This window comes from Mixophyes fleayi, chromosome 3 (assembly GCF_038048845.1).
Source record: "Mixophyes fleayi isolate aMixFle1 chromosome 3, aMixFle1.hap1, whole genome shotgun sequence".
Lineage (NCBI taxonomy): Eukaryota > Metazoa > Chordata > Amphibia > Anura > Limnodynastidae > Mixophyes > Mixophyes fleayi.
The window spans coordinates 215,344,237-215,416,325 of NC_134404.1; the positions used below are offsets into that span (position 1 = coordinate 215,344,237).

The window sequence follows — 72,089 nt, forward strand, 5'->3', positions numbered from 1 at the left end:
GGACCTCCAGAATCGGGAGGTAAACTGGACTCCTCGATTGGAGATGATCTACTTAGGGCAGACATGTAATCTTAAAATTTCTTTAATAAATATATCGGCTAGACAAATGGCCAAAGGTAGACCAATGAGAAGGATGAAGTGAGCCATCTTGGAAAACCGATCGATGACAACCCAGATAGTATTGAATCCGGAACTGCAAGGGAGGTCAGTAATGAAGTCCATCGCTATACTTTCCCAAGGAGCATTAGGTATAGAAAGTGGGCGAAGTAACCTAGCAGGGGCCTTCCTGGATGTTTTGTGTTGGGCACAGATGGTGCAGGCTGCAATAAACTCACGTATGTCTGTATGTATAGTGGGCCACCAGAAACGGCGACAGAGTAGCATAGTGGTCTTTTTTACTCTGGCGTTGCCGCGATGCGGGAGGAGTGAGCCCACTTTAAAGTCTTGAGTCGTAGATGTGGTTCCACAAAAGATCGTCCGGGTGGAGGAGTGGATGTGTCGGTTCTTGTAAAAGCCACAATATTTGAGGGATCGATGATGCACTGAGGAACTAAAGGATTTAGGCGATCACAATCATCAAAAGAGCGAGATAAGGCGTCTGCTCTCCCGTTTTTAGCACCAGGGAAGAATGTGAGGGTCATGTTGAAGCAAGCAAAGAAGGATGCCCAGTGAGCTTGCCGAGGATTTAGGCAGCGGGCTTCACGAATGAATACCAAATTCCGATGATCTGTGAATATGGTAACAGGAAATATGGCACCCTCCAATAAATGACGCCATTCCTCTAGCGCAGCTTTAATAGCGAGAAGTTCTTTGTCCCTGATTCCGTAATTGATCTCACCAGGGAGGAACCGTCTAGAGAAAAACCTGCATGGAGAATGAGTACCAGACAACATTTTTTTAAATAACACGGCCCCGATGCCCACCGAAGAGGCATCAACTTCCACAAAGAAGGGTCGTTCCTGGTCTGGCTGGGAGAGGACTGAGGCAGAGGAGTATGCTTTCTTTAGGGTGGCATAGGCAGATATGGCTTTGAGACCTTGCGGTTGAGGCCAATTCAAGATAGCAGACACTTTGATGGGATCCATCTGTAGTCCTGTGCCAGATACAATAACACCAAGGAAAGGTACTTGGGAAACTTCAAAGACACACTTCTCCAATTTGCAATAGAGATGGAGTTTCCGTAGTCTACGCAAAACTTCTTTCACTTGTTCCTGGTGAGAACTCAGATCCTTAGAGAACACTAGGATATCGTCCAGATAGAACACTACAGAGGTGTAAAGCAAGTCCTGAAAGATGTCATTGACAAACGTTTGAAAGATGGCAGGGGTATTGCAAAGACCAAAGTGCATTACCAAGTACTCGAAATGGCCATCCCTGGTATTAAAGGCCGTCTTCCACTCGTCACCCTTTTTGATACAAATCAGGTTGTAGGCCCCACAAAGGTCTAATATAGTATAAATTTGAGATCCACTGATTCTGTCAAAGAGATCGGAGATAAGGGGTAGAGGATACCGATTCTTGACTGTAATGTGATTAAGGGGACAATAGTCAATGACCCGTCCTTTTTCTTGACAAAGAAGAATCCGGCCCCGCCAGGATACGTGGCCTTGCGGATGAACCCTCGTTTCAGGTTTTCAGCAATATATTGAGACATCGCCAGAGTCTTGGGACGGGACAAAGGATAAGTACGCCCTTTGGGTATAGGTTGATCCGGAGACAAAATGATGGAGCAGTCCCAGGGACGATGGGGGGGGGGGGGTAAGGTCTCCGCTTCAGTCTTACTGAGCACATCCAGAAACTCAGCGTAGGCCACCGGAAGGGCAGAATCAACTATTCAAGAATGAGCAACCACCCGAGATCCAGGAGAAAGAACTTTGGATATGCATCTGTGATGACATTCTGAACCCCATTGGGTAACCTGAGCATGTTCCCAATCCATCTGTGGCGAATGCATCCATAACCAGGGTAGTCCCAAGAGGTGAATGCCATAAGAAGTTCCAGGATATTCTTGGAATAGGGAGCAATTGTGGATTCTCCAAGCGGCCTTTTTGCCACCGTTTAGGAGGACGGGTTTCTTTTGGAACAGACTCTGAGAAGGTGTCCGGAATCTCCACAGTAAAGGCAGAGACGTTGTTTGAACCGTCTTTCCCTTTCTTCTGGGGACAATCGAGAATGTCCGACTTGCATGGGTTCATCCATGGGCAGAACTGGGTTTTGAAATTGTGGAGCCAGTCGAGGTACAGTCCGCCTGGTAGTGGAGCATTTTTGCGTGCGTTCTTGATAACGCAGGTCTACCTTGATACAAAGAGCAGTAAGGCTATCAAGATCAGAAGGAAGATCTCGGGAAACTAGTTCATCTTTGATCAGGTCAACCAGACCTTGCCAAAATGTCGCCACCAAAGCGTCGTTGTTCCACTTCAGTTCAGATGCCAAAATCTGGAACTGGACTGCATATTGACCTATGGACAAATTACCTTGACGAAGGCTCAGCAGACTAGTAGCCACAGAGGCTACTCTCCGAGGATCATCAAAGACTCTCCTAAAGGCTTTGATGAAGGAGGCTGTGTTGTTAAAGAGAAGATCCCCTCGTTCCCATAGAGGTGAGGCCCAGGCAAGTGCTTGACTGCTCAGAAGGGAGATAGATAATGAATGCCACTTTGGTGCGTTCTGAAGGGAATGCTCCCGGGTTACACTCAAATTGAAAGGCACATTGGTTTAAGAAACCCCTGCATCTTTTGGGATCTCCATTGAACTTTTCGGGAGCTGGAATGCGCAGACTGGAGGCGGCCGTGGAGATTGTCCCCACACTGGAGGATGCAGCCGTGGAGTAGGTTATGGCTGGAGTAGTAGGCAGGGAGCCCTGTAGAGCATCGAAGCGGGTAGCGATACCTTGGACACACTGTAGGAGGTGTGTCTGGGCTGCCTCATGTTGTTCGACCCGCTGGGCCAGGTGAAGAAGTAAGTCCTGGGCTGAGGGTTCACCAGACCCCTCCATAGTCATGGACAGAGTATATTGTCACAACTATGTGTTGCGTACATGTTATCATTGGCACTTCTCGGAGGAAGGTGCCGAATCTAACGGGCCCCCTGGTTCACCATTGACCCCCTCCCGTAGGTATGGACTCTGCTGCAGGAGACACGCAGGTCGCGGTCCTTCCACGAGTCAGATAGCGAGGCATGGAAGAAGAAGAGTTGTCAGACAAGCCGGGTCGGTAACTGTGCTTGCAATGGAGGTACAAAAGGAATATCCGGAGGGATGGTGAGACAAGCCAGGTTGGTAACTTTCTAGAGGCGCAGTACAATAGGGAGACTCAAAAGGGGTAGTCAATGGTCCGGTTGCTAGGCAACCAGATGCGCTAGGAGTTTGCAGAGGCGACCGTCCCGGAGAGATCGCGGGACTGCGTCTGACAGAAATAGTCCAGTGTAATGAGAAAATATCAGTGTAGTACTAAAATACTTGAATATTGATGACAATTGTATAACTAATACGCTGTGTGGGGAGCAAATGGATTTAGCAATATCCAAAAGTGTTCTAAATAGAAAATTGTTCACTTAAGAGCACGTGATTAATGCCATAAAATGGAATTAAGAAGCATTACCTCATGAGTTCAATGGCAGAAAGTGAATTATTGCTTGAAGGATATAGGTACATTATTTGTTTTAAAATATAATTTATTTCATATATGAGTTGTGTCTGTATGACAGATTAATGTGAATAAAGTTTGTGTAAATAAAAAACTACATTTAGTTGTTGCTTGCTGTTATTTCTTATAAGAACATAGGCCTATAACTACAATGCATTATAATAAACTACATGGAAGAATAGGTATAAATAACTAATTTTGGCACAGCGTTTTCAGAGGCAGGCCCATGATGAAACACTAGTAAAGGTGGCTTTGTGTACTGCTTAACCCAGCAGTGGACGTATACTGAGTGCCCTGAATGAGAAGTGGAACAGTAGTAGTGGAAAAACAACCTTCTGTGATTAGCATGTATTTCTTTTATTTCTGGTGCATGCAATTGTGTTTTTAAGAAGCTGTTTGATAAAATTATCCACACTATGATGCACCTCTCTTATCTCCTTATTCCATGTATAAAATGAAAAAAAGATGAATAATAATACATTTATAAGCAATACCAATGTTAAACTACAGATAAAATAAGTCATTGCTATTCTGAGAGCACAGGATACAATTGGTGAATATGATTAGGCTAGTTATTACCTCAGGAAATGAATGGCAGAGTAGTGATTTACTATCTAGAATTTAGGTACATTCTTCGTTTAGGAGGGAATTTACTTAGTTTATAAATAATATACAAACAAGTTAGACAAATGGGAACATAAGGTGAAAAACATTTACCAGTTTATTGAGCACAAATAGTTGTTCATCTATATCAGGTCCGGACAACCTCTGGCTCTCCAGGTGTTGTGAAGCTACAAGTCCCAGCATGCCTTGCCAGCTGTCTATGGATTAGAAAAGCAATCTGCATCTTGTAGTTTCACAACACCTGGAGAGCCACAAATTGTCCAGGCTTGATCTATACTATACATTCTTGTGCCTTGGAACTTGGGTGCATTAGAGTTTGGCATTGTTTTGGCAGAACAGGGTTCCCCTTCAGTTTGCCCAAATTGGCAGCAATTAATACACATTTACACGGGGTATTTAATTATCTCTCTTTGTCAAGTCAAATTAGCATTTTCATTCCTTTATGTTGTGAAAATTATTAAACAAAGAGACATGTACTCCAAAGATTAGCTCAATACAAACTAAAGTTCATATGCCATTATCAAAACATGTCAATGGGAGACATGAGGGTGATCAGCTTTAGGGCAATAGCCAAGTAAAACTTGACCAATGGAAATGGTGTTTGGACAATCTCTTATTAAAGGAAAAGGCCAAATGGATTTTTCGCCTTAAATCTCTCAGTCAGAATGGCCTAAATTGAGAATTTTATAGAATTTATTAAGTAAAATGTATTGCTGCTTTTTAACTCCTTGTTTCCGAAAATTGTATTTTAATGTATATTATATATATATATATATATATATATATATATATATATATATATATATATATATATATATATATTGAACATAATTTGCAATACTTTAAATATTATTTTGATTTTAAATTTAAAAAATTACAGATGTTTATTACATATGATTACGCAAAGACACAGATGTCCTATTCATTTTTACTATTGTTAAATTGCAGAAAACTAAGTATCACTAAAGCAGTGTTTCTTAACTCATGCACCCCAATAGCTCATATTTTGAGTATTTGTGTCTGTGGAAGCAGGTGGGATAATACTTACCCAGCCAAGTAGACTAAGTCACCTGTGCATGATTAAAGAGATCCTGAAAACATGAGCTGTTGGGGGGGTATGAGGACTGGATTTGAGAAACACTGAACAGTTGGCAATTCCCACATATGGGGAATTGGAATTAACCTTGTGTTTTTCCTGAATGAAAATATTTTTAGGTGTTTTAACTTTTTTTATTATTGTGTGATCAATAGAACATTTCAATATTATTGACCGATGTGTAGATAGAACAGTTTGTCCATTTTTACACCCCAGTAATATCATTTAATTGTTACTGACCACTATTTTAGTCTCTAGTATATGTTCACAATAATATACTAATGCTTTATTTTTGTCACTATTCTGCTCCATACTGCACTATTTGTTTCTGGGGTTTTTTCTATTTTTATTACAAGAAAACAAAAATTATGTATTCAGAATGTAAATGAATACATATAGATTGTATGAATGATGTTTTGCTGTAATGTATATGTCCTGTTGATGGTGTTTTAATGCCAATCTGATAATAAATGACAGGTGTGCCTATCTCTGCAGTGAATGGTCACTAGTTCAGTGGCAAACAGCAAGAATGCTTTAATTCACCACAAGCAACTATATAATACAGATCGAGACCATGTTGGCGCTATGTCACACTGCCAAGAACCCAGTTATAACAGTGAAACATGTTGGGTAACTATGAATATCTTTTTAAAGTGTTATGCATTGATCATGCATCCTCTGCCAATTATTGTCAGCAATTCATCATCATCATCATCATCATCATCATCATTATCATCATCAACATTTATTTATATAGCGCCAGCAAATTCCGTAGTGCTTTACAATTCATGTTACTTTAGCACAAATAGTTTACCCCAGTAGCTATAACTAGAATAAGAATTAGGCCCTTCATGTTTGCTTAAAAACACAAGGAATAGTAACCTCCAGTTGAAAAGGTAAAGTCTTACATATGTGGTAGCATACATCAGCCTCTCTCTATATAATATTGCACCATCATTGATCTGTTACTTTGAAGAAATGTTAAATCTACTGTATTGAGTTATCCATCCTCTGTAATAATTGCAGTTCACAGACATTACACAAACATCTTTTATTCACAACAATATCTTGGGCGATTATCCAGACTGTACATTGTAGGCCGGAATACTCTGTAATTAAAATGCTTTGTTTGAGAGTGTATAAAACAGGCTGATTATACAAATTGTTTTTATCCTCCCTATGAAATATATGTATCCTTTGTACATTTAATATATTGGCAGGTATGCTACTGTGCTATGCTAATTATTATGAAATCTGCACTGATCATTATTACAATAAATATATAGACACATCATTTTAAATAAGGTTTATTAAACACTGTAGCCTCTTAACTAAAATATCATTACAAATCATTCAAGGCTTTTCAACTGTGTTTTAAGAATAAAAAAACAACAAATCTATGCTTTTAAATAAATCTAATTAAAAACAATGCTTTTACTCACAAACAACTACTGTTGATTGCTTTACAGTTAAATGAGAAATTAAAGCCAAATTTAAATGTTTCATATGTTTCACTTATTTCAATGATTTTTACGTTTGCAATTTATTCTAGCTAAAAAAAATGTCCTGCGCTAGAATTAGCATTTTATATCCAAGATCATAGGCTGAGCAACACTTGCATGTGGTAGCTGGGAATATGTGCACTTTTTAAAGTTTTTTTTTAACTTAATAAATAATCATTCTCATGGGTTTAATGGAGGTAGAAAAGTCTGCTGTTTAATATAGCAATCTGATTCAATGTACTAGCCAGTCTGTTTCTCACTTTTAGCTAGTCTCATGGCGACACAACCAAGAATAGGCTGGTACAACTTGGCCAACGGCAGTCCTAAAGGCAGGGCTGATGACATTAATGCCCATGGGGAAGTAAAGGGAGTGTTTCCATTCATCAACAAAGTAATGGGAGCCTTAAAACTGTATAGAAAATACAGCCATTTTTTTCCTGGGCTTCTGTTTCTCTCATAGTCCTGGGCAAAAACTAGATGAGTAAGCGGGAGGGGATCAATCACAAGTCACAATCAAGAGATTGTAGCTATCATTGGCCCTACAGTTCACACCCCTCTCCCCCTGGCTATTTAATGTCAGTTAACAAAATTTACCAGCATAGGGAAAACGGATGCATTCCCCAAATTTTACCTAACACATTATTTTATCTTTCGGGCTTCCTTCTATGCTTTTTAAGCTTGACGTTATATTGTCAGGAACAGTCGTTGCCCTTGGATGTGGAACAGTCCTGGTCTACAGGTGTAGTCAGTGCAGAAAGCACAGCAGAGCTATGGTGTAACCCAGTGGGAAAATAACAGGTGATTATATAAATACATATAGATACATATCCAAGGTGTACAGAAGGAAGCCAGAAAAGACAAAGCAACCTATATAGTAAAATTTGCAGGTGGGCATATGCAAGCCAACAAATGAAAGTCATCTGAAGGTCGACAACACCTGTGTCTTCACTGAAATAATTTAGCTTTTACTTTAACTTAAAGTCATTAAATCTTGTGAATGTGCCGTAGGATGTATTACACCGATAAAGGAGCTACCTGTATGGGCTTTCAAATATTGAAGTGTGTCTGTATATCAGTTACAGTTTGGCTTAGTCTACATCTTCCATATCATTTTTCATGACTGTTTGCTGCGATTCTCCCTCGGATGGCTTCTGTTCTGTGGTATGTGAGCAGGCTGCACCCTGTAATGACTGTGCAGGATTTTCCTCTGCAGCAGCCAATTGGCTCGTTTCAGATTGTAGACATTCCAGACTGCTTTCTTCTGCTGTCTCCTCCAGACGGTGGGTCACCATAAAAGCTGTTTCTAGATCTCTGATGATTTTTTCATCGATGACAGAAGGCTCCGTGATAGACCTTTCATCATGTGCAGCACAGCCAAGGTCCTCTCCAGCTACATCTTCTTCCTCATCCTCATCATTATGTGTCTTGGCTTCTCTAATTTTTTTGTATAGTTCAAGTCTTTCCTCCTGCAGTGCTCTGCAAAGTTTTTCCAGTCTCTCAATTTTTACCACAAAGCATTCATATTCTTTAGCCCTCATGGTTTTCTGCAATAAGATAGGACCATAATAGACATGTAACTTTTAGATAAAAAAAAATAGTATTTATTTATTAGCAATAATTCATAATGTATCAATATACTAAGTTAACAATAAAACCATGTAATATAAATGATTTGATACAAAAAAATTGACAATAAAATAGACTTGATCTGTGCAAAACCCTTGATGGAACAATGGAAAATAACGTTAGAATTGTACAGTAAGACCCTTCGACCCTTGATAGCAATGATGGTTTTAAACTATTGTTATTTAATTTAAATAATGGGGTAAAACAGTCCATGCTGTCACCTCTTGCAAATATAATGGATGAGAAACTGCTGTAAATAACATGGAACTTCTTGATTGATATATAACAACCTTTTTAATCCATTTTATGCTAATTGGGACCTTTAACATACCCTAATGTATCACTCTGTAATATATGACATCCAGATTCCAATCCTGCTTAGCACACACCACCGTTAAACTTACTTGCTTTACAGAAATACTGAAATAAAAAAGAAGATTTCTGCCTAAATAAACCACTCCTGGCTATCAATCTTATTGCGGTGATTCCAACATGAATTGTACTGTAGATATGGTGTCCAAGGGGAGGAACCGCCACTGGACTGCTACCCAGGGAGAGCCATCTCTGGGAATAAATGTATATTCTGTCTGGAATTCTCCTTCAAACCATTAGCAGCACATGTTAAAGACAAAATTTATTTTTTAAATTAATTTACGGTGGGAGGTATCTGTATAGTTTGTTCAAGCATTTAAAACCCATGTTGCTATTCCAGCATATTGCAGTCTCATCATCACATCATCACTGGATTTCTCTCTTTACAATGCACCACATCAATGGACGTCTTTGCTAAACTTTGCACTAAATGGCTACACTGCACATTGGACAAACCATTTTTACATGATCACTTTCCTCCAAATACATTTGCATTTCTGGCTTATTAGGAAATGCACTTGTCAGGGTCAAGTCACGTTTGTTCTGACTGTAGCTAAACAAACAAATCTGTCACAATGGTTCCATCATGAAAAAACTACAATCATTAGCACTGCTGGTCATCGGTGATTCGATATAAAATCTCCTACCTCTTCAATCATGTCCAGCAGCGCTTTATTACAGTTCTCAAATCGTGTTTTCCAGGTGCTCGTATCCTTTTCCAGTTTCTTCATTTTTTTTGTCATCTAGCAAAGTCAGAACACAAATTCCAGTTAGCACATAATCATAAAAACAAATGACTAGATGCTGAAAAATAAAATGAACAAGGTGTTGAAGGAAAAACTGATCACTGTGTTTTGACAAAAGTAATTATGTTTAATGTCTGCTGTTCAAAGAGAGAATGTATAGTCTCATTAATGTTTTACAAGGCTGTCAAGTCATTGTGAGTTTTATGATGTATTTTGCAGTAAAAACAATCACATTGTCTTGTAACATATCTATTGTTACATAAACTTGCACTATGTAATTTGTTGCACGGTTTTTAATTCATATATATTGCTACATTAAGTATTTAATTTTTTTCACTTGGAGAAATTTGTTATTAATTTTTTTTTTATTGGTATATTTGCAAATATCCTTGTTATACTTTGGCTTGGACTCCAGAGATTGTCATTACGCCCAGTATGTAGTTTACTGCACATAGTAGCATAGCAACAAGGGTATTAGTGGTGTTACTAATAATGTTTCTTACATATCACTACACACCTACATATATGCAGGAACACCTTTCATGGAACTTAAAAAGATAACTGTGGTCATAAGCCATGGTGAAGTGACAATATGTAAGTGACAGATTCTGGCAAGAAACAAAAGAGCATATGGGAACAGACTTTAGAAAATGAGAGCTAGCAAAAATATGGGGTGAGATGCGGAGGGAGAGATCCCATGGTAAAAAAAAAAATGGGCAGATAGGTTTACATTGAGGCCCTAGTTATGCCACTAAATGCACAGTTAGATCCAAATCATAGACCTGATTCATTAAGGATCTTAAATGAAGAGGTATCTTATTTCAGTCTCCTGGACAAAACCATGTTACAATGCAAGGGGTGCAAACTAGTTTTCTGTTTTGCACATAAGTTAAATACTGACTGTTTTTTCATGTAGCACACAAATATCAACTTTACATTTCAGTGTACAAATAAGCTATCAAGTATTTGTGTGCTACATGAAAAAACAGTCAGTATTTAACTTATGTGCAAAACAGAAAACTAGTTTGCACCCCTTGCATTGTAACATGGTTTTGTCCAGGAGACTGAAATAAGATACCTCCTCACTTAAGATCCTTAATGAATCAGGCCCCATGTCGTCCTCTTCATCACAAGCAACAGATTGTTATAAGTGACCTAAGCCTTGGTCTTGCTTGAGCGCTTCTATTTCAGTTGCCATAGAACATGTCGGATTGGTTAATGCTCACATTTTGATATCCTCCTTCACTACATGGGTCCATTTAGTTTGTGGCCTAAATTTTGTATACTGATCATATTTCAATTTTCTAATATTTGTTTGAATAATTAAAATACCTATGTAGTCAATTCCAAGAATGAAATAGCAGTTGGAGATCATCTCTAAAGAAAATCCGAATTTCGATGCTGTCCCATTCTAAATTGTTGTCTGTAGATTTAATATAGCAAGTGATACTATTTGTATTTAATAGCATATACAACACTATAAATGTTCATGTTAGTTTATTTAAGAGGAGGGCATTATTCAGTTGCCTGTTTAATATTAGAATAGTTATGCCTATCCCTGACCGCATGTGTTTCCAATTATCAAAGTAGTTCCATGTCAAGGTTTCAACAATGACAGATAGTGATCAATATACAGAGAATAAGAAACATATTTACCCCATTATTATTATTATTATTATTATTATTATTATTATTATTATTAATAAATGCCGTTTGTAAGAGCACAGTGACGGAGAGTGGGTAAAACAGTACGTACATAAAACAGGGACATACAAGGTAAAGCAAATTAAATGCAGATATGAAAAGAAAGGGAGGTTGGACCCAGCTCATTAGAGAGCTTTCATTCTAATTGGGAGAGTGCACAGCTGAAACAAGTGGAGCGAGTGTGGCTCAGTAGAGATTGGGACAGTTTAAGAGTGTACCTGTGGCATTTTCTCACTTTATTGTCTTACATCTTGGAATGAAATTGGTTATATTTGGGAATTCTTACAACTGACTAACACAAAACATTGTGCATTGTCAAAAAACAACAACTCTTGTCATCATTAGCGCCGACATCGTAGGATTATAAAAAAATGTGTTATTGAACCTGAGCATGTAAAGCATTACCCTTGTTATGTTTTTCTATGTTGAGGACATCAGTTAAAGCGTAACAATCGTGGAACCCAAAAAATATTTATTAACACTTCTATTTATTACTGTTTCTTATTGTTATTATTGGAATTGTAAATAATTAATGACCAAATCTAATTATTTATACATTTTCTATGATCTATTACTTTTATTCATTTTTAATGTTGAAATTCATGGGCAAAATATCAATGGCTGTTAATGTAAGTTTTGAGAAATTGAGCAATACTACAGTCATGGCCAAAAGTTTTGAGAATGACACAAATATTGGTTTTCACAAAGTTTGCTGCTTCAGTGTTTTTAGACCTTTTTGTCGGATTTTGCTGTAGTATACTGACAAATATATAGTGTAATATATAAGTATTCTGACAAACTCCAAGCATTGATTAGGAAAGAATTGGCGGCCATCAGTCAGTATGGGGCCCAGGAGTTGATTGACAGCATGCCAGGGCGAATTGCAGAGGTCTTCAAAAAGAAGGGTCAACACTGCAAATATTGACTCTTTACATAAACTTAATGTACTTGTCAATAAAAGCCTATGACACTTATGAAATGCTTTTAATGTTACTTCAGTGTACCATAGCAAAATCTGACAAAAAGGTCTAAAAACACTGAAGCAGTAAACTTGATGAAAACCAATATATGTGTCATTCTCAAAATGTTTGCCCATGACGGAATATGGTGTCCTTCACAATAAAATATGTGGGTTAGTGGGAAAGTCTATAGCGATTCGGTGCCCAGAAGTACCAAAGACATAAAAAACATTTTCCCAAACATTTCAATGCATCTGAAAGTAGACAAAAATTTTTACCTTCTCCATTTCCTTTTTGAAAGTGGTAAACACTTCATTGCTTTTTGTCAAAGAATTCTGAAATTCATCAAATCTCTCAGAGTATAGTGTAATCTGCCAGCAGAGAAAATGACAATAATTAATATTTCAAAGTGACCTGAATTTGCACTGCCATTTGTCAAAACTTTGTTAATGTGATAAATCAACAGTGGCAAGTCTATAACTCACATAGAATATAACAATTTTTTTGAGTGTAACACTTTCTTGTCAAGCCTCAGATTCCTCTATTTAGCATTTCTAATGATCACATATGCTTTTCCGAAATCATAATTAATAATTCCCTTCAGGACTGTCACTTGAAGTACCAACATTTAAAGGGAACAAAATTATGGTAAGAAAACTGATATCATTTTCAGATAGTATACCATCCATATATTGTGTACATATATTTAAACATAGTGTTTCATTGCAGACATTACTGTCTGTGGATAGTGTATTTTGTTGGACTTTATATTCCTTAATGGATTCTACTAATAAAGCTGTTGCTTTTACCCCTCTAATGGCAGTTATCTTTGAATAACTAACCTCTTGGAATGCTAAGTGGTGGCCAAGACCAACGAGTATATTTATCAAGCTGCAGGTCTGAAAAAGTGGAGATGTTGCCTATAGCAATCAATCAGGTTCTAGCTGTCATTTTGTAGACTGTACTAAATAAATGATAACTAAAATCTGATTGCTATAGGCAACATCTTCACTTTTTCAAACCCGCGGCTTGATACATTTACCCCCAGGTCTATTACACTAAGTTCTGGTGATACAATGTTTGAGTTCCGCTTTTGCGTCACCATTCCTCACTTTTTTTGTACATTTGAACGTCATTGAATGTTTATTCTATGAACAGAGCTGCAATGACAATGGGCAATCCATCCCACTGTATTGTGTGGTCTGGGTAGGACTGGGAACTCTTAAGGCCAAATCTCATCAATAAAATAAGCAAAAATGTTTGGTCCAATCTATAGCGTGATGAATAATTTACAGAACAGCTTTGAAAATTTTACTCATCTTCAAAACTAAATTAAAAATTAAGATTGTTGATACATTTTAAAATATTAATTAAAACCTACACATCTTTGTAAGTACATGTCTGTATAAATAGGGTAATATTACCTGTCAGGTAACCAATACGCTGTCATTAGCTGTTAAATTGCAGTCTCAGATAGATTTGAACATTTTATTAACATGGTTTTGATTCTGGTTTACCTGAGTTTTCAGAACAGTTTCCTGATCTTTCAGCATTTTGCTCTGTAACTTCCATTCAGCAGCCTGTGTCAGCAACTGTTAGAATAAAACATGAAGATGTTGTGAATGACTGGACGATGAACAGCTATAGTCTTGGGTCATGCTGACCTGTCCAAGTACATTACAGACAGCACCATTGCTGTGATTGTATATGTCTACAGTAAATTCAGATTTTTGTCTATTAAACATAAGAAATGAGTGAAGTAGGAAATGTATGGCAAGTGCAAAAATCTAGTAACACATATATACATGCAGATTATTTGTACAAAACTTCAGCAGTACTAAAAAAGCATTTTTTTTTTAATGAAACATTGCTTTTTTAGTTGACCATAAATCTATATTTACTTGGATCACTGATACTAGCATGGTTTAACAATTGGTGAGTTTGAATCTGCACACAACAGCAAACGTCCTGCCATCTGCAACTGTATCAAAAGTTAAAATTTTAAATATTTATCTGATAAACAAAAATATGTATTTGCCTAAATACAAATGTAATTAAAATAAGCAAGCCATTAAAATGTACTCTGTTTCTGTAACATTGTGTATTTTAACATGAAAATGTACATTGCAAATTGCTATTTGTTACCACCAGGTGGCAGCACATGATTTTCGTAAACTGTATGCTTTTCATACTTGTAATAGCACTGTTTCTCAGTTACAATGTTTCCTTGTTAGATTAATTGATGTGATGCAATTTGACATGACCACTGTAAAGATTTGTATTAATCATTTAAGTAAATAAAAGAAATAGCTGTGATTTTATCATAAACAGTAATAGTGTTTATCCACAGTTCTGCTACAACACTTTTGTTTATTAACTCTGAGGCCTGTGCAACCTGTAAAGAGCACTTTCCTCAGATGGTTCTCCTTCATTGTATTGACTAAGGGGTAAACTTATTAAGTATCGTGTTTTAAACCTCCACACATCACCAGCGGCTTAGTGGTGAAAGCCGCCGCATTTACTATACGCCAGTTTGAGGCTGCAATGTAAAATGCTGGCGATGTGTGGCAGATTGAAAACAGCTAAACCGCCATCAATATAGCCAGAGAAAAGACAGGTTTTTTTTATACCGGCTTCTGATTAACTGGATAGCTTGTTTGAGCTATCTTGCCATTCAGAACAAAAGAGCAAGCACTATTGACATATAAGTTATGGGGGCAATCATTATTTATTTATAAAGGGGCAAAATTAATGTATAATTATTTTTATGGGGGAAAATTATGTGTTATTATATAGTGGGGGCACTATGTGTGCATTATAAATAATTATTACCTCCATTAGCAATCAAATAGTATTGCTAAGTTCATATAATTATATGTTCATATTTCTCCATAATATAATAGAATAATATTGTCCCCCTATTATAATGAAGAATAAAATTTGCCCACATAAAGTTAATTATAAATTAATGTTGCTCCTTGATCAATAAATAATGATTGCCCCCATACATTATATGTCAGTAGTGCTTTGTCTGTTCTGAAAGGCCAGATAGCACAAACAGCAGCACACCTCTTTTGTTTCGGCCTTTTGGATGGCAGTTTTGCAAACCCCAGCTTAGTGAATCTAGCTGTTTGTATGTTCATCATGGTTAAAATCAGGATGGCAATCTATAAAGTGGTGGTTTTTAAAAATGTTCATTCTGGCCGTTTTAATGGCTGTTTGGCCTTTAATGAAAACCTCTGAAAACTGGCGATTTCATCAAACCGCACTTTATTTAACGTAGCCCTAAGTCCCATACACATGTAACCACAATAAACAATTAGCATTTTACTGTGCAGTACAACTTAGGCAGTGAAAGTGATAGTCTGACTGGTTGCTATGGTTCAGTGCAAAGTTTGCACCTAAATCATACAAAAAGGACTAAACGTTTGTGGTAATTTGCATAAGATATTAGAAAGGGCCCATTTCAGTTGCCATCTATAAAATAAGATACTCTACATGAGTATATTGTATAAAGTGGCATTTGAGCCTTTATGGGGGCAGGCAGTGACATATCCACATGGGTGTAGACAGAGCCATTTCAAGTGCTCTGAGTGCCCTAGTCACCTCCACTCTCCTCAGATGCCCCTCTTTCTCTGGTGCTGCCCTGACTCGGGGTGGCATGTTCTCCTCCACCGTAAGACTGGGAGTGTATCACCCTGCTGTGACATTATATCCCAGTGCCACATTCCCTGCGTATAACTGACACGGAGGAGCAGCAGCCTGCAGCTTCACAAGGAAGGGGGCGCAGTGGGGACTGAATAAGTGAACTTATTTAATGTCACTTATTCAGTGTTTTGGTGCCCCTAAACCTTGACACATAGGTTTGTCTAGTGGTAGTGCTGACCCTTTGTGCAGTATGCACAGGGCAGACAGCCCCATGAGTCAAGGGGGCTCAACCCATGACATGGGAAAAATGGTGGGGATACGTATGTGACAAGGGGTGAGTGTCACATATGCTTTCACCACTCTCTCCTTATCACATATACTTCCCAACAATTCTTCCCTTATCACATATGGGTGGTTTAGTGGAGCAAGCACTACTCTGGCAATCAGGCCTACTAAATTCATAAACTGCCCCTGGTAACATGCAACGTATGACAGCATATAATGATGAGTTAAGATAGTGGTGGCCATGGAGTACAAAATGTTGCTCCATGTGATGGGAGTAGCTGGAAGCACCTGGCATTCCATGCTAAATGCCGGATATTTATGGGAATGTCCCTGATCAGCATATATGAGAAAGATCTATTTATGATCCATCGTATTTTCCCCACGTTAGTTATCATTTCTTTTAACATGTCTGTTTATTAACATTGATCAGCCCGGACAGCCTGTCCTGGCGAATAGTTTATAGTAAAGTGATTGCAATTCTGATCAGTAAAGTTATCACAATTCACAAAGTTAGCACAAAGCCTGCAGGGGTGGGATCAGCGATCCCTCTCCTGTGATGCTCTCCCCATAGGTTATCATGGGTAATGCTATCAAGAATTTCAGAACTTGATAAATAGGGCAAAATCGCATTCCGCATAAACACCATTGATGACTGGGTTTGCGATTGAAGAGGCTGGGACAACAGCAGATATCTCCTCTATTAATCAACAGCCTTGTTAGTAAATAGGCCCGTCTGTGTTATTCAAGTTGACTTACATGTGTGAAGACTGCATAAATAGAGACGTTTCATTTTAGCATACACACAGACTTTTGGAATTACAAAACATCCTTAGTTTTCATATCCTCAGTGGTGATGGTGATTGGAGTAGGCATTACATCCAGTGAAATACCTCTTTCATCATCCAATGTCATTAAAATGTACAGATGTGACACATGAATAAAGACCACCCAGTGGACCCTGTCATGACTTCTTTAATATAGAATGAGACTCGGATGAGCAGTATTTTAGGCGAAAAATGTTAAAACTATAAATCAAGGAGGTTATCCCATCATGATGATATGTAGGATGTCGCAGTGAAGCTTAGACATCCTACCTATTTGAAACCAAATGCTCGCTCTAATGTCTGCACGGACATTCCTCTAGAATACACAGCAGCCAAATAAGGGCATTTGCAAAAAAAAAATATCACAGCACATTTACATTTTTGCAGTTCGTAAATTATTTTTAACAAATAAAAAAAATTGTTTAAAATGAATAAATTAAAAATTGTGTTATGTTGTGCCAGTACATTACTCATCCTATAGTTTGACAAACTATATATTTTAAAATACAGTTTTCCCCGTGATTTATTGTTATTACAGTCAATGAATACAATTCTCAAGCTCAAAGACCATTATGTTTTAATAAGCATCTGGGTATGTATTGTTGAACTAAGCAATAATAAATAGAAGTCTCAGCTGCCAAGTAAAAGAGAAAGACAGCAAATCGTAACAGCTGCCTCCTTAATCAGATTGTTTAGGAAGAGTATATGTATAGCCGGTATACAGATGGCAATGCCTGAAGGATGTGTCGAGCTGGATAAAAATATTTATGCTCATGAGCTGCTAGTGTTGCTATCTTCAATTACTAAATAGAAATAACACAATCATTGTATTCTATCACAACACATTCTACATTGTGGATGTATTCTTGCATAGGACATTATAATGTGTGTGCATCATCTATCCAGTGTGCCAATAAAATATGTGGGTCATCCATCTAAGACCATTGCCCCATGTTTAGCAGAAGCATAGGAATAGTTTATCTTTTACCACTGAGTTTACTTTCATTTATTAGATTGTAACTGTCCTCTTGGCATTTCTACTACATGCATTGCTCTTTGTTCTAGCTTAATATTGTGTTTTTTAGTCATGACTTTATATGAACAAGTACAGTTGTTTATTTACATTGCTGTGGGATAGGATGCAGAGCTGCTCATTGGATACAATTAGGTACTTGTTAATTATATAGACGCCACTTTAAAAAAATACACAGACTCCACCCCAGCTGTCATTCCAAGGGAAGGTTCACCTCCTTTCCCATCTCCAACCCTCTGTGTGCCATCTGTTTGTGTGTGTGTGTGTCTGTGTGTTTCACTCTAAGCTGCTCACAGTCCCCTCCGACAGTAGGTTAGTTTGCAGCCTGGACGGGGTCGGGTGGGTGAATATGGAAAGCAGGGATTATCGGTAATAGTTTTGCAGGCAGTAGTACCTAGATCCTCCCTCTAGAATACACAAGGATAGTGTTGCTCCTGAGCACTCCCCTACACAGTGATGCCTGTATAATTAGCAAGCCTCTATTATTGGACCAAATACAGAGATCATCGCAGGCCTGACTTTATCGCAGGATAACAAAATAATCAATTCTGTATAATTATATAAAAAAAAACAAATAGGGCACTGCTTGGGCTTAAACCCATGACCCCAGTGTGGTGAGGCAGCAGTACTAACCACTGTGCCATTGTGCACCCCAATCCCTTTAAGACAATATAAAATAATATAGGGCACATCATTTTCATACACATTTGCAACTTCACAGAAACAACCTTGCCAAGCAAATGAATTTCACATCATAAAGCAGAAATATGCTTTGGCAGTAACTGCATATATAAATTTATCAATGTAAATGGGCTTTCTGCATAGCATCTTATTAACTCATTAGCATCAACACCTTTAAACTCTGCTATGAAACTGTATGAAGTGATAAAACAAGATACTCCTTTGACATACATGCAGGTTTATGAATATTTGAAAAAATGTATTATGTTTAGTGCTGGACACAAAATAATTACTGTGTAAATGATAGCAGATTCCTCGTGTTACTGCCATTAATTTAGTGGAGATTGGCAACTGAAATTAGTTTGTCCATCACTATAGAGAGCTTATTAAGAAGAAGCCAATACAATGGAATAAAGATGTCTAAGTTCAATGTCCAACTTGATTGGTAATTGTACAGGGGAAAATCTGCAAAGCTTCAAACAGTGGTTCTAAAAAGAGAAGATACATATGTGATGAAGTCAAACACAGGCCAATGCTGTCACTCAGCCCGAGTGCCAGGATAAATGTATAATTAGGTATCACACGCGAATAACCAAAGTGGACAGATCCTACTGTTTAGCACTGAAACAGCAACTTGATTACTTGGTACACCAGTGTGCTGTGAATTCATGAGTTGTGTCTATAATGAGGCAATGAAAGGCAGCTGTTTCAGGCAGCACAATTTTTTTTGGGGGGATGGGGGCAAAATGAATGTAATTAATTAAAATAAATTTACATTTTCATGATTCAAAAGTCTAAATTAGGTATTAGTTACTGACATTGTTGCTAGATCTACTAAAGTTTAAACTGTTCAATATTTGTCTCTTAAAGTGCACACAAGTCACATACAAATGTTTATGGTAGTTTGTATAAAGTATGAGAAGTGTGCCATTGCAGTTGCTTTTTCAGACAGCAGAATGGCTGGGAATAGCTAGGTCATTTGTTCTTAGAGGGCACTGGGGAAAATCTATGGAAGTTCAATCAAAACTGCTGCAAATTGCCAAAAAAACTGAATTAATTGTACCAACTCTCTAATCTGCTAAACAATATTTTTTCGCTAATCACTGTGATATGTTTTGCTATTCATCGAATTTGAAAAATGTGATTTCACCAGCAATGTTATAAAAATCAATTAATTTCAACGGTGTTTCCAGCAGGGGTAATACATGTAGAAAACCATTGAAATGGATGTACCCATTGAACGAAATAGTAAAATCTCCATTAATAATTATAAAAATAGCAAGTGCAGCGTACCCCATGCCAAATCCTCAAACAGCCATAGAAGCAGACAGCTGCTAAAACTGAAGACCACGAACCTGGGTTCCCCCTACTATTGTGAAAACCAGCCCAAGGCAGGTCAGTGCACGGCTTTTGCCCCCATAGGGGGAGCTGCCAAAACAATGTGTACTCCAATCCTGTCGGGTGAAGCATAGTATGTGTTTTTTTAAAATGTATTTATTTGTTACTGGAGCTTTTTCCACTCATGTAAATGGATCTATTCATTTCAATGGGGTTTCTACATATACATAACATGCTGGTAACACAATTGAAATGAATAGGCCATTGAGAGGAATGGGTAAAACTATGTACATGCAAAAAGGTTTTTTATTCCATCTCACTCATCTCATTGGTTTTGAAGCAGTCAAGCCAATGGCAATAAAAGGAGCATTAATAATAATGAGGGTTTTTAATGTGCCTGGTGTGTACTGGATTGAATCAGCTGCAGGTGCAAATAGAAGTAGGGACTTCCTGAGATCTTTGCAGGAGGCTTCTCTGAGCAATTGAAAGAGAGCGCCCAATTACAAACAAGCCATTATTGTCTTAATGTTTACAAATGGTGAATGAACTTTAGAGGTAAGTGAAACTTGGGTTCCATCAATCAGTGTGGTGTAGAATTAAGTCAGAGGATGACACATACCATACAACAGCAAAGGTGTAATGAGGAAATGTGTACACGAGAGAGGAGTTTCTGCAATGAACCACAGGAGCAGTGGGAACATTTAAAGTGTACAATAATAAAAATAACATACCTTTGTCTCAGGCAGGTAAGAAAAAACACAAGGGAAAGAAAGCAAATCTGTTTCTCAAAGGAGGTAACAAGCATTGTAAAATCAAAATTAATTTTAGAAAATATAAACAGACTTCAATGTGTAAAGTTTTACGCTGTTCATAACATGGCACAATCTGTAATTAACAGGGACAAAATCATTTTTTTAGATACTTTAGTAAGAGGAAATAAACAAAAGGAGTAAAAGTAAAGCTAAAGATAGAAGGAAAAAGTCTTCTGGAGGAAGACAAGAGTAGCAGATCATCCAAGTTTGTATTTCTGTTCGAGACAAGAAAATGGACCTCCACTAAATAAGGAATAAGGAATACTGATATAAAGATGACAGACATGAGTAAATTTATAGAGATGATGATCTGACAGAACTTTCAAAACTGAATTAGACAAGCTAGTAAAGCTATCTGGGATACATCCTAGAATACTAAAAGAGCTTTAATGGTGCTGGTTAAATGAAGTATTAACACCACTACTAACAGGAGTATTTACAAAGCATTGGAAAAGAGCAAGTTTACTCCTGGTTCACAAAAGTGGAAAAGACATTGGCAACCATAGAGTATCTAGCCTAACATCAGTAGTGGTAAATTAATGGAAACGCTGCTGAAAGAAAGAATTGTAGAATATCTGAAATCCAGCAAGAACACAAAGAATGGATTTATTAGGAAATGATCATGGCAAACAAATCTGATTTTGTTAATTAGGTGACTAAGGTTGATAGATCAAGGTGGAACCTTGGATATAGCATAAGTAGATTTAGTAAGACCTTTGACACATTGAAGACTAATGAATTGGAATATTTGGTAATGGATTCTAAGATGTTTAAGTGGATACAATTTTGTAAAATAGACTAAATGGTATACAGCTCAAAACTCAGTCCTACAGCAGCCACCTATATAACAACTCCAATCCACAACAAACACAATGCCAAGAAAATACAAATGAATATAGGAACTCATATATCGGATAGCAAGAAAGCAACTATACAATTTGAGAAGTCCCATGAAACAAACAGGTTCTATACATGAACATTTATGGATACAATTTTGGTTGTTAAATAGATGACAGATGTGGGACAGGTTACCAGTGGGGTACTGCAAGGATCTGTACTTTGACTAGTCCTCTTTAATATGTTTATTGGTGACATTACTACTTCATGGTAAATTATTTTTTTTACAGATAACACAAGTTATGTAACAGAATATATACACCAAAATGATTGATGATCTAGATAGATTAGATGAATAGTCAAAAGTGTGGCAAATACAGTTCAATGCCAAAAAATACTCTTGGGACTCAAAAATCCAAAAGCTGAATATAGTATTAACAGCACAAAAATTACAACTACTGAGGAGGAAAAGGATCTAGACGTCAATATTTCAGGGTACTTAAAAGTAGGAAAACAATGTAGCAAAGCAATAGGGAAATACAGTTGGATGCTAGGTTGCATAGGGAGGGGAATTAGATGCAGAAAGAGAGAAGGTTACTGGTAATACTACACCTAAAATACTGTGTTCAGCTCTGGAGGTTATATCTCAGAAGGACATAGATAAATTACACCTTGTGTTACTAAATGGTGCATGGTCTACACAAGAAAAATGTACAAAGAAAGACTGAAGGAACGTAATATAAATTGGAGCAGAGAAGGGATAGAGGGATATTACCCTCATCATAATTTGTTTGTAATGTGCCACAGATTCTGCAGCGGCGGATATTATAGAAGTGATCAAATATATCAATGTTCTCTTCTTAGGTACGGTACATAAGTACTCTACCTAGGAAGAGATGTATAAGAACAAGAGGACATGCACTAAAACTGGAGTGATGCAGGTTTAGGGGAAATTTAAGGCGTAATAGATAGGTTGAATAACCTACCAACAGAGGTGATTAAGGATAATGTGGTCAGTGTAATTTAACATGGTTGGAATAAACATAAGGCTGTAATAATCTGAAAAAAAGCTAAGGATTAAATAGGGTCTGAAAATTTCAGGAATAAAAATTGGCAGATTAGATGCGGTTTATATTTGCCATCAAATTCTATGTTCCTTTGTTTCGCAAACAGTGTAATAAATTTAGTATTTCCCACAGTGATTTATTAAATCGATCCCCGTTCTATACTTAGGACTGAGAAATCAGGTATTACAATGATTTTGCAATGTATGGTGATTTTTTTTGTGAAAAATCGAAAACTGTTTATTTATATGTCGATTTGCTTTTAATAGATTTGGTGATTAGCAATAAATCACTAAAAAAATAGTGTTTTTTTAGCACTGTCACTACATATAGAGCTTTATATGAAGCCTTGTATTGAGCTCAATTGTTTAACTAATTATTGACATTCAGTACTGTTAATGATTTTCTGATCTTCATTTTATTGTAGGTATTTCAGATTAAATGAACTGTTGGCATTACAGAGACATGGCACTCAAACTCTACATAACAACCTCTCATTGAAACAATGAGGTCTTCATTGAAGGTATCAGGTTGGCTGAACCTTGATTACGGACCAGAGTACAATCTGTGTAAACAACACTTACAAAATCTTTCTCCCGTGTATGTTTCTCCTCTGCTTCTTTCATTTGTTCTTGGGCCTGCTCTAGCCTGGCATCCACCAACTTATGCTGCAGGTCTCTCTGTTTAAACATTTGATCCAGATGCTGTAAGAAGATAATGCATTTGTCAGGAATCCTTAGACTAAGAAAACTGAATCATAGAAATGATGGTGATGACACAAACAAGATAAAATAGTATAATAGCATTCAGGACTGGACTAGAACTCAAAGACAACTCTGGCAGATAAACTACACAAGTCCACATTAGTGCATGCTCTGAAAGCAGTGGCAGACTGGACTGGGATCAGGGGTGTATGTGTCCCCATTGGCCAGGCCCATATTTAATGAGGCTGTGTCATTCACTGTCACATCATTGGTCCTACTGGAATTATGTGATTATAGTGACAAGGCCACATAGGCCATGCATAGGAGACCCATGGCACTAATCAATACTACCTGACTAGATGCTGGGTCAAATTATTCCATAGGACACTGGCCTTGGGGAAACATACACCCTTGTCCCCAGACCAGCTCGTCCCTGCTTAGGGTGCATGCACGAATGTCAGCTGGTGTGGTTTGGCAGATGCCGGCCCAAGCCATTCAATGGTAGCCTTTTAGCAGTCTCTTGATATAAAATTAATATATATATATCGTTACCTTTATTTTTTAGAATTGAAAACTGAATGAATGAATAAAGTTTAATTTATTTTGGTATTTGTTAATTATAACACTGTAGCCACTTCTTTAATTTGTGCTACATTTTCAAATCTGCCACTGCATGGTTCAAAGAATAAATCATTTTTTAATGTCTCTCTTCTGATTATGGCCTCTGAGGATGGTGTTACCAGAACAGGGAGTACCACCTCGATACCATCAATATATGGGGTGAAAACACAAAAGCAAAAGGGCTTTTCAACCTTTGATAAATCAGCCCCAGTGTTCTGTACCTAAACCAACTTAAGGATGGATTGCTCATGGGGCATTTTAATGTGCTTAAACCCTGGCTTAAATTTGCCTGCCAGTTCCTGGCACAAAGTTAGAATCATTTCCCTCCAAATACTGAGGGAACCTGAGTACAGTAGTGGGCAATGTTCCCTATAATTATTAGTTGTTGTTTTTTTGTATGCAGCTTTTCTTAAATACTTGCCAACCGCTAGTCTGTGTAACTGTATAGTTTGATACAGAGCCTGCAAGAATGGTGGCCATGTAGCACCTGTTATCACACTGGCGTTGGAACCAGGCTGACACTGAAAGCTTCTGGTTGTAGTTCTGTGACCAGGCACCATTAGTTGGATGACCTTGAAATTCAGTGACATTACAATGACATCACAGGGACTTCCTGTAAAAGGGGTTGGCCATAGTAGGGCAGGAGAGAGGCGATCAATGCCTCTTATTAGCAATAGATCACTAATTGATGTTATCTAACATTGCTGATTTGCAGGGGAGACATGGATCAAGACCCTTGTGCATCTCTCTAGTCCCCAGTACATTTTTTTTATTTTTCAAATTCTAATAATTTGAAAAATTTCAAGAAATTGGAACAAAAATATATAAATAAAATAACGATATTAAAAGAAAATTAAAAAGTCCTTGTCAACAATACAACTTCTTTATAAGTATATAAATACAGCATTAATCTATTGTGCATTAAACAAAGGCATTTTGCAAGGGTGTCACCCGTTTGTGCTGTATTAAGTAAATATCATGCAGAATGTATATGACCCCAAACCCACAAAAAAATCCTGATCCCCAAATTTTATCTATCAAACTTTATTACACACAAAATAAAACTTGGACCCTATAGCTAACAACAGAACTTAAATAAAGAAAACATAACTGGTATTTTTGTATTCAGATGAAATGGCCAATTAAATTGTGTGCTCAATTTCTGGGGCTGAGCCACGTGAAAGTAGCAATGGAAAAATCAAGGAACATTTCTTTTCAATTTACTACCAGAAGAAATCCATACAAAAAAGAAAAAGTTGAAGTTGCATTAAAACCTAGATAAAAGGTTTTGACTAAAATGCCCTTAGCTCGAGCTGAATACTCAGGGCCGCTACATGCAGCTGTTTGTCCCGGGCCGCTGCCAGTTCTGTATTACAGAATCGGCAAATCAATCTTGGTCACTTGCGTTGAGAGCAGGGGGACCTATCACAAACAAAAAAAATTTATACCCAACCTCACTGTTGAAAACTGTTCTCTGTTGTCAACAATTTCACACAAAACAGTAGCCTGTCAGTAGTGTTTAACAGACATTAAGACTGAAAGTCTGCTCTGTATAGAAAACTCACCTACTACATTCACACTTATATGCTATTATTTTTAAAAATGATAAACTCCTGAAACATTTACATATCTGTTTGCGCTAATGCTATGCATAGCTTCTTAGTATAAGCCAGCTTATATTTTTGGTTTAGTGGCCCTTTAGTCCCAATGCAATTAATTTACATATAGATTTGAGGAGTTACATTTTGACCCTTATAGTGGTATGCAACAAGCTGTGGGTTGGCATCCAAGTGTATCTCTTGGGATTACAACATTTTGGGATCTGTGATCATAGGTATTAACATCAGTCTAGCACAAAATGGACAATGAAAGCAAACATTTGTTGCCTCTGGATAGATCAGCTTTGTGCTGTTTTCAATCATGTTGTTACATTGTCCAGTTTTCTGAATAATACTCTTTACTGAATGAGAAAAACTGAAATACTTCATTTAAAGTAAACAGCAATAATGAGTGTTTTCTGGCATTGTATAATATACAAATAATACAAACATGGTACAAATCCATTGAAATATCAGTTTAGATTTATGACCTGTGCTGCTAATGCAGTTATTTTGTATACTAGATTCATTGCAGTTTTACTTAACACAAGGAGCCTGAATCATTAAGGAACTTAAATTAAGAAGTATCTTATTTCAGTCTCCTGGACAAAACCATGTTACAATGCAAGGGGTGAAAATTAGTTTTCTGTTTTGCACATAAGTTAAATACTGACTGTTTTTTCATGTAGCACACAAATATCCACTTCAAAATTCAGTGTACAAATAAGCTATCAAGTATTTGTGTGCTACATGAAAAAACAGTCAGTATTTAACTTATGTGCAAAACAGAAAACTAATTTTCACCCCTTGCATTGTAACATGGTTTTGTCCAGGAGACTTAAATAAGAAACATCTTAATTTAAGTTCCTTAATGAATCAGTCCCAAGATTATTAATATATGCATTGTAGATTTCTCAAAGTCAATAAAATAATGTCAAGAAAATGATATCCACAGGATAATATCCATGTTCCAATTATTGGATAAGAAGAATAGTTAATATGACAAAAGTGGATTGTGTAGATGAGAGTTACACTAGTTAATATTTTTATATGACAATTATTTACTGTTTGGCATGATTGTATATTACACATGTTATAGTTATTTATCAATATAATATAAAGTCTTGGTTGGCTGTAAAGTGTTTTATTGCCCCTAGTTACACATTTGCATGTTTTCAATGAAGTTTGCTATTTTGGACAGCTGCTTCTACCTCACCTCTTCTCTGACTTCATATTGGCCAACAATGCTCTTGAGTTTCTCTGCCAGCTCTGCGTTTTCCTGGCACAGCGAAGTGTTTCTCTCACTCTGTTGCTCTATCTGACTCTGGATATCTGCCAGTGTTATCTGGAAATGGTTAGTGATTTCTTTCCGTTTTTCTTCATCCTCTCGCACGCGTTGAATTGTCTCTTCCTAAAAGCACATTATAGAAGTTAATCTACAAGCAGCAAATATTTACGCTTAATTGTATTTTATTGTATGCTACTGAATATTTACATTAAACTGCGTTTTCCACCTCTAAACTTTCATTTTGTTTCTTGCACATGTCTTCCTGAAACTTTTACTAAATACATTACTTTGCTATTTTAGCTTACTTCTTTGCTTATCAACTCTGTATTTCTGTTCTCAGGCAGTTGTTTATTTTTCAGGAATAGAGATGCATGAAATTGCTCTGGAATCCCGTGCAAATCTTATCGAACACTGTCTATACACTTTAACTTTGGCTCCCTGGTGGAGACACAGCATTAGGTTATACAATCAAAGTTTTAGGGCCCCTAATCCTTGGTGCTCTAGTCGGCCAGCTTGGTTCACTTAGTGGCAGCACCAGTCCTGCATGACTAATATAAACAGCAGCTCAAATTCATTAATTTGATCTTGATTTGGTGTACAATAAGAATTACTGCTTTCTGACTTATACATCAGAGGCATGTCTGCCCATTAGCAGAGGCTGATACACCTATTGACATCTGTGGGAATTGCTTCTGTTGCATTTAGTAATTGTCTTTCATAAATTATAAAGGGGTGACTCCATGCTGAGGTGACAATGACTGTGGGGGAGGAACAGTGTTGTCTCTAGATGAAGGGTAAGATACACTGAAGCATTTGGGCACTGCAGATGAGGCAGGTGACAATCTCACAGTCATGCTGAGGAGTCAACATAAGGGAAACCAGCACTTTTTACACCTCTTCAACAGCAGAATGAATGCTAGGGTCAACGGGGATGAAGGTAACATCTTTAATGCACATGGTTTCTTCCTTCAACGACCAACGTGTCCGTAGGCACAAGTGACAGCCTTACATTTACAGAGGTCTTTCGTTCAATGCCCAGCCATCACTCTGTCTCTCAATAACAGGATCTAATCTGTGAAATGGCATGACTGCATCAGACACAAATGTCAAAGGCCCAGTAAATTTGTCTACTAGGCTTCTTCTAAAACAGCGTTGTTTCCAGATGCAGTAACTAATGTCTGTGAGGTTAGAGGAGGCAAAACCTCCCACAATCTACACAGCCTATCATCTGAAACAAGGCTGAACACTAGGAGCAGTATCTGGAACCCAGAACCAGCAGTGATGCTCCAATCATATAATAATTTATAACAACTGTTGGACAGCCACAGATGCTATTTCCTCTGCATGTCTACACTGCTGGTGCCAAGGTCCTTTACCAATCTAAAACCACTGCCAGGACTGGCTATTTTAAAAATTTGAGAAAAATAACTTTGATTGTATCTGTAACTTTTCCCCTTTTCGCTCTCTTCTTTTAACTATTTTTCTATCTCTCCATTTCATTTTTTTCTCTATCATTCTTTCTCTCATTTTCTCTGTCTTTCTATTCCTGCCACTCTCTTTTCCTCTGTCTCTCTGTCTGTCTCTCTCTTTGTGTCTCTTTAAATTCCTTCTTCCTGCAGCAGTAATTATTGTGACTGAGCTTCTCACATTGTGTTCTGCATTCAATGTATCACTGAGCAGAACATGATACGTCATCATGAAGAACGGAGCTAATAAGGGGGATTTCCACATGGAACACTTAAATTCCTCCAAATTCTGCACATTAAATGTAGAATGAAGCGAATATTCCAGAGAACATAGAGAACATTTACCTGAAACCAGAGAAAAATCTGCACTCTGCATGCAATTGTATCCAATGCCGTAACACTTTGTTATATCTCAGGATGACAAAAAATTAACAAATAATAAATAAATGATTGAAAAGCAAAAAAAGGGAAGCCATAAAGACTTTTGAAATTTAGAAATAGCTGCAAGAGGCATTTACACTCCAAAAAAATTAAAGTGATCCAGAGGTGCAAAGAATGCTGATGCTGATCCACATAGGAGCAGGATTGTTTAGAAATAAGTTGATACAGGTAGTAAATCTGATTTTGTGGTCATCAACTGATTAAACTAACTGTGCCTTTTCTAATCCAACTGTTTGGCCCTAGTGCCGAATGGTCAGACCTTTCAGATTTGGTACTCAACGACTATGTGTCGCACTGGGTGAATCCAATATCCCGTTAATATATCATTTGTAATATTAATTCCATTTACTCAATATATAATTTCTTGTATACAACATATTGAAGGGAAGGTGCACCCTCACTTGTAATTCATACATATCACCCAGGGAAAGAAAAGGAAAATGTAGCAATGTAGCACGGGACACTCACTGGTTTAATAAAAATTTACAGTGAATTTTACTGCATTAAAAAACAAAAACAGTTACATTGTTGAGTTTTTATTTCTCTTCTTTCAGATTTGGTGTATGCACAAGTATCAGGCAAAGTGTCTGATTATGGGGCAATATTAGACTGACCTGTGAGTACTGTATGACTATATATACAGTCTTATTTTTGTAAAGCAAGATGATTAAATAAAATAATGTGCGTGTAATGGTGTTGTATTCTTATTCTCAAATATTCTGCTTTGAGTTGTATTAAAATTAAAATACTCTAAAAGCATATCAGTACTAGATTCTAATCCAAGTGCTAATTCCTGGCTGTCTAATTAGAGACCCACAGGGTGCACAAGGTTCTCTGGTGCCTTTTTGTGGCACTACCATCCCTAATAATCTCCACAGACTCTAAGGTTTCGACATTATTTTTGTATAGTATTCGGCCTGCGAGCACAATGCTTGATGTATGTAACCCTCTTTGTGTAAGTATTTGAATAGCACTGTGATAATTATTCTCAGAATTTTATTTCCTACTTTGCGCTCTGGACAAATACACAAAAAACTAATAATTTCTGGGAAATTGAGATATAGAGTATGAGAAATGCTTTGCACACTTATTTTAGTAAAAGAAACCTTAAGTGTTTTGTTGTGTCTCTGCAGCTCTCGGCACAGGCTCTCAAGCTTGCTGCGAGCAAGTATAGCCTTGCTATGTTCACTTTGTAATTGGTCTTTTTCTTTTATAATCTGCAATTGTCGCTTCTGCAGCTGCTTCATCTGCTTTTGCTCTGTCCGATGCTCTTCAAGCTAGGTAGATAAAAAAACAGCAAATGTAATAATAATAATAATAATAAATAATAATAATAATAATAATAGTAATAATAATGGCTACTATAATAAATAATAATTGAAGTAAACAGACAAACAGAAAATATTAAATATTTAACTTTTATCAAATGATGCATAATATCAACAGACATCTTCATTTTACCCAAATGGCTGCTTCTAAACTTGTTTTATCCAAGAATTAATTTTATTTAAAATACACACCTTCCTGGACAGTCTACTTAGTGAATAACCATAATCTTTTGAAAACTGCGATGCCAGCTGAATGACATGTTAATTAAAGAATATTTATCAATAGGAGAAAACCCTTAGAGCTGGCAAAAATGGGAATTTTTGCCAAAGGTAGGGATTTTTCCAATTGATCAGGTCCAAGCTGGTGAAGGCTATTGCTGGCAGTAACATTTGATAGGGGCTTCCGGCAAAGCTTCCTCATGCAAAGCATGTGCAAATCTAATTATCTTTGACATCTCAGGATAGTGTTAGCCAGGGGTCACTGCAAGAAAAATTCTTTAATAGTAAAATCAGGTATTTTTACAGTTTTTCTAAAATAAAGATTTTTAAAACATTTTGTATTATTATTATTATTATTATTATTATTATTATTAATAATAATAATAATAATAATAATAATAATAATAATATTAATATTTATTAGATATATTATATTAACTATATTGTTTGTTATTGCATCTGGATCTGAAGTCCAGCATGCACTCTCATGCATGCATTGAAGTATTCCTCTTACGAGTTGAGCATTGCTCAGCAGTTGTTAAATTACCAGATAGAAGATAGTAAATCTTCCATGATGCAGGGTTTTAATACATACACTCCTAAGTGTATTAACAAAATATAATATACTTGAGTATTAAATAAAATATTTCAACTACCGTTTTGGAAAAAAATATATTGGTTCTTGAAGTTGGGAGAGTTAAGGTAGCATAAACTTAAAATAGCCAATCCTTACCAAAATGGCAGTATGCATAAATCCCCCTTTAAATGCAATGCAATTATTTGTAAAAATATAAAGGACCACGGGCAAGTTAAAATTGATAAGAACCAGGCTCGGTCTTATCCCATATGCAATTCATTTACAAAATGCATCCTATCATTCTTTGTTTTAGCTAGAGATGCTAGCTAAAGACCCCCGTGAACTGGTTTTGGTTTTGGATCTGGATTAGCTTCGTGTTTTGGTTTTGGTTTTGGCAAAACCGCCCACGTGTGTTTTGGTTTTGGTTTTGGATTTGTTAGAACAAAATCCTAAAATATGCTAAAATCACATAATTTTGCTCTTTTTTGTTCCTACATTATTATTAACCTCAATAACACTAATTTCAAGTTTACATTCACAGTCAATTTTGACCACCTCACAGGTCACAATATTATTTTCATACACTTTCCAACAAAGACTGCAGCGACCTGGCTGGATGGTAAGCGACAGAGCAATGACACAAACACACAGCAGTTCCTAGCACATCTAGGACACATTGGCACACAGCAGTGGCAGAAAAGAAAAATGGGGGTCCGACCTCCTTCCCACCCCCCGCTATGTTGGATCTTAAAAAGAATTCCAAAACTATGAATTAGTAATCATAAACCTGGATAGTTATTACTGACATATATACCAATTTATCTCTCCCAATACGTATTGTTTCCCAAGAGGTGTACAGTTCTTTACTGATCTTCTCACGTTTATCATAAGATTCAAGATAGTAGGTATACAATTTTTCTATCTGATGTTAAATTAAGATTTCGTGAGCAGTTTCAACTGATCTAGTATGTAGTAAATCTAATTCAAATAACACAGATCTAGATATCTATGGTATTATTATACCTCTGTGTTAAGTCTTCAAAAACAGACTTATTACTGTCACGGGCACTAGGAGTCTTTACCCAGTATCACCCGCTGATGGTCTTATCAGAGCAGTTGAGTTGGTATATGATACTCTGATGGCAGGGTGATAATGGAACTGGAAACAGCAGATGGTTAGAGAATGCTCAGAAAGTCTATGACTAGCAGCACTGGTAAACAATAGGTAACTGAACACGAGGATCTGGATGGACAAGGACACGTGAGGGTAGTCAGTGGTCTGCGCACGGCAAGTTGTACCACTGCTATAGTGAGAAGAATGTCCAGGAGTAATAAGGAGGTGGAAGTCAGCGGTCTGCGTATAGCAAGTTGTACCGCTGTCTGTAGTGAAGGAATGGAATCCAGGTGAAGGTAACGGGGAAGTCAGTGGTTTGCGTGTAGCAAGTTGTACCACTGCTTATGTGAGAGGATATATGCAACTGGTGACACAGGGAAACAGGAATCAGTGGTTTGCCTCTAGCAAGTTGTACCACTGAATATATATGTGAGGAAGGACACGAGGAGATAAATGCAATGCAGAGTCTACACGGGTACACTGAACTTGATCCCACGTTGAACTGCACACAATAATAATAATGAATGAACAGCACTGCACAGATAAACAAAGTCACTAGAATAGTCCAGCAAAAGGAAACACAGTCTATAATAGCAATAGTCTCAGAGGATGGAAACTCCGGAGGAGAACAACTCAGTCCAGATGGATATGCAATACACCAGTACAGTCAATGAGAAGTATGCATACCGTGGTTCAGATGAGCAGGCTGTTAGAGATAGCTGCAGGGATAGCTGAGCGGCAGGGAACAGACGAGATGAGAAGTCCTTGCAGAATGGAAGCGGCAGGTAGGTGCAGCGCACTGTAGGTAGGCCAGCAAGGACGACAAATACTCAGGAAGCAGTAGTATATCGAATTGAACAGCAGGAGACCACGGGAGAGTTGAAGCGATGTAGCAGAGCTGGAAGCCGAGGGGCGTAGACTCGATGCTAACAGGCAAGTTCACACAAATGGACACACTGTAGAAGCAGTAGGCAGCGGGTCAGCTGACGGCAGGTAGAATGCAGACTGGAGCGCTGAGACGAGCAGGACTCTGTAGACACGCTGAAGTAGCTAACAGGAATCAGCTGGAACAGTAGCGATGTAACACAGGAGAGTTTGAAGTAATCTGTAACTGTAGATACACGGAGGCAGCGAATAGGAGTCAGCTGCTGGAGTCACGATGAAACACAGGAGAGTTTGCAGTAATCTGTAACTGTAGATACACGGAGGCAGCGGATAGGAATCAGCTGCTGAAGACACTAGGAACACGAGGAATAGAAGTGGTCTGGAAACCACAAGCGGCAAACAGGAATCAGCATCAGCTGAACACACGAGCAGGCACTGGAACACCTTCAGAGACTCATGAGGAATGAGACTCCAAGATCAGGCCATGTGGTATTGACCACAGGTGCTTAATATAGGGAGTGTTGCCTGATCAGCCAATTACGTTAAAGGAACAGAACTGAAGGTTAAAAGGGACTGCACATGCGCAGTACCTCATTATAATGGACGGACACGGTTCCTAGCTACCTTAGAAGTAGCACTCACAGTCCGGTGAGTGACAATTACATTGTTTCACATTGTAAATTTCAGTATGCATATCGGTCTCTTGTCTAATGTTTCTCCCATGATAGGTTCCCATTCATTAGTGGATTATAGCTTGATAGCTACACGCTATTACTCCAATTGTATTGGTTTGTCCACCTGTTAGGTATTGCTGAGATACTGACAAAAAAACCGGATCTAGTATATCCCGTTTGTCTGCTAATTTCTAATAGCCCCACATAGAATATAAGGACTCGCTCTCCGTGATTATTAGCATTTTTTTCCCTTACATATAATATGGCAGGCACAAAGAGCGAACAACGACACGCATTTCGCTAGTGTAGCTTTGTCAAGGCCATCTCTCGTTTTAGCCAACAATTTGCAATCATTAGATTTGCATATGCTGTATTAAATTGTGTCTTAATTGCTTTATTATTCACATTGACAAAAGTAATGCATCTCAATTAATACTAATAATAATACAGATTGCTGACTCCATGCATGCAATACTAACCAGTTCTGCATATTTCTTTGTCAAGGCTTCCAGCTTCTCCTCTGGTGTGTTCAGCTTGCTTAAGGACTGTAGAAGCAGGGCAGCCTCTTTGCCTAAATGAAAAAAAAAATAATGGTCTAGCTATCCAATGTGAAAATAGATCTTGGTGCAAAATTAATACACTCTACTTGCATGCAACTTACTTCCATATATATAGAGTTGCACAAATCTTGCACTTGTGGCCCCTTACTCTTGGATCAGGAAGGAAATTTATCATTGTACAATTTTGTAAAAATGAAATAGGCAAAGCCGCCACGAAATGACAGTTTTACAAAACATCACATTACATTAATTGCCATCCTGATTTTTTGTATGTAGAAAATACAAAGCTCTGCATTAATCAATTTGCGCTTTGTCAAGCAACCAGAAAAATGAGGTGATTGTGAGAGACAAGAAAACTTAAACTGTATGCGGTCTTGCCTCTCAAGAGCCATCTTGCCTCACAATAGTGAAAAGTAAAAATAAATAAATTAAAGGCTAAAAAAAGCTCCCTCCCCTTCTTTAGAGCTGTGCTACTTAGCATCTCCCTGTTCATCTATGGGGGCCCCCCCACCTAGGGATGCCTGGCCCAATGGAAAGTAGCCTTGTGACACACTTGGTACCCCTAGACAGCGGGTACCAGGGTCACAAAATGTATAATAATGCCTCTGTCTATTTAATAATTGACAATAGTGGCCCTTTCTATATAATAAATAATAATAGTGTTCCTGTCTATTAAATAATAAATAATAGTGCTCCCTTTAGATGAAGTAATAAATCATTATTGTTGCTGCAATATTAATTTTAACATTCTCGAACCCCAAATATTTAGTGTAATGCAGTGGTAGATTTAAATAGTTATCTATAACTTTCTTCTTTGCTTGATCTAATGTAATTCATAGAACAAAAAATAAAAACCCATTGAAACAAACCGGACTGCACCCAAGGAGTTCAATTCCCAAATGAGTTAATGTCTGGAATGATCGGTAAGAACCTGGCATCCCTAGGTGGGCCCCCCACCCTACGGGAGGACCAGGATTGATGATAGGTAGCATGGACTGTTGATGAAATGGAGGAAGGTTTTTATTTTTTAAACAACTAATGGCAGTTTCCCCTAAACCGCATGTGATTTATGGTTTTCAAAACCGTCGCACATCACCAGTGATTTCACTTTACTCTCTCCAAATCTATGGATAGAAAATGTGGCGGCTGGGAGGGCAAAATCGAACGCGATGTGAGACGGTTTCAAAACCACCACAGAACCCGCACAATAATAAATTTCTCCCTAGGTGCGTTCACGTTCAAGTGAAGTACTGTAAAGGAGTGCAAACTGAAGATAATCACATCAATTTGTGATACGTCTTATTATGAGTTGTACTGGTCTTGAAATACATTAGCTTAAAGTATATATATTTTGCACTTACTTAAATTGGGAGCAAATTTTGCTTGATGATGATTGTCACACTTTTATTCTGATGTAAATCTATATGCTAGATTTATTGTTGCATGTATTTAAGAGACATGATACTCAAAATATAGATGTGGATGCCATGTGTAGACGCTGATTGCTCATAAGCAAATGGGGTATCTTTAAGTTTACCTCTCAGTCAGACCCTATATGGGTGTTTTTGTATTTCATGCTATAAGTCTGCTCTGCTAAATATACTGCTTGCCTATGATGTTGTCCTATAAAATAAAAATGAGCTCATAGAACGTTTTATTAGCTGCACAACACAACTTGACTTTTACACCACTATTTAGTTAGCAGTAACCAGAACCAATATAACTAAACTGTGAAATTATGACTGTCAAGCGCCGTCTCCGCACTAACACTAGGTGCAGGATACGGGCGCCTACTGTCGGCTGGCAGTCATGTTCTAAATCTGCAGTCACATTGTACTGTGTTATATAGCTAACACACAAACAGGAGAGATCCATTGCTAATTGTCATTGCTGAAATAGAAATAATAGGGCTGACAGTGTTCTTCAAAATCTACAGTGACATTCTACTGTGCCATAGGTCATACAGAAACAAAAGACTTGGCAGTGTTCAGTGCTGAAACAAAAATTAAAATAAGGCTGCCTCCAGTCTCAGTCATGATGATACTAATACCTCGACCTCATGTGCTAAAGTCTATGTTCAAGTGCATAGTGGTTTTAAGTCAGGGAACAAAAATGTAATTAAAAAGCTTGCACCTTTGTAAAGAAAAAACACCTTTCTAATAAAGGTGAAAGTTTCCTGTAGAAAAACATAAAATTGCCAACATGCCATTCTTCCCAAAATATTACCAAGCATAGCAGCATCAGCTAGCTCCCCTCCCTCAGCTATATCTCAGCACCTACAATCTACACTGTAATCATATTCCCCCTAATCAGTATGTACATCATCCTCAAATAATACTAATTCATCCGCACTGGAATACACCATCACAGAAGTCTGTGTACTTTGATGTAATTGCCAGTAATGGTCTTCCTCATGGAATTTGTAGTTCATTTTACGTCAGAGCGGTCACGATTTTTGGGTAATTATTTTAGACAGACCAAATGTCAAAATGTGGTGCTGACTCATCTGCATCACCACTGGGTGTCTTGGGAAAGCTAAGTTTTTTCCTAGAAACAATTGCTAAAGAAACTGAAGGAGACGTCGTTGTGTCATGTACCACTTGAGCTGTCAGCTTGCTGACCAGGAGCTCATTGCATCTCTTGAGATCTGGGTCAGTTGGAAAGAAAGAGAAGACATAGCTCTCAAACCTAGGATTAAGCACAGTTACCAAAATGTAGCGATCCGATTTCAAGATGTTGATAACTCTTGGATCCTGGAGAAGCGAATAAAGTACTTAATCTACAAGTCCAACATAGTTAGCGGAATTGCTTTGCTTCCTTTCCTCCTTCAAATTCTCTAGCTGCTTTTCAAAAAGTCTAATTAGTGGAATCACTTGACTCAAGCTAGCAGTGTCTGCACTCTCTTCACAGGTGGCAACTTCGAGTGGTTTCAGCACAAGGCACAACACAGAAAGAATTCTCCACTGCGCTGGACTAATGTATATTCACCCTCAAATTCTATTCTTCTTGCAGCTCCTGCATTCTCCTACATGCTGCTACAGAATGCTGAATATTACCCGAAATATTTCGGGACACAAACAGCATCTCCTGCATGTCACTGTCATTTTTGTAAAAGTTTTGTACCACCAAGTTGATTGTATGAGCAAAATAGGGAATGTGATGGAATTCCCCCCGCTGTAATGCTCTAACAATATTGGTGGCATTATCAGAAATCACATATCCTCAGGAGAGTCCAAGCAGGATAAGCCATGTTGCAATAACATCCCTTAGCTTTTCAAACAGGTTGTCAGCAGTATGCCTCTTAGTGAAGCAGATGATATAGAGTAGGCTGAAAGATCTGACGTTGGTTGTTAGATGTTGCTGCTGTTCCTGCTATTGAAGGCGATTTACCAACCCAATAGACTGTCACAGTCATATAATGTTTAGTTTACCCAGTTCCGCTTATCCCCATATATGTGGTTAAGTGTACAGTGGGTAGAATGGCATTTTGTATCCCAATTATTTTCTTTTTTGTAACCTCCTGGTACAGGTGAGGAATTGCTTATCTAGTCAAATAGTGTTGAGATTAACTGTCTTATTCCTGCTGCATTAATGGTGGATATGGGACTCAGATCTAATACTATTATAGACGCCATGGCGTCTGTGATCCGCTGTGCGACTGGATGACAGCTTTCATACTTCTTCCTCTTGCAAAGGATTGTATAATAGTCAATTGTGGAAAACTACTAGTAGTCTTCTTCTTGGCCTGCTTCTGGGTTGAAGATCCACCCCCACCAGCAGGAGCAGCAGCAGTGGGCCTAACGCTAAAGGATTCTTGTCCTGGAAAGGGGAGTAGTAACTTGGATGCAAGACTAACTCCGATAACTTGTGAGTATGTTGATGATGAAGGTGCTGGGGGTGTAGATTGCAGATGCTGGGATCTAGCTGAGAGAAGGTTGGTAGCTGATGCTGGACTGCTTGTTGTTATTTTTTAGCGAAAGTTTCTGATTTTCCCAAGAGCTTTCCATGAAATTGTTTCAAATGACGTAACATGGATGAGGTTCCTTGATGGTTAAGGTCCCTCGACTGACTGTGGCTTTACAATGCTACAAATAGATAACTGTTGTCAATATTTGGGTAAAAAATATTCCACACATAAGAGGTGGATTTTTTGGTCTTATACCCAGGCATGACAATGGCCTTCTTCTTATCACTTGCAAGAACTGCTTCCACTGGTCCATGACTTGTCACAGTAGAGTTCATTGACAGCACTGTTTGCTTAGGTGCATTAAACCCATTGTTAGCTTGTTTTTTTGGGGGCCCTAACAAATCAAGCACTTCAGCCATAAAAGTTGCACTCCTTGTCGCTGGAGCACTTGCTTTGTTAAACTGTACATGTCCTTTTCAATATCTTACATGAAGCTGGGTGGGAGGGCCCATGGACAATTCCATCTTGCACCACTTTTATTTTCTGCCACAGCTGGGTGACAATGTTTCCTATATGTGCTATGAACTACCATGTGTTTGTGTCGTTGCTCTTTCGCTTAGCATCCAGCCAGCTCGCTGCAGTCTTTGTACGAAAGTGGATGAAAATAATATTGTGACCTGTGAGGTGTTCAAAATTGACTGGAAATGACTGAAAATTAGTGTTTCTGAGGTTAATAATAATGGAACAAAAAAAGAGCAAAATTATATGATTTTAGCATATTTTAGCTATTTTTTCTAAAAAATAGGGATCAAAAACCAAAACCAAAACACACAAGGATTGTTTTGCCAAAACCAAAACCAAAACCAAAACACATATTTAATCCAGATCCAAAACCAAAACTAGAACCAAAACACCGGGTCAGTGAACATCTCTAATTAGCACCCATCCCTGCAATTCCGTGACAGTATACTCTGGCCATAATGAGTGGACAGATCGAACCCTCAGCTTGAGACCTTCTGCTCCATTTAGCCCAGAAGGTGGATCAGCAAGACTCCAATCAGGCACAGCTCTTACAATGCCTCCAAGTTGTTGTATCTCGCCTAGGCAACCTACAGGGGTCTCTTCCAGCAAGCCAAGCTGCCTTAGCAGTAAAGGTATCTACTGCTGCCACCATGTCTACTGCTAGCACCCTAGTTCCAGAGGCCTACGTATTCCCTCGCCGGAAAAATACGATGGCAATCCCAAGAGAAGTCATGGGTTCCTGAACCAGTGCACTATTCAGTTTGAGCTTGCTCCGGAAAATTCAGACTCAGAGAGAATCAAAGTGGCTTATATTATTTCCCTACTCTCTGGTCAAGCCTTGGCTTATGCTTCTCCCCTCTGGGAAACGGATGATACAATGCTCCAGGATTCTTCCACTTTCATTAAGAATTTTTGTAAGGTTTTTGATGAGCCCGGCCGTGTTTCCTCTGCCGCCTCTAGCCTATTAGCTCTCCGTCAAGGTTCACTTACTGCTGGGCAATATGCCATGCATGTTTTGAACTTTAGCCTCAGAACTCTTCTGGAACAATGAGGCCCTGAAAGCCACCTTTTGGCAAGGGTTAAACGACCACATTAAGTACGACCTGGTCTTCATTGAGCTTCTGTCTAGTCTTGAAGATTTAATCTCTCTTTGTGTTAAGGTGGACATCTGCCACAGGGAGCGTACTCAAGGACGAGAGCGAACCTGGTATTCCTTCCCTCACCTGGCACCTCGGTTCCAGTCTCCAGCACTTCTCCAGAGGAAACCATGCAAATAGGCCTCTCTTGTCTTTCCCAGGAGGAGCGTAACAAACACAAGAACCGCCTTTGCCTATATTGTGGGGACTCTGGTCATCTTGTCTCCTCATGTTCCAAGGGGCCTAGGAAACGCCCCATCCTAGGTGATGTTAGGGGGGTTGTCCTACGATCCAAGTCCCTCACTCCCTACTCTTTGAGAGACTCTGAATTTCTTATGCCTATTAGTCTATTCTCTCCAAATGGACCCCCACAGTTGACAGCTTTCCTGGACTCTGGATCCGCTGGGAACTTCATTTCCGCCGAGTTGGCTTCCAAGTTCTGTCTCTCCATCCTTCCATTGCCACAGCCTCTGGCACTGACCGCAATAGATGGTAATCCTATCCCCAACGGTCCCATCGACCGCATTACCATTCCCTTATGGTTGTTGGTAGGGGCGCTTTACTTTGAGTGGATACGTTTCCTCATTCTTCTTCAATCCATCAATACTGTAATTCTGGGCCTTCCCTGGCTTAAAACTCACAAACCGCAGTTCGATTGGTCTCATGCCCAAGTCATATCTTGGGGATCCACATGTAAATAACATTGTTTGACTGCTGTACACCCTCCTAGGGCTTCGATCTCTGTCTAGCCTCTACTCTGCAGTCAGTTCTTCTGAGGCCTACACCGAGTTTTTAGATGTGTTCAGCAAAGTTACAGCTGAGTCCCTGTCTCACACCATCCCTGGGATGGCCCATTAACCTCACGCTCAACAAATGCATCCATAGGGGCAGGGTTTTCCCCCTATTTCCTCCTATATACTCAAGCCATGTCAGAATACGTCTCTGAAAATCTTGTATGTGGTTTTATCCGCAAGTCTTCCTTGCCAGCATGTGCAGGGTTCTTTTTTGTTAAAGGTACAAAAGAATGGTACCCTTAGACCCTGCATTGACTACCGTAAGCTGAATGCTATTACGGGGAAAAAAAACGCTATGTGCTTCCCCTCATATTACAACTTTTTAAACGGATCCGTGGAGCGCAGATTTTCACCAAATTGGATCTTAGAGGGGCCTATAACCTTATTCGTATTTGCCAGGGTGACAAGTGAAAAAACGCCTTTAATACAAGAGACGGGCATTATGAGTACCTTGTGATGCCCTTTGGGCTTTGTAATGCCCTTGCAGTTTTTCAAGAACTCATCAACGAAATCTTCAGAGATCTCTTGTATCAATCAGTAGTCGTCTACCTTGATGATTTTCTAGACTTTTCTCGGAACCTTATCATCAAGATCATGTCAAAGAAGTTCTGTCTCGTCTCCATACCAATCACCTGTATTGCAAATTGGAAAAGTGCCATCATCGGGTCCCCTTCCTTGGGTATATTATCTCCAGCATGGGTCTTCAAATGGATCCATTTTAGGATCCATTTGAAGATCCATGCGGGGGATAATATACCCGAGGAAGGGGCCTCAACCCTCTGGCCTAGAGGTTACTCAGCATTTTATTTGGATTCTGCAATTATTACCAGCAGTTCATCAAAAACTTCTCTTCCTTGATCATGTGATCGCGCCCATCACGTCACTTAACCGTAAGGGTGGACTAGCCAAAAACTGGCCTCAGGAGGCAGTTCTGGCCTTCAAAGCTCTAAAGGTAGCTTTTGCCACAGCTCCTGTCTTGAGACAACCTGACGAGCTCCAACCGTTTTTTTCTAAAGGTAGATGCTTCCTCGCTTCCTCTCCTCTGTGGGCGTGGGAGCAGTCCTCTCCTCCTTTTCCCCATGTGGCTTTCTCTCTAGGAAACCCGGTGAGGCCAGCTATAACATCGGAGACAAGGAACGTCTGGCCATCAAGATAGCTTTAAAATAATAGCAGTACCTTCTTGAGGGCGCTCTCCATCCTATTACTGTATTCACGGACCATAAGAAACTCAGTAATTTGGAATCTGCCCAGTACCTTAACCCTCGACAGGCCCGCTGGTCACTTTTTTTTTCTAGAGTCCAGTTGATTCTGACTTATCATACGGGTCTAAAAATCCCAGGACTGATGCCCAGTCCAGGTCTTTGATCCGCTGGATTCTTGCCATGCAGACATTAGACATATCATCAGTCCACTAAAGATTCTGCCCTTGACTAAATCCTCAGTTAAGACACTCTTTTGTGGAGACCCATCTTTGTCCCAGACTGTTAGCTTGGGCTCATAATTCCAGATTCGCTGGCCATGCTGGGGTTAAGAAGACCATTGTCCTTTTGTCCCATAGCTATTGGTGGCCTTCCTTGAGTGCTGACGTTCACAAGTATGTTGCAGCCTGCGGAGTATGTGCTCATCACAAGACACCTAGGCGTTCCCCAGTTGGGCTTCTTCTTCCCCTCCCTGTTCCAACTCTCCTTGGGCAAGCATTAGCATGGACTTTATTTCTGACCTCCCCAATACCCATGGATGCAATACTATTTGGTGGTGGTCGATCGTTTCTCCAAATGGGCACACTTCGTTCCTCTTAAGAAGTTGTCATCTGCTGCTGAACTAGCCCTCTTTTCATTATTAAATACATTTTTCTTATCCATGGTTATCCACTGGAGATCATCTCTGATAGGGGTGTAAAATTTATTTCAAGATTCTGGAGATCCTTTTGCAATAATCTAGGAATCAAGCTAAAATTCTCCTCAGGATACCATCTCCAGACCAATGGTCAAACTGAGCAGGTCAACCAGGATTTGGAGACAGTCCTCCGTTGTTACTGCTCCGATCACCTATCCTCTTGGAGTGATTATCTACTTTGGGCAGAGTTTTCACATAATATCCATCAACATGAATCCTTTCGGAGTTACTCCTTTCTTTACCATCTTTGGCAGACACCCTATACTTCCCACCTTTTCGGAAGCTTCCAGTGCATCAGTACCTGCAGCTCAAGATATGTTCTGTGACTTTTTGAAATTTTGGACTCAAGTATGGTCTAAACTCCTACAATCCTCGGAATGACACAAGCTCTTTGCTGATCGTCATCGTAGGAAGATTCCATTTCTTTACATAGGGGACAAGGTCTGGCTATCCACTCACTTCAGATTCAAGCTGCCTTTAATGAAATTCTCTTCTCGATATATTGGTCCTTTCCGCATCTCCCATATTATTAACGCGGTTACCTATAAGCTCCATCCACCTCCTTCACTCCGCGTACATAATTAATTTCATATCTCCTTACTAAAACTGCTGATTCTTAATGAATTCTGCAATTATCAGCCTCCGCCCCCTCCTATCAAAACGGCTCTGGGCGACGAATATGTGGTTGAATGCATCTTGAGGCCACGATCTAATCGCGGCAAGACTCAGTTCCTCTTCCACTGGAAGGGTTATGGCCCTGAAGATTGATCCTGGGTGGATAAAGAAGACCTACATGCTCCCCACCTGCTATTAAAGTACTTGAAGAATCAGATTTCCAAACCTTCTTCTTCAGGGGAGGGGGGTACTGTCAGGCCCTGTCTCCGCACTGACACTAGGTGCAGGAGATGGGCGCCTGTGCTCCTCTGACAGCCACGTCCCCTTGTCTGGCAACGGGACGCTCCCTTGTTTTTTTGCACGCTGTGCGTGAGCATGCCCAGCTGACTCGCGTCCCATTGCTGGGCAACGGGACGCTCTCCCTGCTCACTCTGACTGCCGAATCTCCTTCACCCAATCAGGGTGCACCTTACTGTTTATATAGCATCCTCTGGCACCATTAGGGTGCCAGAGTATTGTTTCACTCACTATTCCAGCATCTCCTGTTACTTCTGATCCAGTATTCTTTGGTTCTGACTCAGCTTGTTCCCTACTATTCTCCTGTATTACGATTGGTACCTTATTGCTCGGCTAGTTTGGTTATTTGGCTTGACCTGGCTACTCTCTGAATCCTCCCTGTGTACCGCTCTGCTCATTTGGCTTTGACCTGGACAGTCAGACTACGCTTGTCTGCTACTGTCGCTACACCGGTGACTATCTTGGAGAACTGCGACCTGCAGCTAAGCCCAAACTTCCTTGCAGGGGTCCCTGGTGAAATACGGGGGTACGTTAGACTACACGCCTCCCTGTTCAGTTGCACTTATACATTTTATATGATCAAAGTTCTCTCCCACCTGTACACATTTTCCTGTGTTTGAAAGCCCCACAATAAGAAAACACAGAATGTATTGTTGGCAGTATATTACATATTCAGATGTGGCAAATTTTACTCCGGGGGGCAAGACTCGACTCGGCAGCCTATTAGGAACATTTTGAAGGGAAAAAAATGCAGGTGACCCAGTGACCCAGCCCAAGGTAGCCCACTATGGGATCGGCCAAGCCAGTCCCTGACCATGTTCCATGTCTTTAGACATCACTAACAGTACATGTTATGTGGATTGCATCAGAGAGGAACATGTGGGTTAATTTGTGTCTCTTCACCTGTGATGAACAAAAGCTAGAATCACTGTGTATAAGAACAATAAATATTAAAATTATTTATGGCAAATTAATTAAATTGCATAATTCAATGATAATACATTATGCACAATATATTAACTCCTAGGAGAAGATTTACCAAGGCTTCTAAAAAGGAAAAGTGGAGGTGTTGCCCATAGCAACCAATCAGATTCTTGCTATCATTTATCTAGCACATTTGAGGACCTGATAGAAACTGATTGGTTGCTATGGGTAACACCTGTATATTTCCTTTTTAGAATCTTTAGTAAATCGAAGCCCTACACTTTTTGTCATTGTCAGCAGAGTGCCTGCATATATGAGGTATTGTAAGCCTTTGTCTTAGAAATAAAATATTCATATATGAGCATTGAAGCTGGTATTAGTTCCTAGTAGTTGCTAAATGCATATATTTATTGAACTAATATAAATGCTGCAATTCAGCATATTTTCCTTGTGTGTATCATGTTTCAATAAGCATCTGTAACATATGTTGCATTTGGACATACTTACTTTGGAGAACATGTACACTTGTGATACGCTTTAGGTCTGCTTGAATTAAATCAATTATTCCACTTACACTGACATAACGAAGAATACAGTGCTCTAACTATTTAGCTTCACAGAAGAAAAGAAGAAAAAGCCTTATTACCATACCCATGGAAACCATGAATTTGGGTAATTCATGGATTCATTTGCAAATCTAATGAGCAGGCATAGAAAGATTCACATCTGCTGAATGTGTGTTAGAAATGTTTGAGTGTTCATAATGGGCTATGATTATCAAACATAAAAAAGATTTCTAGCAAAATATGGCAATATATATTATCTCCAAATTTCACTAGCATTTCTGTTTTTAATATTAAAGTTTGTTCATTTTTATAATTTAGATAAAACATCTTAGCTTTGAAGGTGAAACAAATGAAATTAAATACCTATGATGACATAAAAATTTTCTTCCTGTGACTGTAAGAAATATAATTGTTTCTCATGAGAGATATTTGGAATGATCTAGTGTTCTGTAAAGATCAGAATTACAACTCAGATTCCCTAGCTTTTAATTGAATACAAATGTAATCCTATCAAATGGCAACTCATAGTAAAATCATATAAAATGGTTAGTTTACTGTTTAAGTTCCCTCAGGTTATTCTTTATGATTATGTACTGTACCACTTATGTATATTGTCATTGATAGTCTTGCCAATAACTATAAATGTCAACTAACAAAAGGACTAATCTCTCATGAGAGAGAACTTTCAGTCTCAATCTATTTAACTGCAATGTTAACAATACTCACGTTGTTTGTGAATTAATACTATATATCTTCAGGGTATGTAGGCTATATTTTGGAGTGTTATGTTATAATACAGATAATAGAAAATATGGTGTGCTTCAATATGCACATTACATTGTATATCAAATGGGAAAATGTATGTTTTTAACGTTTATTTGGTTTTTTACATTGTGCAATATGCAATATCAATAATGTATTTATTGTCTCAGTTGAAAATATAGCCAAACTGCTTGTTGAGAAGTGTGAATTTGTTATCTAGTATAAACCAGAAAGAAGCTTCTTGATGAAAAGCTAAATCACATACCTAGGCCTTTTAGCATTTTCTTGTCTAACTTTTGCTCTTTGTTTGATGCAGAGTCTTTGGCCAATGAGACATTTGATGGAGAAAATGGTTCTTTTGTCTCTTCCATAATTGTATCCTCAGTTTCTACATCATCATTCAGTTGTTCTTCCTTGATTGGCAAATCAGCACTCTGGTTTTCAACACTCACAGTGTCAGAAGAGGCGTATGTCTGAATGATGTCTTCCAGTTGCCTGCTCAGCTCTTCCGAAATATCCTGGTCAGCTGATCTACTTGAATCTTTCTCACTGGGCTGCAAACCAATGACTTTTGATGGCTCCTCATTTGGCACTGGTAACTCGTTTTCGCTAGTTGACACTAGGTTATTATTAAGTTGCTCATCTGGTTTAACATTAGTGATTTCATTGTTGTTTTCCATGTTTTACCTAAAAAGATACAATAGGTTATAAATTGCACAATTTAACCCAAAAATTATTCTCATTTAAGTATGTTTTGGATTCCAGATTCAGTTCTGGTCGAAGCCAACCATTTTTCCATGGATTAAGATTCAGTCAATTCTTTTGTCAACACTGAACCAAACCCAAGCTCCTTTATTTATTCATTTGAAGACATGCTCTTTACCTCTTCACATTAACTTACTACTACTACATGGTTAGTCTGGCAATGCATAAAGAATGCTATGTCAGTGCCATTTCCCCTTATCTATTACCACTGGAATGGTGCCAGGCCAACAAGTAAGACTGTTATCAGTGCAACGTGAGCCACACCTGTAAAATTTGTTATTATTAAGGTATTTTGCTGGGCTAATATGGTACACTTTAATGGATTGTATATGTTGTATTGTCACTCTCTGGTATATAATTGTAGGGGCAGCAATGCTTGTTAGTATATAACCATGTGGACATCAAGTTAACATTTGGCAGTACAATTTTACACATACACCAATTATGCATCAGTGTAAATTGTGTTTTTTTCTGTAGACACAGTAACTTTACATTAACACACAACGATATTATCATAACTTTAAATACAAAAGAACAGTAGAGAATTATTATTATTATTCTTCTTTATTTATATGGCGCCACAAGGTTTCCGCAGCACAGTATAAAATACAAAATACAAAATATAATACAAACAGTAGACCATACAGGGTAGAACAGTACAGAGCAAAACGGGTAAAATCAAGACTCCAAAAGCTCCAAGCATATTAAGTACAGTAATGATGGAGAAGAAGAACTGGTATAGAGACAGAAGGGAAGAGGGCCCTGTTCCTAGGAGCTTACATACTAAAGGGAGGGGGAAAAGTCAGCAGGCATGAGAGGAGTCAGTGGAGAGGATGAAGCCCAAGAGGATAGTGAACAGGGAAGTGGGAGGTGAAGGATGGAGAAGGTTAGGTGGATGGCTGGTAGACTTTGAGGAACAGATGCGTTCTAAGAGTGAAGGTGCTCAGATTAGAGGACAAACGAATGGAGCAAGGGAGGTCTTTCCAGTGGAGGGGGCAGCACAGGAGATATCTTGAATTCTAGAGTGGAATGAGGTAATCAGTATGGAGGAGATGTGTGGGAGTGTGAATGGAGATGAGGTTAGAGATATAAGGGGCTTTGGAATAGGAGGGGGCCTTGTACGTGATGATGAGGAGTTTAAAGAAGATTCTGTATGGGAAAGGGAGCCTGTGTAAGGCAAGGCAGAGAGGGGAGGCAGAGGAGGAGCGGCGTGAAAGAAAGAAAAGTCTTGAAGCCGCATTGAGTATAGAGTGAAGGGGTTGGGGATGAGATGAGAGTGAGGGATACCAGTGAGGAGAAAGTTACAATAATAGAGATGGGAAATGATGAGTGCGTGGATAATGATATTGACGTTATCCTTAGAATGGAAAGGTCGGATGCGGGCAAAATTCCGTAGCTGGAAGCAACAGCATTGCGCAAGAGAGTGAATATGGGGAGCAAAAGAGAGGGAAGAGTTGAGGGTGACACCCTGGCAGTAGATTTGTTGAACAGGAGAGATGGTAAAACAATGAGTTCAGTTTTAGCAATGCTGATTTTGAGAAAACGTAAAGACATCGAGGAGGAGAAGGAGGAAAGGCAGTCAGATACACAAGAGAGAAGGGGGGATCAGGGGAAGAGATGTAGAATGTCGTCAGCGTAGAGGTGGTACTGGAGACCAAAATAAAGGATGAGATCACCCAGGAAGGTAATGTACAGTGAGAAAAGCAGAGGACCGAGAACAGTGCCCTGAGGGACCCCAACAGGGAGGGCGGACATGGGTGAGGATGAGTCAGGAGTGGAAACAGAGAAGGAATGGTTGGCAAGCTATGAGGTGAACCAGTGAAGACAGTGCCGAGAGACTGAGAGAAAAAGGGTCTGAAGAAGGAGGAGGTGGTCCACGGAGTCGAAGGCTGCAGAGAGGTCCAGTGAGCAGGGAGAAGTAACCCCTATATTTGACCGAGAGGAAGCCATTAGAAACTTTGGCCAGGGCAGTTTCAGTCAAGTGTAGGGGGCAGAATTTAGATTAGAGAGGGTCGAGGATGGAGTTAACCGAGAGGTAACTGGTGAGGCAGTTGCAGACAATCTGCTCGAGTAGTTTGGAGGCTAAGGGGACAAGTGATGTGGTACTGGCACAAAAAAGACAGAAGGTAATAGCACAAAAAAGAAAGAACCTGTTTTGGTTACAAGCTGGGTGTATAATATCTATTGAATTCTCTAGGCTTCTCTGTTACTTAATTTTAGCTAACTCCTTTATTTCATCACCACAATATAGGTAAACAAATCAACATTATAATGTCAAAACTTCCAAATCAAGCATTTTTTAAGTTTATTGGAAATCTACAAAATCTATACACATTTTTTAGAAAGACAAGCATTCCCACTTGTGACTGTGCTCACCACTGTGAAAGATATACCAGGTTAACCAGATAAGGAAGTGTCCCTACTACTCGTTTGCATGAAAATAAACTCTATTCTACAGACAAAAAGACACTCTGCTAATCTGCATATATTTCATACTTATGTGCAGACAAGCTTTTATATAGCATGCTTGAAATCTGCATATAAAATTATATTGCAAAATCAAATGTTTTATTGAAACCAAAAGGTGTAAGTCTTTATAGAATATATAGATCCAGAATGTCTTGTTTTCTCAACGTTGCTAGGCGATCACAGCCTCTGGCATCTATTGGATTTAATTGCAAGGAATCACATGCATGCACATCTGTAAAATGTTTATATATGGTTTGTGTGTTAGATTTTAATTCAATATAACACTGATGCTCATAAATATGTTGTTTTAAGACAATTAGATAGTTATGGACTGCTCCAACAGCATTTCTACCACTGGACTGGCAACAACCTACTTGTTTGCTTCTTTTTCCACAAGAAGACAACAGGCAAGTTAACAACAAAGTGAAAAGTTGACACAAACGTCTGCTCCTCTGCAAATGTCACCATCCTACTTTAAAAGCCATGTCATTTGGTTAAAATCTAGGCGCAGACGTATTTTAGATTTTTTTAAGGAAATTCAGAATACCACACTATGCATATCTGCAAAGGCTGAGTCTATATAACTGCTTTAGAACAACACAAAAATGTCAGTTTGACATTTATTTATAGATAGATCTCTCTGATCCACCTTTGTCACTGTCATTTATCACTTGTCAGACCCAGTTTCCCAATTCCTTGATAACTTTTCTTGCTGACTCATATTTCCTCTCTTTTGATCTTCCTACTTTCATACTGGGTAATTTCAACACTCCTAATGACAACCCCACTGTCTCTGCTGCCATAGAAATTATTTTGCTTTCTTCTTCCTTTGGTCTCTCCCAGACTTCATCTCCTACCACTGTGATGGACACTCATTTGACATTGTCTTTTCCTGCTTCTGCTCTAGCTCTAGTTTCTCCAACTCAGCTTTAGTGCTCGCCAAACCCAACCTCTTTTCTTTCAGTCTCACCTTAACTTATGCTCCTCCCTACACCCAAATCCATATAAACACAGTGACTCAAAAATGTTCTCGACCTGATCCACTTATCATCTTCACTAAATGACTCATATCTCCTATAACTGACCTGGCCTGCCATACTCTGTCTGCCTGTTTTAAGCTCACTTCAAACAAAGTGGCACATACATGGCCTGATTCATGTTTGGACGCCCGTCTGTTTGCGTGATGTTTCTTATGTGAAATGGCTCTGCACATGCCCAGAAATGGCTATTGCTATGAAAATTGTAATTGCGTGCAATTCATGTCTGAAAACAACTGATAATTACGACTGCCTACAACTTGGTAGATGGAAAGGGGAGGGAAGGGGTGCACTACCAATGGACATTAACAATAAGGGCGTTTCGACGAAGATGCGGCCAATGTTTATTTTCAGCCATATCATTTGCACCTACTATGGGGCAGGTGTAAATGCCGACTGATAGTGTTGACTGACATGGTATAGTCTTTGATTTAAAAGTCACACGTATGTGTGCTAGTAACTATCATAGAACAGATGTATGCAACTGAGCTATACTATTAAAAATCATTGTATGTACAGTGCGCATTTATATAAATGATTATACTGTTAACAGTTGTTATATGATCAAATAAAAGTTTTGTGCTGCAGTCTCTATGCTTGGATTTTAATAAGGTTGGACCTAAGCACAAGTTCTGTGCTCTCTTTAAAAATGTAACTTAAGTGCAAGTTGTGTTCAGACATGAATAAGTTTCAGAGTCCCTGGCTATCCTAACCTTAACCATGGCACACCATGCAGACCTGCATACTGCAAAAGTACTACTGCACTTGTAAGGTCCCTAAACAGAGATGTGCCTCACAGGGCGACTAACTCCTAATACCTCCGAATTTACCACGATCCGCGTGGATGACTGGATCCTACCTCTGTCCCTGATTGGGGAGTTCTCCGGACGCCCGCAGGTAACACCTAGGAGGGAAAACACAGTTAAACCGAGCCTACCAAGTAAGGGCTGTCCGAGAATACGGACACTCTCAGTCCAAGCCCATTTTCCGCCTCCTCGCTTTTGCTCTGGCCAAGACGCGGGGGACTACAGGCACTTAAGACCAAGACTAGTCCGAGGACTAATCCCGCCTCAAGTACCTCACACACCTGCCGGTGAGGGCCTAACCGAAAGGGGGAATCGAGCGTGATACTCACCGGGACACTCCCACTTCCGATCCGGTTCCTCTGCACCTTCCCGACTCCTGCAGATGACAAGAACACACAGCCTCCCTCTACGCTCTCAGTGAGACTAAGATGGCACCCACAAAACTGGACTGACTACAACAGCGACCCGACCCTAACAACGTTCTAATGGTCGGCAACGCAACTAAGTCAAACCACTATGACTAACTAGGTGTGGTACACTAACGGAACTGCTCACTTACACACTACGGGGAACACCAGCCGGTGTTAACGGACTAAACCGGAGGGCGGTTCCTAACCCCCTCACCCAGGTTGTACCAAGAAGCTGCCTTCTTGCTATGGAGTCACCCACAGACCCTAAGGACCGGTTCTTTAAGCCAGGCTGAGGCTCAGTGGAACAGCACACTAACCCGCGGGCTGACTGCCGCACGGAACAGCCAATCGAACTGAACCGCCCGACTGCCTGTACTCGGGTATCTCACACGTGTCCCTACGTCCGGAACCACAGGTCCACCTGCACGGAACCGGCCTTGAGGACCCTCAATCAGAACCACGGCCGCCCCTGGAACTGCCTCAAGGTGTGCTGCACTGCCACCAACTCACTCAGCCACCCCCTCTGGGTACCAGTGTGACCCCGGGAACCTAAGGGACAGGAAAACTACGTGTGTTCTCCCCTGACTATGTGTATGCTGGTAACTACACTTGTCCCCACAGCACGGGTTAGCACAGGAAACCACAGGAACAAGAGCCTATCTTTAATGGGGGCCTGACGTCTTGCCCCTGGACACAATTACGTAGCACACCCAAAATACTGTAATTCAACAATACCCGCCTCACAGACAGAATACAGTATACAGTAATTTGTAAGCTACTTACCAGAGCACACCGCTGTTAGCCAACCAGCAGGTTGCTACAGCACCACAGGAGCCTCCGCTCTACTGTACCTCCTAACTACGTGTGCTCACCTCACACAGGACCGCGCCTACACTCACGAGGCTCCCACGCCTCTATCTCACCACCTCCAAGGCCTTCTGCCCTTCACACAATGGGCCTCTTGCCCAGTTGCACACAGAGCCTTGTGCTCTGATTAATGGGCCTCAGCCCCCTCTCTATTTCAGGGCTCTGAGCCCACTAACTAGGGCCTTGTGCCCTGCTACCTAGGGGTCCTAACCCCTACCTGAGGCCTGTGGCCTCCCTGACTGACTGAGGGCCTTGTGCCCTTTATAGCCTACGGGCTACCAGCCCCTAACCAGGCCCTGTGGCCTTCCTATGGCCTCTAGGCCACAAACTACCTAAGGGCCTTGTGCCCTTTTATGCCTGGGACTCAGTGTCCCCCTCACTGCCTAATGGGGCCTTGTGCCCTTTAACAAGGTGGCCTACTGGCCCACTATCTTTGTCGGGGCCTAGTGCCCAAGTCCCTGGGCCTTGTGCCCCTAATTCACTGTGCCCACGGGCCTTGTGCCCGACCGTGGCCATGGGCCTAGTGCCCGACTTTATTGAATGTGCTGCGGGCGTGGGCCCGGCAGAAGAGTTGCCTGGCAAGGGCCTTACCTGGTGCTGTCTTCGGGGAGCTTCTCCTGGACTCCTTCCCCGTCTGCCGCTGCTTCCACGCTCTGCCGCCGGCTTCTTGTCTTGATCACGCCGGTCTTCAGGCAGCAGAGGCGCTCTTAGCCCTAACAAGGGCTCTCTGCCGCCACTGCTGGTCTCCGCTGGCTTCTCTTCTGTGCTTGATCCCGCAGCTCTCCGCGACACGTCCTCTTCTTTCTCTCTCCGCCGACAAACTGAACATGGCGGCGCGCGCCGACTTAAATAGTGGGCGCCGCGCTAACGTCGTCACGTAGCGTCGACGCGCCGCCACGTGATGGCATGGTGGGTCCGGATTGGCCCGCCGCCATTCTTCTTTTTCAAATGCCCGGGAAGTGAGCCCTGATTGGCTCACCGTCCCGGCTGAACCGAGGGAACCGCCGCCTGAGGAACGACAACGGCTCCGGACAGGTAAGCCCTCCACATACTGCTGAGTACCACTTAAGAAAATCTCTCTTCAGTGCTGACTTCCTTGACTATAAATTCATCTTTTCACTTAACAACACCACAGAAGCCACAGAAGCTAAAGCATTATAACCTCCCCACTCAGCACAGGTATCAGAACTTATAGCACTCACTAGAAATTGACAACTTGCTAAATACAATTCTGTACATATATACACAGATTCCAGGTATGCAATCAGAGTAGTAAATGATTTTGGGACCTTGTGGAAAATGACAAACTTTCTCACATGAAATAGTATTTCTATTGCCCAGGCTAAAGTTGTGTAAGAATTCTTGAATGCATTAATTCTACCAAAAGCTGTATTATGAAAAGTTAAGCACCCAACACAAATAATGATGCAGTTTGTAAAGATGATAGAGCTGACAAATCAGCAAAGTCTGTGACAGAAAAAGGATTAAAAGAACAAAAATGTGAAATAATAACTGTTACTATAATACCTGATGAGCAAATGTTAATTGCTATGCAAAAAGCTTGTTCTCAGCATGAAAGTCGTTAGATGGCAGCAGGGATGATGCAAACAATAACACCAAAGTCTATGGCGCAGTGAGGATGGTAAATCTGTTGCATCTAAAAGATTTTACCTCTACTTTGCCATGGTTTAACACACTTATAAAACACTGCTGTAGCTCAGTTGGTCGGAGGTTACTGATATGCACCAGGGTTCTCTAAACTAGTCACCAAATTCTGTCCTAGTTGTTTAAACTGTGTACAGACAAGTCCTGGAGGCACTATTCCAACAGAATCAGCTGCAGAAGGATCATTCCAGGTAATCCAGATTGACTTCATTCCATTCCTGGTGGTAAGCTTTAGTCTGTGTAGACTTTTTGGGTGGAAGTTTGGCCAGCAAACATAACTGCAAAGAAGATATTTTTGTAATTCGTATGCAGGTATGGGTTAACACAAGTGTTATCCTCAGATCAAGATATACATTTCACAGGTAAAGTGTTTAAACTGTGTGATATTATGTGCATAAAACAACAGTTGCACACACCACACAAGCGAATGGATTGGCTGAAAGGTATAACTAGACCATAAAGACTAACTTGACTAAATTTTAAAGGAAACTGGTCTTGCCTGACCAGAAGCATTGTTCCTTTTGCTAAAGGGGTCATGCCCAGAGGATTTCTTCCCTTATGAAACCCTTTTTGGAAATTCCCTAATGCTGCAATGGCCCTTTGCTAGACTTATCTACAGGAAATTACTTCACTATTAAATACTTGGTTCAAATGAGCAGGCAAATAAGACAGATCAATGATGCACTGCTACTTCCTAATACCCTGATAATGACAAATGTCATGGTCTAAATCCAGGTGACTATGTTTTGATAAAGGTGTTCGTGAGATGAGGTGAACTGTCTGATCGGTGGGAAGACCCTTAGCAAGTTCTCCTAACTTTTTCCTTTCAATCAAGGAGGGAAAGAAGTCAACGTGGATACACAATTCACATTGCAAGAAGGTAATTTCTCCCCCTCCACTGCAGGAGAAAGATAGATTTTGTAGATATTTCTCCCAATCTTTTTATGATAACCATCTCTGTTACACCAACCTAGACGAGCATGACAAATCCCAACAAAGAGTTGCATCAAAATGTCTTCACCAGGTAGTTCTGGAGGTACAAAAAGGTCTCATCTTGAGGAAAAGTAATGAACTTGTTAGGAACCAATCTGGAAAAAAGACTTTGTGCAGGTTTGGCAGAGACATCTATCATTGTTGCAGGGCTTATCTTTATTTTATATGCATAGTGCAAGCTTCGTGATGACGCTTGCAAAACATGATAACCCAAGATTTAAAATAAAAAATAATTGCTTGGCGAGAAAATTTGTTGCCATTGTTGTACACACTCAGTTACTTTTCAGGTAACCAATGAAATTAATTGTTGGTTGTGTTCACATCTTCCCCCCACGGGAGGAAAAACACCTTTGTATGGAGTGCCTGTTCTTAAATAGCAAGTCAGTGGAATATAAATAACAGAACATGCCTCCAGTTTAAAAATGCTTCAGCCGCATGCCTTCCACAGATGTAGGAATCTGCAATTGTAGCTATGTTAATTCATCAGTATTTTTTTCTAAAATAAGTTATATAAAGAATGGTATGATATTTATATTACTATGACCTGTTACAGAAAGTGTAATTCCTCCTACAAAATGGAGTATTTTAAAAGGTGCAAAGCAGCTTAGGCCATAAGTTATGGGGCCTATTCGTGCTGCCCGGAAAGCTATATTTTGTATGTGGGAAAGGGCTTACTCATGGTTACAGGACATTTTTTTCGGGCTGCACCCACTTTATGGAATTCCCTCCCTTGCACAATAAGATTTTCCTCTAGTCTTCAAACCTTCAAGCTCCGAAAACTCACCTCTTCAGACAAGCTAATAGTATTGCTCTACCACCCTCTTAATCTCCCTAGGTAACCACCTTCTACATAGGTAACACAAGACAACAACCCTCTGACCAACATAGTTGTGTGACTGAGCATACAGCCCACTAAATACTTTGTAACCTTTGCATTCTAGCTGGACAAATAATCAATATGATGTAGCACTTACCTTGTGTATAAAACCATTGTCCCTCTCTGTATGTATATATTACCCAGTATTGTGTTATTACTGTTTGTTTCCCAATTATAAAGCGCTAAGGAAACTGCTGGCACTATATAAATAAATGTTGATGATGATGGTGATGATGATGATGAAGGTTAGCCCCTGGGTCTAATGAGATTTCTTATGGGATTGTTATTCCCAAAATAGTAATACAACATTATTTGCTAGAGTCAGCTCTAGTAGTCACCTTTTCCTCAAGTACTGTAAATGTTTTTTTATAATTGAAACCAAAGAGTCTCTTTCTGTAGTAAATAATGAATAGGCTGAGATAAGGAAAGTGTCATGGCAGAATTGAGAGGCCCTTGCTTTGAAGGGAGAAGTATGTAAATTAATAGGCCAATAAATTTGTATCTTCATTTCTGACCAACATGATGAGATTGAAGGACATTTGCCAAAAATGTGTGAACTACAAAATGTTAGGGAAATTGGCAAAAGGAAATGGGATCCTATTTCTTGGTTGGGTACAGGGTTATCTAAATTAATGTCAGGTATAATACAATAGATTGTGAATCATTTATGTGATTGTTAACTGCCTTCCTCTTATTTTTAGTGCTTTGTTCAAACAAGAAAAGAAAAGGGTATATATTCAAATAAGAATGAATAGGTTTCAATATCCAGCATTTTATGAGAATTTTGGGAGAGGTGACGAAACTGGGCAGGCAAATTAAGTGATACCGGATTGTGAAAGTTGAATGACAATCTGGATGCAAAATGGAGTTGAGCATCTATAATATGCATAGTAATGACTTGTTATACGAATTTATATCTTTACAAGATGAATATGTTTTTGTAAAATGTAATTATTGTTTCTATGAATGTGTTTATGCAAAATGTTCTAAGTAGTGTTTGAGCTAGAAATGCTGACAAAAGATGAGGGCCACTGTTGACATGTTTCAGTCAGAAAGGTGGCTTCTTTGGGTAGAGATGCAAGCAATTAGTATTTATCCAATTAAAGCAAATGTGAAGCACCCTCTGCGGATGGTGCCAAGATTACTGCCTATAAAACTTATGTGCAAATGTCTCTAATATTTCCTTCTAATCTGATATAATATGATTCAGTGGTCTGTGTGCATGTGAAACAATGAGATTCTTTCTTTGGTAAGATGTCTACGTCAATCCATATAACAATGAACTGCCTGATGCAGTTCAAGGGCCACAAATGGCTTTTACCTTCAAAAGTGCCACACACAAACTGTAATCTAATGACTAAATGAAAGCAATACATTTAGAGAAATAGACACCAAATGGCACCCAAACACCGCACCCAGCTCAAAGCATCCCTCAGACCCCTCACAATGCCCACTCACCTAATACACAGCCATATGTCCTTTAGCACAGGATTTACCCCAACACCACTGAGACCTCCCACTTTCTCTAAAACACCCTTCATTCTCCCCAATAAGATGTGGTCAGAGAGTGTGCATAAACCAGAGCATAAGAGCTGGAGCAGATGGAATATAAAGCAGAGAAAAGGCTGATGTCATAAAGCAGGAAAAAACTTAGGGCCATGGGTGTAGGCTTAGTGGGGGACTTGTGGCCCTATTAACCATTACTGCAATATAATGATACCATACACTGTCCTCTGATTGCCTGTACCACTGTATAATGTTTTCTAATAAAAACATGCAGATTTTCAAGGCTTAGTCATGCCATTTACTCAAAAACTGTCAATATTCTCATACCACATAGAATTTCACGTTTCTCTTTTTGGGGTTAGTTTGCATATAATTTATCATATAGTTCAATGACTTATATTAGGAATCTGATGGGCATTGCTTTGTTCTAAATACCCTTAGTATGTACTAATACCCTTAGTATGTACTACAGCTATGTACTATTATTTTGAAAGTATGTCATTATTACAAACGAAAATTTATGACCACTTATCACCTCTCCAGGCTCAGTTTAGAACATGATGTTTTCACCCAATAAATAGAGGACATTTCAGGGTATGTATCTACAAGTTTAAAAACCCTAAAATATATTGAGTGAATATATGCCTCAATATGTTGATTTAAAAATAAATAAATAAATATGGAGAATCGCCCACGGTGATTCCTAGTAGTAAATCTATTTGGCTGTGTAAGTCATTTTCCTACCTGTTCTCTCAGACAGAAATGTACAAAACATGAGCTATTGGGAGTCCTTGAGAACTGGAGTTGGGAAACCCTGGTCTAAGGGGCAGGTTCATCAAATCTCCTAAAATAGAAAACGGGAAGTGTTATCCTTAGCAGCCAATCAGATTCTAGCTATCATTTTCTAGAATGTAGTAGATAAATGATAGTAAGAATCTGATTGGTTGCTGTGGGCAACACCTCCACCTTTCCTTTTCAGAAGGTTTGATAAATCTGGGCCTAAGTCTGAGTGACAGATTTTCAGTCATCATACATAAGCCCAACTAAACCACAATACTTTGCTTTTTCACCTTTTTATACCACATCAGTATTCTTTTAATTACTAACTAAGAGTTCTCAGATTTTGTTTTATAGATTTGTAAGGATCAGTTTTGTGGAGTAAATCGACTTTAAAGATTCAAAAGGAACATGAAAGCAATAAAATAAAGCATGCATTCATATGATAATTTAATTTTAATCTATACAATGTATCATAGTTTATTAATACACAGGGGAAAGTCTTCAAATTAGCAAGTGTATATTTTTATTTCTTCCTATGCAAAAAACTGAAGCTCTAATATAAACAGTGTTCATAGTCCTCTGCAATTGTATGCTGTGCTAAAGTTAGCAGGCATATTCTTTTTTTTCAAACCAACCCCCCTATGTTCTTTCCTCTGCAGTCTTTCAGACACATGACACCTGTTGTGCAGTCAGAAGTTATTTTAGGCAGCACTGAAATATTTCCCTTGGTTTGTTAAAACTCTCTCTGAAAATACATTGCACAAAGAAACTCATAACAGCAAAAAATTCAAAAACACAATACATAAAATGTAACACATGAAAATAAAACCAAAAACATTTAACATAATGCAACACTGATAAATAATATAGATCTCGCAACATGTGTTTTTATTAATGAAAACAAAATGAATAGTATTCAACTATATTAAAATTATTTTTGATTAACAGCAAATGTAAAAGTCAGTTTCTTCTTTTATAGTAATAATTAATAAATTGCAGGTATGACTCAAATGAGAAAAATACAATGAATACTTGTACTGTTATAGAGGTTTCCCAGCAACAATAAAGTAATAGTAGCAAAATAATACACAATAGTTGAGATATGCTTCTATGAACGGGGTCACTTATTTATTTCAGTAGTATGAATTAAATGAGAACATATTATTGACATGAATGTTTTCTCCTATGACTATATACATGTGTTTAAATGACAGAGTGAAGAAATGTCTATGATATACAGTATGGAGATAGAATTTGTAGGAAATAATGAATAATTGACTTACCGAAAGTGGTGGAGAATATAATGATGGTGCAAGGTATGAAATCAGGGAGAATAGAGAGAGTCCAAGAGACAACTGGAGATTGAGGCAGGACATCAGAGCAAAAGTTATAGAGGAGGGAGGAGTAGAACAGACGACAGTGTAAGAAGTACATAAGATGCCAAATTTAGACTATTCAGCAGCTGATAGCTGGGGAAATGTACTATCCTCCATGCAGAATGTTGGGTTGAACACAAAATGTTATTATAAATCCTGAGTGAGTTATGATATTTTTAAAGTGAACAGAACTTTTGAATGTAATGTCAATTCAGTGTTTGGTGGGAAACCTTATATAACAATATTTCTATGTGGGGAACTTACGAAAGCACAGAGGAGGCTGCAAATGCTGTCATACTGCAGTATCTCTGTATGTACACAATATATTCATGCCTTTAAGATATGCATACAATTTCTTAATGACATCGAACAGCCAACATGCAGCATGTACACAATTTAACAACACCTCAACCAATCTTTGCTTTTGTTTCCCAATACTGTTTCATTGGTTGAATCCTTGAGGCTCAAAAGGGAGGCAGAGAGATTCGCAGATGTGTCTATATAAATGTTCAGTGTGCATCATCCCAGTGGTAGACTACGGAAAAGTTCATTAATTCACCCCCCACAATAAACAAGATAATGTCGGAGCTAATTATTTAATGGTGGGTGCTCTAAAAAAAATTGTGGGGTGATGGTGGGGCTATTTAAGTTAATAATGGGGGCTGTTAAATTAAGGTGAGGTGATGGGACCTTTAATTTAATACTGGGGTGATTTGGGGCTATTAATTGAATGTGGGGCTAAGTTTGGCAGGAGGCCTATTTATTAAATGTGATTATTATTGAATTATTTCATGCTAAGGATGGTTGTGGGAAATGGTTATATTTGTTAAACATAAATGTTATTAATTTATTTCTGGAGCAGTTTGGAATGAGGGTTTATTTATTAAATGGGATTACTATTAAATTAATGTTGGTGCTGGAAGGAGGGCTCATTATTAACCATGAGTGCTATTGATTTAAGGCTGGGGGGTGGTTGGAGTTTTCTAAATTACATGTGTCCATTGTTTTCTCATTCCAGGATTCAGACAAGCAGCAACAAAAGACACCAGCGGCCACAGATTGTGAAAACGACAAGAACAGAAGAACAGGTAGGAGAGAGCAGGACAGTCTGTCAACTATCCTGAATCTGGTGGGAGAGTCCCGAATTTGGGTGACTGTCTCGCTTAGTCAGGATTTGATTTGCAAGGACATTTGGGAGGTATGTCTCGCTTCACACTGTATTGCTTATGGCAGAGCTGCGTGTACCTAACAGTAGTGCACACAGTATTGTCTGTGTATTTTGTCAAGCACTTGTCTAAAATGATAACAATATGACATCATAGGGGCTCCCCCTGTCTTAAGTTAACATGTGCAGTAAATCATCAGCAGCAGCAGCTATTTATATTAACTTGTGCAGAAAATACAGATAAGTACCCTTAGAGTAAAAATATAGACAAAAGATATTCATAGAAAACAACATCTGTTCTGTGTCTACTTCTCACACACTAGAGACTCTTGGAAGAAAATCAATAGCGATAACACACATCTCTTGGGAACCAAAATCAAGTTGCTGCATGACTCTGTCCATTTGTCAGTCTTCATTTATTCATGTGCATATGGTTATTTTATGCTTATAAAGTAAAAATATAATAATTTGTTAAATTAAATTGTGCTCAAAGTAACTGTTATGTAGGTTGACTTCCCACTCAATTACACTGCCAGCACTGACTGCTCTTTCTTATGCTGACTGGCTACTAGCTGGTGATGTATATCTGCAATCCAGTGAGGGCATGGGGGCAGGGCCGTCTTTCCCATTGGGCACAATGGGCAGGTGCCCGGGGGCCCTGCAGCCCAGGGGGGCCCGTCGGAGGCAACACAAAAAAAAAACTGAAAAAAAAAAAAGAAGACAATACTTACCTTGCGGTCAGCTGGCGATCCGGCTCCCTCCATGGTCTCCTCCTCCGTGCGGCGCTCGCAGTGCATGTCGGGCGTGACATCATCACACCCGCCGACATCCATTGCGGAGCGCGACGGAGGAGCCGGATCGCTAGCTGACTGCAAGGTAAGTATTGTGTGGGGGTTTTTTCAGGTTTTTTTTTTTGTGCTGCCTCCGACGGGCCCCCCTGGGCTGCAGGGCCCATACATATAATCATTTTTATATATATATATATATATATATATATATATATATATGTATATATATATATATATATATATATATATATATGTATATATATATATATATATATATATATATATATATATATATATATATATATGTATATATAGGGGCCCCGGTGCACTGCTTTGCCCGGGGGCCCAAAATGTTGTTAAGATGGCCCTGCATGGGGGGATGGCTGCTCAGGTCCAAGTTTTACAAGTGAAAAATCATTGCTAGTACATGTGGCTATGTGGTACTAGTATACATGTGGACATAGGTTTAGCACTTAAGAGCATGATTAAGTCTTGCTTGTTAATTAATGTCTGTAACACATTTATGCTGACCACAATAAATATATAGACCATTACAATAAGGGGCAGGCTGTGCTGGGGGGCAGGGGGCATCTGCCCCTCGAGCCGGTCCCATAGTGGGCTACCTTGGGCTGGGTCACTGGGCTACCTGCATTTTTTTTCCATTAAAATAGGCTGCTGAGTCAGAGATGAGAGGTGTGAAAGGTAAGAAGAAGGGTTGTGAGTTGCCTGGTTGGGGATATAAGGGGGGATGTTTAGTAGGTTGAGCTGGGTGATAATCATAGCGTTGGTGTCTGTTTTGCTTTTATTATTTTATTTAGAGCCCATAATCAGTGTGCAATGATGAGAGTTCTAAGGATCCCAGATTTTGTGGAATTTCATTATGGTTTTATTTTGCAGACTAGTTAGGTATTATATACAAACCAGATACAGTTAGTCACTTCCTGATGCAAGGGGTGGGAGTGGGGTTTAATATTTTCCATTTGCATGCAATCTGGGGGTAAATGTATGAAAGTCCGGTTTTTTCAACTCAACGGAAATCGGCGAGTTTACAGCTAAAATTTAAAGCGGCGCTGGCTTGTAAAGGCAAACTTGCCTTTACAAGCCAGCGCCACTTTAAATTTTAGCTGCAAAGTCGCCGATTTCCGGCGAGTTGAAAAAACCGGACTTTCATACATTTACCCCCCGGTGTTTAGCTTTTCAATATAAAGGCATAATAAGTCTGACAACATGTTTGTTAATATGTTCAATAGATGCATATAATTGTTGGTTTGAGAGGGTCAGGTAAGAGATCAGGGAAGGGCTGGCAGATTTCAGCCCGGGGGGCAAGCACACAGCAGCGGCCCATCCTTAAAGGGTGGTTTTTGGTACAATATATTTTTACCTATATAAAAAGAGGCTATTGTAGTGTTGCTAAATCCATATATATATATTTTTATGCCCAGGCCCAGTGCTGGATTAAGGCTCTGGGGGGCCTGGGCACTTTAGACTGGGTAACCCACTATGATGTATCATGGTTATCATTTTAGACAAATACACAGGCAATACTGTGTACACTATTGTTAGGTGCACACAGTTCTGCCTTCACGAGCAGTACACAGTGAAGCGGGACATACCTCCCAACTGTCCTAAGCGAAACAGTCACCCAAGTTCGGGACTGTCTCACCAGATTCAGGACAGTTCTCTCTCCTACCTGTCTTGTCACTGTCACCACTTGTGTCTGCTGGTTACTTTAGCTCATTTGCTGCTTGTCTGGATCCTGGAATGTTGGAAGCCCTATTTGGAAAAAAATGGGTACATGAAATTTAGAAAACTCCAACCAGTCCCAATGTTAAATCAATAGCACTCATGTTTTAAAATTAGGCCTCCCTCCAGCCACAACATTAAAATAATATTCACATTTGCTAAATATATCTCTTTCTCTCCAACCAACCCTGACATTAGATAACAAGCACATTTAATATATAAACCTATTTCCCTCCCTCCAAACAGCCCCAACAATAATTTAAATAGCATTTACATTTTAAAAATATTACCATTTCCCACAACAATCACAGGCAATAAAAAAACAATCACATTTAATAAATATACCTCATTTTCCACAACCAGTACACAATTAATAAATAGCTCCCAAACCACCCCAGCATTAAATTAAAGGTCTAATCACACCATTATAAATTCATATGCCCCACTATTAAATGAAATTGCCCCACCATCACCCCACAAATAAAATAGCACCCAATAATTAGCCCCCACCTGCACGCCACAATTAAATTAATAGCCTACCTCCCACATTATATTAATACCCCCCCTCTTCCACACTACATTCATTTACTGTCCCCCCCACACACACTACATTCATTTACTGCCCCTCCCCACACACACACACACACACACACACACACAGAGCATTCATTTACTGCCCCCCTCCCCCCTCCCCATACACAGCATTCACTTACTGGCCCATCACACACACACACACACACACAATATACTGGCCCCATACTCATATATATATATATATATATATATATATATATACACACAATATGCTGCCCCCCCCACACACACACACACATACAATATGCTGCTGCTGCTGCCACACACACACACACACACACACACACATACAATATGCTGCTGCCACACACACACATACAATATGCTGCTGTCACACATACAAGATGCTGCTGACACTGACACACATACATACATACATACATACATACAAGATGCTGCTGACACTGACACACATACATACATACATACATACATACATACATACATACATACATACAAGATGCTGCTGACACACATACATACAAGATTCTGCTGACACTGACACACATACGTACATGATGCTGCTAACACACATACATACAAGATGCTGCTGACACTGACACACATACATACATACATACATACATACATACATACATACATACTAGATGCTGCTGACACTGACACACATACATACATACATACATACATACATACTAGATGCTGCTGACACTGACACACATACATACATACATACATACATACATACATACATACAAGATGCTGCTGACACTGACACACACACATACATACATACATACATACATACATGCATACAAGATGCTGCTGACACTGACACTCATACATGATGCTGCTGACTCTGACACACATACATACATACATACATACATACATACATACTAGATGCTGCTGATACTGACACACATACATACATACATACATACATACATACAAGATGCTGCTGACACACATACATACATACATACATACATACATACATGCATACATACATACATACAAGATGCTGCTGACACTGACACACATACATACATACATACATACATACATACATACATACATGATGCTGCTGACACACATACATAAATACATACAAGATGCTGCTGACACTGACACTCACACATACAAGGTGCTACTGACACACACACATACAAGGTGCTACTGACACACACCCACACACATATAAAGTGCTACTGACATACACCCACACATATATAAGGTGCTACTGACACCCACACACACACACACACCCCCGCCGCACTTACCTTGTTCTATCCGTGCCGCGCGCTCTGCTCAGCAGTCTTCTGACATGGGACGCACCTATCACGTGGTGCGCGTCCCATGTCACAATCCTCCCTAGCTATTGGGAGGGATGATGGGCTTAAGGCAGCAGCCGATGAGAAGGTGGCTGGTCCCGGAGAAGGGGCCAGCCACCGAGTAAGTGAAGTTAGGGCCGGCCCAAAATTGTGTTTTTGGGTCCGGCCCGGGGGACATCTGCCCCCCTGCCCCCTGCCCGAGCCCGCCCCTGTAAGAGATAGCCCTGTAATGTTGATTAGGAATAAAATGTAATTCCAGCATGGTGTAATTTTTGAATAGGACCACCAGATGTGATGAAAGCTGTCAGTTTGACTGCATTGTCTCCAGGACTGGTTCAAAAAATGGGGGAACATGCGATGGAGTCATCCTTCAGCTAGGTACCACCTGTAACATATCTTGTGTGAAATTTCTTTTAGGGCTATGCTGATTTAGCTTTTTGCTATTTATGTTCGGATTTTATCCCATATATCCACTTTAAGGGACGTTCCTATGTCAGTTTCCCATGCAAAACCTTGTGCCTTTTGTTTAAGTACGTTCTATTTGTGAGATTTCTTGATAGGGCTTCTTATATGCTTGTATGGACAAAGTAGCATATTTGGAGATACTGATAGAATTTGAGCAACAATGGGGCAAAGTCCCTTATTATATGATGAAAACGTGTTAACAATGGTATTTAACATGAAGATTGGGTAATAATTACTATAACCGGAGGGGTCTTTGCCTGGTTTCAGGATAAGTGTTAATTTGGCTCTGGTTGTGATGGGGAGAAAGTCCTCTCCTTCCAGGATAACTATGTTTGCTTTAAAAAAAGGTTTATTTTAATCAATTCTCTGGTGTCTCAATGAGCAGCAATGTTGGTTCAGTGTTAGGACTCTGTCTTTATGTCTGAATTAGGCCTGCAGTACTTCTGTGCAAGCAGTTTTTCCTGCCTGCAAGGGGTTAAGCCCTCACCATCAGATCAGGAATGTGATCACCTGTTTCTGGCCTTCTTAAGACTGCCTTTTACAGCAGGCCAGGGCCAGTTCGTTTGTCTTTGTCTCTGCTGCTGGTCTTTCTGTGAAACTCCTGCTTGGATCCTGCCTGACCTTCTCCCTGGTACTTAACCCCTGCACTCCCTGGTATTTTGTGGATCTTCTGGCTTACAACCCCTGGCTTGCCTGACCCTGCTTTTGCTTGATCCTCTCATGGATCATCCAGTGCCTAGTGCCTCCTGTGATCAATAATAAAGTTACTCTGTTTGCATTTACAACTATTGTCTGTGTTTTTCCCTCTGGGAATCCTAACATTCAGGTGTAGCACCAGGAGTTTAGTGATCTTTGTAAATACTACCAGTTGATTAATACTGTGTAAGTGATATAGTGATGTCATACTAGTGACCTGGACAAGTGTTCAAGCTAAACTCTGTGAATACATGCGTCAGTTCACAATTTAGACATTTCCTTGACATATAAATATTTTTCACTGAGCTTTTGTCATTTGTATTTTTTGGAAGAAGCTTGACCGGAATACAGTCGTTCATAGAATGAACTTTCATCCACCATTTATAAAACAAAAGGTATTCCTTAGACCTAACTTTTCCAACAAGTTAAAAAAGAAAACTGACCATCACATATGACAACAGGTATTTGATATACAGTAGACCTGTGTTTTAATAAACATGGATATTCTGAGAAACTGCTGAAAGCCAAATGGATGGTCTTAACTAAGTAAATATTTAACCACTAACAATAATTTTAATGATACTATTTACCAATTCAGCTTCACCTATAATAAAGGTGACTTTCTGGTGCATACAAAACTATATATAATCTGAGATACCTGTCTCGGTAGAAGCAGGCCCTAGCTGCTTTAAATGCCGAAGTTGCAAAAGTTGCTTATTGGTTACTAGCAACCAAGAATTTTAAAATCCCCATACTCTGAAATGTATTCCCATCAAATATAATTTGATTAGTGCCACCATAATTGTAATCTACATTCTAGTCTGCCTGTGTGCGCTTTTTAGATTAAGTTTTTACCCATTATTGGCAGGCTATTAAACCCCAATATATAAAGCCAATGACTAAACCATTGATTAAGGCACTTGAGGGGACTTGATCATGTGTGTATGCAGAGTACGAACTCTGTGCTTCTGCCCCTTTGAGCAAAGGCAATGTATGGATTTAGTGGGAATACCAGCGGCATAGGGAAAAGACAAACACAGTCATAAATGGAAGCAGAGGAAGAAAAGAGGAAAAGAAGAAATGGAGCGTCATAGATGAGGCCAAGGAGAAGAAGGGAGACAGAGATGAGGACAACAAAAGGTAAGGTAAGTGCAGTGGTAAAAAGTGATAGGAAATCAGACTTGGACTCTCTGCCTTTGGTCAGGCCCTGATCCAGAGATATAGGGAATAGAGCAAAGTAACCCCACACTCAGTTCTCCCATGAAGATAAAGGAAACTCATGCAAACACTGAGTTTCCAGTAGTAGCGTCTGAAAAAAAATGACCTTGTTATCATACTTAATCTCTCCTCCCCAGGAAGTGAGGTGAGTACTTTGTCTCCGTGAAGGCATGGTTGTGTCACCTTGACTGCGTGCTCAAGCCATGTGTGAGTGTGTGTGTGCTATGCCATTTAGGGGAGGTAAAGCCATAGAACCCCCATTCTCCTTCCCTGAAAACACCATTGACATCATGATAGTTGTGTTTAAACAGGCCAGTTAAAAGGTGACTTTCCATTTCTGGGTTGATTGATGGCATCATTTACACACCCAAATATGGAAGTCATTGACTTGCCAGATTTGTCAACCTGACAAAAAAAATTCTGATCTTACTGGATTAAAAATAGATCTTTCTGGTTAATGGCATAAAGCAGTGGTCAGCCAATTTGTCCAAACCCTACAAAACTGGACAAAATTTGCAACTGTAAAATATTCTTCATAGAAGCTAAGAAAATTCCTGCAACATGAATTTTATCTGTAGACATTCATCTACTAATACTTCCATTAGACATATGCAAAGCAAATGTATCAATAATATAAGAATATTGGATCTTCATGTTCTAATAATTTCTACTTACCGGTATGTAAATACTTTCAGAATCATTGATTTATCTTATTGAGCAGTGTATTTTATTTTGTAGCATTTGTTGTGTATATCATTACTACTATTATTTTTTACTTGTAAAACATTTTTAGAAAGTAAGACTTATTTTTACTAGAATTCACAATCTAATAAATTAGGATATGTGTGTTTCTGCTAAAATATGTCACATACATTTTTAACTTGTGACAGAAAGTTAATCATGATACCCTAATAATTTGTTAATAATTATTAGGGATGAGCGCGCTCGGATTTCTGAAATCCGAGCCCACCCGAACGTTGCGGATCCGAGTCGGATCCGAGACAGATCCGGGTATTGGCGCCAAATTCAAAAGTGAAACTGAGGCTCTGACTCATAATCCCGTTGTCGGATCTCGCGATACTCGGATCCTATAAATTCCCCGCTAGTCGCCGCCATCTTCACTCGGGCATTGATCAGGGTAGAGGGAGGGTGTGTTAGGTGGTCCTCTGTGCTGTTTAGTTCTGTGCTGTTTAGTTCTGTGCTGTTTAGTTCTGTGCTGTTTAGTTCTGTGCTGTTTAGTTCTGTGCTGTTTAGTTCTGTGCTGTGCTGTGCTGTGCTGTGCTGTGCTGTGCTGTGTTCTGCAGTATCAGTCCAGTGGTGCTGTGTGCTGTGCTCTGTCCTTCTGAGGTCAGTGGTGCTGCTGGGTCCTGTGCTGTGTCCTGTTCAGTCCAGTGGTGCTGTGTCCTGTGCTCTGTGCTTCTAAGGGCATAGTTATTTCCCCAATATTCCCCTGTGTTTAAAAAAATAAAAAAAAGTTTTTTTAAAAAATACCAAAAACTACTTTAATATTTTTTAATTACCACAAAATTTTCACAACCAATCCTGCAGTATAAGCCCATTGGTACTGCAATATTACCAAGTTCACACATTCAGCAGTAAAAGTCCAGTGGTACTGCAATATTACAAAGTTTACACATTCTGCAGTATCAGTCCAGTGGTGCTGTGTCCTGTGCTCTGTCCTGCTGAGTTCCGTAGTGCTGCTGGGTCCTGTGCCGTGTCCTGTTCAGTCCAGTGGTGCTGTGTCCTGTGCTCTGTGCTTCTAAGGGCATAGTTATTTCCCCATTATTCCCAAGTTTTTAAAAAATAAAAAAAAAGTAAAAAATAATAAAAAATTTAAAAAAAAAAAAATATATAATAATTATAACCAAATTTGCAAAACCAATCCAGCATTATAAGTCCATTGGTACTGCAATATTACCAAGTTCACACATTCTGCAGTATCAGTCCAGTGGTGCTGTGTCCTGTGCTCTGTCCTGCTGAGTTCCGTAGTGCTGCTGGGTCCTGTGCCGTGTCCTGTTCAGTCCAGTGGTGCTGTGTCCTGTGCTCTGTGCTTCTAAGGGCATAGTTATTTCCCCACTATTCCCAAGTGTTTAAAAAATTAAAAAAAAGTTATAAAAAAAAATACAAAAAAATAATTTAAATTTTTTTTAATTACAACAAAAATTTGCAAAACCAATTCTGCAGTATAAGCCCATTGGTACTGCAATATTACCAAGTTCACACATTCTGCAGTATCTTGTGCTACATATAATGGAGAGCAAAAATTTGGAGGATAAAGTAGGGAAAGATCAAGACCCACTTCCTCCTAATGCTGAAGCTGCTGCCACTAGTCATGACATAGACGATGAAATGCCATCAACGTCGTCTGGCAAGCACGATGCCCAATCTCCTAGTACAGGGCATGTAAAATCCAAAAAGCCCAAGTTCTCAAAAAACAGCAAAAAAAGAAACTTAAAATCATCTGAGGAGAAACGTAAAGTTGGCAATATGCCAATTACGACAAGTAGTGGCAAGGAACGGCTTAGGCCCTGTCCCGTGTTCATGACTAGTGGTCCAACTTCACCCAAGGATCAAAGCCCTCCTCCCCCCCCCTACAAAAAATTTAAGAGAGTTATGCTGTCAGCAACAACAACAAAACAGCAAAGAACTCTGCCTTCTAAACAGATGACATCACAAATCCCCAAGGCGAGTCCAAGGGTGTTGTTGGTTGTGAACCCTGACCTTCCCATCACTGTACGGGAAGAGGTGACTCCATCCAGCATTTGCAGCACGCCCTCTGCATATGCTGGAAGGATCACCCACAGTCCAGTTACAGATTTGGCTAATGAAGGTGTGAATGTTGTGCACTGGGAGGAGGATATTGATGTAGCTGGCGCTGAGGAGGATGTTGATGATTATGATGCAGACAGATACCAAATTGCATTTCTCAATTTCTATTTATATTCTAGATTATATAACGGCTGAAAAGTTTTCTGTTTTACTCCTAGTGGAGAGGGGATCTGATGCAGACAGATACCAAACTGCCTTTGTCCATTTCTTTGTATATTTGAATTGCTAGTTCTACAGTCTATGCAGGCTGCTTTATTTATATTCAACTACAAGTGTAGGGCGGGGGGGGGGGGCATAGATAGCCACCAAAGTAACGTGGTCCATTTAATTTCACTTTCTAGCTCCACAGTCTGTGCAGCCTGCTTTTTTTTATCTTCAAAGTATTTATATTTACAAGCCTTGCAATCTAAATTAACTAGAGGTAGTGACGTGGTAGAACTCCAAAAGGCAGTTTGGAAGCCCCTGTACAAACTGGCTCTATTTTTTAACTGAGTTGTCCCCCCTCCAGTGTGTACTCGGAAAGAGTTTTTAGTGCAGCGGGGAACCTGGTCAGTGAGCGGCGAAGGAGGTTGCTTCCTCACAACGTTGAAAAAATGATGTTTATAAAAATGAATAATCAATTCCTCAATGAAGTACAGCACTGCCCTCCAGACAGTACAGAGGGACTGTGGTTGTGGAGTCCAGCGGGGACGAATTGATAATGTGTGAGGAGGAGGAAGTACACACTGTAGGGGGAGAGGAATCAGAGGTTGAGGATAAGGACGACATCTTTCCTCAGTAGAGCCTGTTTAGTTTGTACAGGGAGAGATGAATTGTTTTATTGGTGTGGGGGCCCAAACAAACCAATCATTTCAGCCACAGTTGTTTGGTAGGCCCTGTCGCTGAAATGATTGGTTTGTTAAAGTGTGCATGTCCTATTTCAACAACATAAGGGTGGGTGGGAGGGCCCAAGGACAATTCCATCTTGCAACTTTTTTTTTGGCATTATGTGACCATTCAACAGTCGTTTGCCATGTTCAAAAAGTAAAAGAAAATGCCAACAAATTCAATAAATTAAATCAAAAGTTAAATGCCCTGTCATTATTTAAAACAAGAGGTTTTGACGTGCTAGAATTAGTGTAGTGTTAAGATGTTATAAACACTACACTTGGAAATTGGAGGAGGTAATGTGGCCCCGGTATCAAATTGGGTACCGGGGCCACCCCACTATGCAGTCCAGATACTTGTTTGGTGGAATTCTGACACGTGGAGGGTGTATTTATTTTATTGTGGCCCCGGTATCAAATTGGGTACCGGGGCCACCCCACTACGCAGTCCAGATACTTGTTTGGTGGAATTCTGACACGTGGAGGGTGTATTTATTTTATTGTGGCCCCGGTATCAAATTGGGTACCGGGGCCACCCCACTACGCAGTCCAGATACTTGTTTGGTGGAATTCTGACACGTGGAGGGTTTTTTAATTATATTGTGGCCTCGGTACCAAATTGTGTACCGGGGCCACCACACTACGCAGTCAAGATAGATAGATGCGTATCATAGATAAAGTACATTCAGTGGTGTGGGGCAAATTGAAAAATATTCCAAATGCACTGACATTATCAAAAACAAGAGGTTGTCACACGCTAAAACTCCAACATGTATATGATGGAGAGGATGGAGGAGCAGCCGTATGTGTAGTGTAATGCAGACCTGTTGAAGGTTTTTTATATATTTTATTGTGGTGCCCAGTGCCCACTCCTCTACGCAGTCCAGGTACATTTATTGGTGCGAATCATAAAAGTTCAGGGTTTTTAATATATCTTGTGGTGACCCACTCCTCTACGCAGTCCAGGTACATTTATTGGTGCGATTCATAAAAGTTCAGGGTTTTTAATATATTGTGGTGACCCACTCCTCTACGCAGTCCAGGTACATTTATTGGTGCGAATCATAAAAGTTCAGGGTTTTTAATATATCTTGTGGTGACCCACTCCTCTACGCAGTCCAGGTACATTTATTGGTGCGATTCATAAAAGTTCAGGGTTTTTAATATATTGTGGTGACCCACTCCTCTAC

General features: G+C 39.4%; 1 protein-coding gene across 1 annotated transcript; it reads right to left on the minus strand.

Moving 5' to 3' along the window:
• Positions 1-6,400: 6,400 nt before the first annotated feature.
• TXLNB (taxilin beta) lies at positions 6,401-59,251 on the minus strand. The gene is made up of 10 exons (XM_075203116.1): positions 59,148-59,251; positions 45,955-46,376; positions 34,190-34,281; positions 30,020-30,190; positions 26,935-27,129; positions 23,380-23,499; positions 13,791-13,865; positions 12,552-12,644; positions 9,512-9,607; positions 6,401-8,410 (listed from the first exon to the last, which is right to left on the minus strand). Exons 2-10 carry the CDS (start codon positions 46,367-46,369, stop codon positions 7,955-7,957), a joined length of 1,713 nt encoding a protein of 570 aa, XP_075059217.1. The 5' UTR covers positions 46,370-46,376; positions 59,148-59,251; the 3' UTR covers positions 6,401-7,954.
• Positions 59,252-72,089: the final 12,838 nt, after the last annotated feature.

Coding starts and splice junctions, on each gene's coding strand:
- TXLNB (XM_075203116.1), bottom strand. CDS start 46,369: ATGGAAAACAACAATGAAATCACTAATGTTAAACCAGATGAGCAACTT. Junction 30,191..34,189: donor CAAAGAAATATGCAGAACTG/GTTAGTATTGCA, acceptor TTATCTACCTAG/CTTGAAGAGCATCGGACAGA. Junction 13,866..23,379: donor ATACACGGGAGAAAGATTTT/GTAAGTGTTGTT, acceptor TTATTCTAACAG/TTGCTGACACAGGCTGCTGA.